At 30.5% G+C, this 72089-nt stretch overlaps 2 protein-coding genes across 3 annotated transcripts; both read right to left on the reverse strand.

The window, feature by feature from the left end:
* Nucleotides 1-29207: 29207 nt before the first annotated feature.
* Nucleotides 29208-29907, reverse strand: LOC130981075 (ribonuclease 1-like). The gene is made up of 2 exons (XM_057904710.1): nucleotides 29740-29907; nucleotides 29208-29648 (listed from the first exon to the last, which is right to left on the reverse strand). The coding sequence occupies exons 1-2, from the start codon at nucleotides 29902-29904 to the stop codon at nucleotides 29208-29210; spliced, it is 606 nt and encodes a 201-aa protein (XP_057760693.1). The 5' UTR covers nucleotides 29905-29907.
* Nucleotides 29908-31965: 2058 nt separating this feature from the next.
* Nucleotides 31966-40720, reverse strand: LOC130982335 (uncharacterized). 2 transcript variants are annotated; one of them, XM_057906305.1, is made up of 5 exons: nucleotides 40125-40720; nucleotides 33346-33807; nucleotides 33164-33249; nucleotides 32908-32999; nucleotides 31966-32601 (listed from the first exon to the last, which is right to left on the reverse strand). In XM_057906305.1, exons 1-5 carry the CDS (start codon nucleotides 40218-40220, stop codon nucleotides 32294-32296), a joined length of 1044 nt encoding a protein of 347 aa, XP_057762288.1. In that variant the 5' UTR covers nucleotides 40221-40720; the 3' UTR covers nucleotides 31966-32293. The 2 variants fall into 2 exon arrangements, with proteins under 2 accessions (XP_057762288.1, XP_057762289.1); XM_057906306.1 differs by lacking the exon at nucleotides 40125-40720 and adding an exon at nucleotides 34299-34899.
* Nucleotides 40721-72089: the final 31369 nt, after the last annotated feature.

Genomic DNA, 72089 nt, shown 5'->3' on the forward strand with positions numbered 1-72089 from the left:
TCTTTCCACATCAGATGAAGTATGATACCCATGTTCCAAGCAGCAACAACTTTTCTTGTTTTTCTCATTAAGATGTATGTGAGATGTAAAGGAAGTGAGATATCCCCATTTGAATTCAAAGTCAGGAAAACTCATAATAAACCCATTTTCAACTTTGTTTTTCTTTCAATGTGAATTATATGTTCAATCAAGATGATATGCATTTTCGTATGCACTGATTTAAAAGGAATGAGAGAATGTATGCTGGTTTTCTGCAGAGAAATACAGCTCAGTAAATCAGATTCTAATGAATGTTGTAATATAAATCATTGGCCTAATACTCTATATCAAGCTAGCTCACTAAGCTCTCATATTGTAACATATCCACAAACAAAAGAAAACGATATTGAAATAATGATCTCATCACAATGTTGTTCGGATATAGGAATGGAAACTATACCCCACGCAATCACGAAAGTGACTTCCTGCATCACATTACCGTTTTTTAGAAGGAAGGCTGGATGATGAAACAGCCTCAACAACACATCCCTTCAGCCAAATTGCTGTCTCCGAACCATCATGCTCTGTGAGAATAAGTGACTCACCCTTGATCTTCCCATGCTTCTTAACAAGGCTAACCTCCAGTACCTCCCTTTTCCTTTTATGATCTTTAGCTTACTTTTCCAGCCAGAACTTTGATACCTTGTATTGTTCTAGAACCCAAATCATACCCTAAAGAAAGAAAATGCCAATGAATCGAAATAATAAAAGTAATTGGTGCTCCAAATGTGCATCAGATATCGAATTTGATATTTTTCACATTAATTTAGTCTTTGAAGGGTATCAAATAACTATCATCATGATAACCAAAATCACCCTTGTTATTTTAAGAACCAACTTGAGGTCTAAATAATGTTCATACCGGAAATGGTAACTACCTTAACTTGAGTGATTACTCCAAGCAATACTAAAATACTAAAGTTACTTAAAAGCTACATAGGTACACAATTCGTTTTAAAATGCAATTCTGTACCTTTTTTTTTATGATTAAATTACAAGTGTTCCTTTAGAAAGAATTCTATAGCAGCAAGTGGTGCGCAAATAAATGAGAGAACACAAGCTAGCTACTACATGAAACACAATGTAAATAACAACAGAATAAAAAAAATAATAACTAACAGGAATTGTGGAAGCATGAAGCTTACCTCTTTTTCGAAGGTAGAGTCAGGTGATTGATAGGATCATTTTGCGAACTAGTGTCCAATGAGATGGGTGCTGAGATTTTGTCTTTGTCCTTCATGATCTTGCGTTGCAGCCGTTCAATGATCCACAAGATTCCCAAAGCTTCGGCAACCACAACCGTCACCACCCCAACAAAAAAACCGAGGAAGAGAATGAAGATAAAAACCAAAAACATTTTCTTTTCCTTCTTTCAACACCCCAATTGATGGAAAAACTACAAGGACAATTTAAAAAAAAAAAAGAAAAACAATGGAATACGAGAGAATGAGAGGAATGAGGTGAAAAGGAAGACGAACCCCAGATGAGGAAATTGAGAACGACCCAGATGAGAGATGAAGTTAAAATTGGAATCTTTATTTTACATTTGTTCCGAAGAATCGGATGCTAACATTAAAAGCTGCATTTTCTCTCTTTTTTGTTGTTCCTTCTGGATTGTTTGATTCATCATTCTTTATTCATTGTTTGACCGTTGAAGTGTTCGTTAACTTGATGATGAAATGAAATGGAAGGAGGCATTTGGGGTGGGATTAATTCTGAAATGGGAATGGGATTTGAAGGAAAAGATACAAACTTTATGTAGTTATTATTATGAAAACAAAGTGTGTGTGTGTCTGCATTGCATGGATGAATTGGAAGGGCAACCTAATGTCTGCATTATACACATACAAGTACGGTTAACGGGTTAAGTAGTGATTTTCTAAATTTTACATCTTCATACTATAATTAACCTAAATTAAGTTATTTCCAGTTTAGGTTCTTTATTGTTTTTTAATAAGTAGAATCCAGTATTGTTTAGGAATAAACTAAGCGTAATCAGGAATAATTATATATTTATGTTTGTGATTGTAAATACAATTCAAGTGCTTACATGTTCATTTCTTTTTTATTCTATTTAGGTTTGTGATATATATTCCTGATATCAATATAATTGGTTTGATATATAGTCCTATATATTGAAGATCTTGATTAAGAGAAAAATAAATAGAGCCATAAAAACGTAATACCATTAAAATTTTTCTAAATTTGTTTGTTGAAATTTAATTTATTTTTCATTATATTTTACAAGACACAGCATAAACACAAGATCCTATTCTTTGTTTATTTTTATCTTTTTTTTTTCAATGCAAATGACAAATCATAGCAATCAGATTCCTAATGATCTTATACTAAAAATTTTAGCAAAATTATCTGTTAAATCTTTGAAGCGATTTAGTTACGTGCCGAAGTATTGACTAAATTTACTTGAGAATCCTTATTTTAAGAACATGTACTACGAAAATTTAAAATCTAAAACTGCTAACTAATTATCTCTCCTTCTATGGAGATTATTTTGCCAAAGTGGTAAAAACGTCCATAATAAAAATAATGTGCATTTGCTTTCTGGAGAAATATAAAAACATGGTTACATTAGTTTTGCCAACTCTGTTTGAGAGTTATGATCCCGGCGAGATTCTAAAGTGTGTTAATGGTATTATAGGTCACTATGCACGACCAGGTTGTGATGTAATAATAAGACTCTAGAACCCCAAAATCAACGAGCGTAAAATTATTCCTCCGGATATTATTGATGATGAGACCGGCTTTGATTGGCATGTAAGTGTTCATGGATTTGGTTATGATAATGTGAATAATGACTATAAAGTGATTCAATGTGTATATTACATTGATTATGAATTTTACTTAGCTGTGCCTTCTCCAATTTGGCAAATTTATAGTCTAAAAAGTAATTGTTGAAAAATAACTTGAGCTTGAAATGACTAAGAAGAAAAATGTAGATAAAACTTTTGTAGTGTACTTGAATCTACTGGTGGGGTAGCGAGTATGCCACTAATGAACTTGAAGAACAAGTATTTGTGTCATTTAACCTCAGCAATAAAACGTTTTGAGCCACATCAATTATTTGGCTGTGATGAGTTTGGAAAACTCCAAATTAATATTTGTGATGAACAAACATTATTGAAATATTTAATTGCAAAACTATTAATTTGATCTTCATTTAACATATGTTAATTAATAATTTTGTGATATAGGTTTTTAATTGGGCAAAAATAAAAGGAGAGACTCCAAGCCCAATAAATTAAAATTCAGCCATATGTAATTCTTATTTTGTGGTTGTTGGCTGAAAAGGTTTTATCATTTGGGCCAGAAATCAAACATTGCCATAAGCCCAATTAATTTGAATGAATCAAAACTTTATTGGGTCAAATTGAATTTTGTCACTACCAAGCCCAATTTAGTTTTGATGAATGATCCAATGCTTGATCTAAAATTCATCAGGAAAGCAAATGTTACTAATTGGGCTAGATTAATTTTGTTGATACAAAGCCCAACATTATTTTTGATGAATGTTTCCAAGTTTGGTCCGAAACCAAGTTTAAAGAGAAAGCAAATTGGTTTCATGCTTTCCAACGGATCCCATTTCTTGTTAAGGATGGATTTCAAATTTAATATGCTAGCTGATGAGTTTGGAAAACTCTTGTTTAAATTTTGATGATGAACAAACATTATTAAATATTTATTTACAAAATTATTAATTTGATCTTAATTCATATTTGCTTAATTAATAATTTTGATTGTGCAGATTTTGTGTTGGGCCGAAAATAAAATTCTGGTTTAAGCCCAATTAGCCTTGCTACATACTTCTCTTGCTATGAAGCTGAATTATTAATTGGGCCAGAATAAATATTATTGATGCAAGCCCAAGTGAATGCTTTCTTATGTGCTCAATACTTGACCCAAACTTACCAGGAAAGCAAATGCTTTTAGTGGGCCAAAATTCAATAGCCCAATGTTGATGAATGTTTCCATACCTTATTCGAATCCATGAAGCAAATGAATTGCCTAAATGCTTCCAACGGATTCCACCTCATTATCTTGAAGGATTTCAAATTTAATTAATGCATTGGAAACATAAGAAAGAGAGAGAAGATTGATTTGATGGCCATTATGATGCTACACGCTACTCAATCAAAGGGAAGTAAAAGCAACCCATTTTAATTAATTTATTCAAACACACTTTATTGCTTTTCTTCATCCTCTCTCTTCTCTTTCATCTCTTTCTTCCTCTCTTCGGTTAATACACAGGAAACAATGGCTTCCTTGAAATCAAAATGGAGCTACCGAAGCAAGGGAAGGACAAGCTACAAGTCCATCACAATGATGGCAAGAAAACAAAAAGTATGTTGTGGCTGAGAGAATCACCAAATATGGTAAGATTTGGTGAGGTAATCTCGGATCCTTCATACACAAAAAGAAGGAAGAAGATTCGGCCAGTAGGGAAGATCCTTGGAGGCGTGGCTTATCTTTGATTCTGCTCAACCACCACAGGGAGTAGCTAGAGTGGCGAAGTGATGGTTGAAGGCAAAGATTGAAGCAGATGAAGTCATCGTCATCATGAAGCATCAAGGGCCAGAAATCCATCTTGGAGAGGAAGCCAAGGATGGAGCGCTCGGATTGATGAAGAGTGATGACCAAGGAAGGACTAGAGGTATTTGCATGTTGGTTTTTGCATGAGTTACCTCTTCTCTCTGTGTGGCCGAACCGGTTTTGTTGTGAAGGAAAAGAAGCTGAGCTCGGGTTTGTGTTTCAACTGTGAAGGCTTCACTTCTCTATAAAAGGGGTGAACAGTCATAGTTTGATGCAAGGAGTAAGATTTGAGAGTGCAAGGCACAGAGTTCTCAGCTACCTAAGCTAGCAGTTCTCTTCTCCTTCAATATTTTCTGTTTTGTATTTTTCTGTTTAATTTTGTCATGTCTTGAGTCTCATGGAAAAAGGCAAACAGTAAGGTTTGTATGAAAAAGCCATAGAGCGGAAAAAGGCAGAGAGTGTAAAATTAAAAGAAAAAGCCATAGATGTCTTAGAGTTCCTTTGTACATCTGTGTTGTGTTTCATGATTCTGTGGGAATCCCCTTGTAAGTTGGGTTAGCACTTTACAAGTTGTAATCTGAATGATTATAGTGAAATTCCATCATTGTTGTGATGGAGACTGGATGTAGGCTGCACTGCACTTAGCAGCTGAACCAGGATATATCTGGGTGTTATCTTCTCTCTCTCCTACTTCACTTCTGTTTTTACTGTTCTAATGCAGAGTCAAAATGTCTCATGCCAAGTGATGAGACAAAATGAAAATGTCTCGTGACTAGGGACGAGATAAAACAGAAAAGTCTCCTCTAAAGTCCAGCAAGTGTTAGCAAGCAAAAAGGGGCTAAGATTCAACCCCCCCTTCTCTTAGCCACTGAAACCATCAATTGGTATCAGAGCTTGGTCTCAAAGAGATCAAGCTTTGCAGCTTGGAGTAAAGATCCTCATGGCAGAAAACAGTGGCGCAAACGTGGTGTCTTACAATCTGGTTGAAGGTCAATCAAGCAATAGACCTCCTCTTTTCAATGGGAAAAACTATACCTATTGGAAGGAGAGGATGAAGATATTTGTACAAGCCGTGGATTACAGACTTTGGAAGATAATCTTGGAAGGTCCTAAATTTCCAACTACCACAAATGCTCAAGGAGTAACCTCTCTTAAACCAGAAGCAAGCTGGACCGAGGAAGATAGGAAGAAGGTGGAGTTAAATGCCAAGGCAACCAATCTGCTCAATTGTGCTATCAGCTTTGAGGAGTACCGACGAGTATCACGATGCACAACGGCAAAGGAAATCTGGGACAAGTTGCAAATCACTCATGAAAGAACTACTCTTGTAAAGAAAACTCGGACGGACATGTTAAACAGGGAATATGAGATGTTTGCAATGAAGGAAGGAGAGTCCATTGATGAACTGTTTGAACGGTTCAATATCATCACTGTTGGCTTAGATGCTCTTAGAATCACACATTCAGAATTTGTGCTAGTTAGAAGAGTGTTGAGATGTCTCACAAAAGAGTGGGAAACAAAAGCTTTAATTATTTCTGAGAGTAGCAACTTAGATTCCATGACACTTGATGATTTGAGAGGAAATTTACTTGCTTTTGAAAACTCTTATTTGAAAAAAAATTCAAAAAGGAAAGGAATTGCCTTTTCTTCTGTAACTAACCCTCTGGATGATGAATCCAGTGATAACTCTTCTGAAAATGAGTTTGTGTTGTTTGCAAAAAAATTCAGGAAAATGGCAAAGCTCAAAGGCAAAGGCGGCAGCTCAAGGAGGATAAAGAAAGATCTTAGCAAAGTAACCTGTTTCAATTGCAAGGAAATGGGGCATTTCAAATCTGATTGTCCCAAGTTGAAGAAGGAAGAAAAGCCGAGAAAAGGAAAGAAGAAAGGACTAATGGCTTCATGGGAAGAATTGGAAAATGACTCAGATGATGATGATGAAAAATCAGAAACCAAGTCCCAACAGTGTCTTATGGCAGATCATGTAAATCAGGTAGTCTTTCATAACCCTGACACTGAAGATCTTCATCTTATGATAGACCACCTTTCTGAAAAAATAAGATGCTTTCTGCTGGAAAATCAAGAACTTGAACAACAAATCACCATTCTTCAAGCTGAAAACAGTTTTCTAAAAGAAAAAGTGAGAGAGGCCGAAACTGCTTGTGATCTTGTTGAAGAGAATAAGCAGTTAAGAGCCCAAATTAGAAGTTGTGAAAGTGACCATTCAGTCCTTGCATATGTGAATTGTTTTAAGCAAAATGAAGAGTTGCTTAAAGAGGTTAAAAGACTTAAAGAAGACTTAGCCAAGTTCACCCAAAGTTCTGAAAATTTGAATCAAATCTTGGCTAGTCAAAAACCTCTTTATGATAAAGCTGGGTTGGTTTTTTATAAATCTGAAAAATCACATTTTGAAAACATTGCTTCATCTTCAAATGATACAAAGTATCAAGACCCAACTTGCTTTAACAAAACAACAACTCCAAGATTTTGTAGACTATGCAATCGAAATGGACACTTTCCTATCCAATGTTTCTTTGGTGAAAGAATGATTGGTGACAAAGTTTGTAAAGTTGTTTTTGATTACAATGGCTTAGGACATAGAAGATGGTTTAACGTTAAAGGATCCAAAAAGATTTGGATACCTAAGGTCTCTTAAGCATTGTTTTGTAGGTGTGCCTAGCATCCAAAAGAAAAGAGAACACGTGGTACATGGATAGCGGATGCTCTAGGTATATGACCGGAAAGACAGCCTTCTTCATAAAGCTTGATGAATATGATGGAGGATTTGTCACATTCGGTGATGATGCAAAAGGAAAAATAGTAGCTGTTGGGAAAGTGGGTAAAAATCTCTCATCCTGTATAAATTATGCCCTTCTTGTACATGGATTGAAACATAACTTGCTTAGTGTTAGTCAATTGTGTGATTTGGGTTTTGAAGTTATTTTTAAGAAACTTGTTTGCTTAGTGGTTTGTGAGAAAACTGGGGATGTTCTATTTGAAGCTAAAAGATGTAATAATGTGTATGGATTAACTCTTGAGGATTTAAAGGAACAAAATGTAACATGCTTTACCTCTCTTGAATCTGAAAAATGGCTTTGGCATAGAAAGTTGGGTCATGCTATCATGTACCAAATTTCTAAGCTAGTCAAAAAGAATTTGGTTAGAGGAATTCCAAATATCAAGCTTGATAAGGATCTCACTTGTGATGCTTGCCAATTGGGCAAACAAGTAAAATCCTCTTTTAAATCAAAAGATGGAATCTCAACCAAAAGGCCATTGGAAATGTTACATATTGATCTTTTTGGTCCTACTAGAACTCAAAGTTTAGGAGGTAAACACTATGGTCTTGTGGTGGTAGATGATTACTCTAGATTTGGTTGGGTACTTTTCCTTGCTCATAAGAATGATGCATTTTATGCCTTCTCCACCCTTTGTAAGAAAATTCAAAATGAAAAGGATTTGAAAATTGCCCATTTGAGAAGTGATCACGGAAGAGAATTTGAAAATCAAGATTTTGAAAAATTCTGTGATGACTTAGGGATTTCTCATAATTTTTCATGCCCTAGAACCCCCCAACAAAATCGGGTGGTTGAGAGAAGGAATCGAAGCCTTCAAGAAATGACTAGGGCCATGCTATGTGAGAATGAAATTCCCAAATTTTTATGGGCTGTAGCTGTGAACACAGCATGTTATATTTTGAATAGAACAATCATTAGAAAAGGGTTAAAGAAAACTCCTTATGAGCTATGGAAAGGAACCCCTCCAAATCTTAAGTAATTTCATGTTTTTGGATGTAAATGCTTTGTACTTAACAATAAGGAAAACCTTGGAAAATTTGATCCAAAATCCTATGAAGGAATGTTTGTTGGATATTCCACCACAAGCAAGGCCTATAGAGTTTATCTCAAAGAGCATAGGATCATAGAGGAATCCATACATGTTACCTTTTGTGACTCTAACTTAATTCCCAGTATTGTAAAGGATAATGATTCAGATTGTGAAGAGGATGGAACAAGTAAAGAAAATTCCAAAACTGTGGAAAATGAAGAATCTGTCAGTCCTGTTTTATCTCGTCAGATTGAAGGAGAAACTTCCATTTTGTCTCCTGAGCAGACACGAGAAACTGAAACAGTGAGACCATCAGAAGTTCATCAAAGCTCAACACCTGTCCGAAAGCCTAGAGAATGGAAGTCCATGAGGGGTTATCCTCATGATTTCATCATTGGTGATCTATCTCAAGGTGTAACCACAAGATCCTCCACCAAAAGGCAAACCGAACCTAGCAATCTTGCTCTCCTGTCACAAATGGAGCCCAACAATGTCAAACAAGCTCTTGAAGACCCATCATGGGTCAAGGCCATGCAAGAGGAGCTTGCTCAATTTGACAAGAATAAGGTTTGGACTTTAGTACCTCATCCGGATGGTAAGAAGGTAACGGGTACTAAGTGGGTATTCAAAAATAAACTTGGTGAGGATGGACAAATTGTTCGTAACAAGGCTAGATTAGTGGCCCAAGGTTACGATCAAGAAGAGGGAATAGATTTTGATGAATCTTTTGCTCCGGTAGCTAGAATGGAAGCAATTAGGTTGCTTCTTGTCTATGCTGCCCATAAAGGTTTCAAAATGTTTCAAATGGATGTTAAATGTGCTTTCCTTAATGGCTTTATTGATAGAGAAGTGTATGTGGCTCAACCCCCTGATTTTGAACATAAAGATTTTTCTAATCATGTGTTTAAACTATCAAAGGCTCTTTATGGCCTTAGACAAGCTCCAAGAGCTTGGTATGAAAGGCTTAGTGCCTTCTTGTTAGAAAATCATTTTCAAAGGGGAACCACCGACACTACTTTGTTCATTAAAGTTTCTAATGATGACATTCTTCTTGTTCAAGTTTATGTGGATGATATTGTGTTTGGATCAGCCAATGAGACCTTGTGTGAAGAGTTTGGAAAACTCATGACTAGTGAGTTTGAAATGAGTTTAATGGGAGAGCTAACTTTCTTTCTTGGCCTCCAAATTAAACAAACTCCTAGTGGTACTTTTATTCACCAAGGCAAGTATGCAAAAGAATTGATAAAGAAATTTGGCTTAGAAAATTCCAAATCAATGGGAACACCAATGCATCCTAATACTAAACTTGATAAAGATGATGATGGCCTAGATGTGGATGAGACACGGTATAGAGAAATGATTGGTTCACTAATGTATCTTACATCCTCTAGACCGGATATTGTTCAAAGTGTGGGTGTATGTTCAAGATTTCAATCTCACCCAAAAGAATCCCATTTAACGGCTGTGAAACGCATCATTAGGTATATTAAGGGAACATGTGATTATGGTTTATGGTATCCAAAATCTGATGATTTTTGTGCAGTAGGGTTTTGTGATGCAGATTATGCGGGAGATCGAATGGATAGAAGGAGCACTTCGGGCATGTGTTGCTTCCTTGGAAGCTCACTCAACATGTGGTCAAGCAAGAAACAAGCCACAGTGGCTCTATCCACAGCTGAAGCTGAATATATATCCGCATCTGCTTGTTGTTCGCAATTAATTTGGTTAAAAACTCAATTGGAGGATTACAAATTAAAGATCAATAGCATACCCTTATTTTTTGATAACATGAGTGCAATAAATATTTCAAAAAATCCTGTTTTGCACTCAAGAACAAAGCACATTGAAATTAAATATCATTTCATTAGAGAACATGTGCAAAAGGGTACTATTGATATTCAATTTGTAAAATCTGAAGAACAACTTGCTGATATTTTTACAAAACTCCTCTGTGAAGATAGATTCTGTTTGTTAAGGAAAAGTTTGGGAATGATTGATTTAAATCATGTTGAAAATTTGTGAATTCTGATTTTGTCTAATTTTATCTCGTAGGAATGGACGAGATAAAAATAAGGCATGATGGAGGAGCTATGATTAAGGGGGAGGCTGCGCAGACTTAGCTTCTAATGGGCCCCACATAATCAAGTTTGACCCCTCATTGAACTTTTAATGGTTCCTCACTTTATGATGATCAAATCTTTTGAGTGTCATTTCAAATTTCATTGGAAGTATTTATTGTCAAATCAAATCTTTCTCTCTCCATCTAATCCCTTGAAATTAGGATACCAATTTTTCAAAACCCCTTGGTTAATAACCGCACCATTATGGTTATTAACTTCCCCATCATCTCTCTCCAATCCTCATTAATTGCACCACTAACCTCCTCTCTCCTCACTCTCGCTCGGCACTCCCACCCTTTCATATTCAACTTCTTCATTCTCCTACCATGAAAAAGAAAATGGCACAAAAGAGAAGTAATCGAACCCCCATTCCAAAAAGTCCACCATTCTCATCACCTCAAACTCATACACATATCCATCTTCATTCTACCTCCTCTTCTACACCATCACCTCCTTCCAAAAGGGCCGACACCATGCGTCGCAAAGTCATTGCTCACAAATCTTCCGGGAGAGGAAAGAACAAGGAGCCTAGTGTTCAAGAAGAAGAAGAGGAATCACATACTTCTCCACCACCATCACCGCCGAAAAGACCTACTTCAACCACAAAAAGCTCTCAAAAAGGGCCGAAAAGTTTTGTTCTGCATGAAACAAGGGAACCGGCAAATTTGGAGTCTCTCGACTTCAAGAACAAATTTCACAAAACTCACTCCCATTTTGATCCCTCCAAGTTTTACTCATGTGCCTTCTATGAATTCCATAAAGAGGTTTTGCTGAAACGCCCTCTCTGTCTTTCATACCTGGTAAATCTTGAGAAACTGGCAACCAAAGGAATCAACTTTTCTGCCATGTTTGATGCTCTGAAATGGACTCCACTGCTTCACATTCAGAGACTTGTGTACCCGGGGCTGGTCCGGGAATTCTATGCAAATATGCGTTTGATTGATGGATCAATCCACTCCTATGTCAAACGTGTTTACATGACCCTCAATCCTCAAACAATAGGCGCTGCCCTGGGATATGAAGAAGAAGGGCCAAAAGTTTACATGGTTGACAAGTGGGATGATCAGGTTGGCATTGCACAACAAACGGTCTTACAACACATCTGTGCAAATCTCTCTGGTTTGGATGGTCTAATTCCAACTCATCGAGCACTCGGTCCTGAGAACTCTCTGTTGCACCGTATCATCACTCACATTCTCACTCCACAAGGCGGTTCTCACCATAGAGTAACAGTTTCTGACTCTGTTATTTTATTTGCACTTCTTACTTCTTCCCAAATTTCATTTGCTTATGTTATGATACGTCATATGTGGGAAGCAGTGAAAAGTACCAAAAAGGCTAACCTTCCATATGGCATGTTTCTTACATGTATATTTGAGTATTTTAAGGTTGATTTGACTAATGAAACTGTTGAGAACAAGATTTCAATGATTAAAGGAGGAGGAATTTCGGGCAAAAAGGGCAAGAAATCTGTTCCCTCTGAACCATCTCTCAGTGATCTGGAGAGCCATCCTGAGCCCTCAAATGTTACTGCATCAATCCGAGAGGTTCTCAATGAGATGCGCAACATGTCAAAACTGATGTTCAAATCCCACAAGACTGCCAGAAAATTGGAACATGAACAGGAAAGGGCTTGGAAGAAATGTCATGATAGAGTTGGCTTCATGATAAAGACCTTTGATGATGAAATGGGGACAGGAGATTTTGAAGTCGATTCCGGTTCAGAATTCAACCTTTCTGATGATTGATGGCTGTTGTTTACCTTTATTTGATATTGGCTTCATTAGGCTCAATCTTTTTTTTGTATGAGCATGACTTGATACTCCCTGCTCTGTGATACTTTGATACACTCCTGTTATTTTTTTGTTGTTGCTTTGCTATTATGGTTATTTTGTGGTATTCTTCATATTTTGTGCAGGTGCCCCTTGATGACAAAAGGGGGAGAAAAGCTGAAAATTGAAATCTGAAAAACAGGGGATGAAATTTTCTGTTGAAAATTCATGATCACCCTTGTTAAAAGATATATTTTGATATGTTTTGATGCTTGATGATAGCATTGAAACTGCTCTTGCCTCATTATAATTGATGATACTGTTTTATAATGTTTTTGGCAATGAATGAATGACTGGTTGTTAATTAACCTTGATGAATATGCATGATTGTATTGAATATTCTGTTTCATCCTGGTTAACATGCTTGATATTTTTGGCAGTTCCTCTAAATTGTATAAAGTGTCAAAAACTGCCTTATTTTGCTCTACAAATATTTTCCTTCATATTATTTTGCTTTGATATATTAAACAGGAAAATGTTTGGATTTTTTGAAGTTTGTAATCTTTGAGCAGTAAATCAGTTTATGATATCAAATGAGTTTTGATTATCAATTAAAACTGCTCATAGATCAAGCATTTAGCATCATAAAATTTGCTAAATAACATTGTTACTTGAAGCTTGATAAATGTCACAGGTTTAGTGCTTCCCTTGGTAAACTAGCATACATCAAGGGGGAGCCATGTGATAATTTGAAAGGGGGAGAAATTCAATCTTCAAGGGAGTACTCGTACTCTAAACTTTAATTTCTTTCCATTTCAATTTTAATAATGTTTGTCATCAAGGGGGAGATTGATGAGTTTGGAAAACTCTTGTTTAAATTTTGATGATGAACAAACATTATTAAATATTTATTTACAAAATTATTAATTTGATCTTAATTCATATTTGCTTAATTAATAATTTTGATTGTGCAGATTTTGTGTTGGGCCGAAAATGAAATTCTGGTTTAAGCCCAATTAGCCTTGCTACATACTTCTCTTGCTATGAAGCTGAATTATTAATTGGGCCAGAATAAATATTATTGATGCAAGCCCAAGTGAATGCTTTCTTATGTGCTCAATACTTGACCCAAACTTACCAGGAAAGCAAATGCTTTTAGTGGGCCAAAATTCAATAGCCCAATATTGATGAATGTTTCCATGCCTTATTCGAATCCATAAAGCAAATGAATTGCCTAAATGCTTCCAACGGATTCCACCTCATTATCTTGAAGGATTTCAAATTTAATTAATACATTGGAAACATAAGAAAGAGAGAGAAGATTGATTTGATGGCCATTATGATGCTACACGCTACTCAATCAAAGGGAAGTAAAAGCAACCCATTTTAATTAATTTATTCAAACACACTTTATTGCTTTTCTTCATCCTCTCTCTTCTCTTTCATCTCTTTCTTCCTCTCTTCGGTTAATACACAGGAAACAATGGCTTCCTTGAAATCAAAATGGAGCTACCGAAGCAAGGGAAGGACAAGCTACAAGTCCATCACAATGATGGCAAGAAAACAAAAAGTATGTTGTGGCTGAGAGAATCACCAAATATGGTAAGATTTGGTGAGGTAATCTCGGATCCTTCATACACAAAAAGAAGGAAGAAGATTCGGCCAGTAGGGAAGATCCTTGGAGGCGTGGCTTATCTTTGATTCTGCTCAACCACCACAGGGAGTAGCTAGAGTGGCGAAGAGATGGTTGAAGGCAGAGATTGAAGCAGATGAAGTCATCGTCATCATGAAGCATCAAGGGCCAGAAATCCATCTTGGAGAGGAAGCCAAGGATGGAGCGCTCGGATTGATGAAGAGTGATGACCAAGGAAGGACTAGAGGTATTTGCATGTTGGTTTTTGCATGAGTTACCTCTTCTCTCTGTGTGGCCGAACCGGTTTTGTTGTGAAGGAAAAGAAGCTGAGCTCGGGTTTGTGTTTCAACTGTGAAGGCTTCACTTCTCTATAAAAGGGGTGAACAGTCATAGTTTGATGCAATGAGTAAGATTTGAGAGTGCAAGGCACAGAGTTCTCAGAGCTACCTAAGCTAGCAGTTCTCTTCTCCTTCAATGTTTTCTGTTTTGTATTTTTCTGTTTAATTTTGTCATGTCTTGAGTCTCATGGAAAAAGGCAAACAGTAAGGTTTGTATGAAAAAGCCATAGAGCGGAAAAAGGCAGAGAGTGCAAAATTAAAAGAAAAAGCCATAGATGTCTTAGAGTTCCTTTGTACATCTGTGTTGTGTTTCATGATTCTATGGGAATCCCCTTGTAAGTTGGGTTAGCACTTTACAAGTTGTAATCTGAATGATTATAGTGAAATTCCATCATTGTTGTGATGGAGACTGGATGTAGGTTGCACTGCACTTAGCAGCTGAACCAGGATATATCTGGGTGTTATCTTCTCTCTCTCCTACTTCACTTCTGTTTTTACTGTTCTAATGCAGAGTCAAAATGTCTCATGCCAAGTGACGAGACAAAATGAAAATGTCTCGTGACTAGGGACGAGATAAAACAGAAAAGTCTCCTCTAAAGTCCAGCAAGTGTTAGCAAGCAAAAAGGGGCTAAGATTCAACCCCCCTTCTCTTAGCCACTGAAACCATCACTAGCATTGGAAATATGAGAGAGAACTTGACTTTGATTTGATGGGAATCATTATGATTAATGCTGTACGCTACTCAAAGCAAGGGAAGTAAAAGCAATCCATCAATATGTTCCATTTCAATTCATTGCTTTTACTTTAACTTTATATTCTCTCTCATCTCTTTCCTTCTTCTCCTTCGGTTATTGTCCAGGAAGCCATGGAAGCTACACCTACTCACCGAAAAGAAGAAGCTGCATGCATCAAGACCATCAAGCTAATGATGGCAAGAAAACATAACAAAATAAAAGTATGCTGTGGCTGAGATCTTCAACCATGAATGGTAAGATATAGTGACAAGATCTTGGCTTCTTCATACCAAAAAAGGTAGAAGGAGATTCGGCCAGCAAGGTGAAGATTCTTGGAGGCATGGCTTGTCTCTGATTCTGCTCAACCACCGCAGAAGGTAGCTAGGGTGGCTACGTGATGGAAGAGGCAGAGATTGGAGCAGATGAAGCCATCATCATCATGAAGCATCAAGGGCCAGAAATCCATCTTGGAGAGCAAGCCAAGGATGGAGCGCTCGGATTGATGAAGTCTGATGACCAAGGAAGAACTAGAGGTATTTGCATGTTTAGTTTTGTATGGGTTACCTCTTCTCTCTCTCTGGCCGAACCAGTTGTGTGTGAAGAAAAAGAAGTTAAGCTTGGTTTTTGTTTCAACTGTGAAGGTTTCTCCTCTCTATAAAAGGGGTGAACAGTCATGGTTTGATTCAACGAGAAAGTTTGAGAGTGCAAGGCACAGAAGTCTCATAGCTACCTAAGCTTACAGTTTTTCTTCTCCTTCAATGTATTCTGTTTAGTATTTTTCTGTTTAATTTTGTCATGTCTTGAGTCTCATGGAAAAAGACAAGCAGAGAGATTTGTATGAAAAAGCCATAGAGTGGAAAAAGGCAGAGAGAGCAAAATTAAAAGAAAAAGCCATAAATGTCCTAGAGTTCCTTTATTCATCTATGTTGTGTTTCATGATTCTGTGGGAATCCCCTTGTAAGTTGGGTTAGTACTTTACAGTTTGTAATCAGATTGATTATAGTGAAATTCCATCATTGTTGTGATGGAGACTGGATGTAGGCTGCACTGCACTTAGCAGCTGAACCAGGATATATCTGGGTGTAATCTTCTCTCTCTCTTCTTCATCAATTCTGTTTCTGTTGCACAGGAGCTAAAATGAAAAATGTCTCGTGCCAAGTGACGAGATAAAAGTAAAATGTCTCGTGGCTAGGGACGAGACAAAAACAGAAAAGTCTCCTCAAAGACCAGAAAGTGTATTCAAGCAAAAAGGGGGCTAAGATTCAACCCCCCCTTCTCTTAGCCACTGAAACCATCAATTGGTATCAGAGCTTGGTCTCAAAGAGATCAAGCTTTGCAGCTTGGAGAAAAGATCCTCATGGCAGAAAGCAGTGGCTCAAATCTAGTATCATACAATCTCACAGAAGGGCAATCAAGCAACAGGCCACCTCTTTTCAATGGGAAAAACTATACCTATTGGAAGGAGAAAATGAAGATCTTTGTGCAAGCAGTAGACTACAGGCTTTGGAAGATCATCCTAGAAGGACCACAGTTTCCTACTAACATAAGTGCTGAAGGAGTAGTCACTCTTAAACCAGAAGCAAACTGGACCGAAGAAGATAGGAAGAAAGTGGAGCTAAATGCCAAGGCCATAAATCTACTCAATTGTGCTATCAGCTTCGAGGAGTACCGACGGGTATCACGATGCACAACAGCAAAGGAAATCTGAGATAAATTACAAATCACTCATGAAGGAACCACCATTGTAAAGAAGACTCAGATAGACATGTTAAACAGGGAATATGAAATGTTTACAATGAAGGAAGAAGAATCCATTGATGAACTGTTCGAACGGTTCAACACCATCACTGTTGGCTTGGATGCTATCGGAGTAACACATTCTGATTCTGTGCTTGTGAGAAGAGTGCTGAGATGTCTCACTAAAGAGTGGGAAACAAAAGCTTTAATTATTTCTGAGAGCAGTAATCTTGATTCCATGACACTTGATGATTTGAGAGGAAATCTTCTTGCTTTTGAAAACACTTATTTGAAAAAAGAGTCAAAAAAGAAAGGAATTGCATTTTCTTCTGTAACTAACACTCTGGATGATGAATCCAGTGATAACTCCTCTGAAAATGAATTTGTGTTGTTTGCCAAAAAATTCAGGAAAATGATGAAGTTCAAAGGAAAAGGCGGCAGCTCAAGGAAAATGAAGAAAGACCTTAGCAAAGTGACTTGTTTCAATTACAAGGAAATGGGGCATTACAAATCTGATTGTCCCAAGTTAAAAAGGGAGGAGAAGAAAAAAAGAGGAAAGAAGAAGGGTCTGATGGCATCATGGGAAGACTTAGAAAATGACTCGGACAGTGATGAAGAATCTGAGACTAAGTCACAGCCTTGTCTCATGGCAAATCATGTAGATCAGGTATTTTTTCAAAACCCTGACACTGAAGACCTTCATCTTATGATAGATCACCTTTCTGAAAAAATAAGATGTTTTCTGACTGATAATCAAGATCTTGAACAACAAATTTTCATTCTTAAAGCTGAAAATGATTTTCTCAAAGAAAAGCTAAAGGAGGCCGAAACTGCTTGTGATCTTGTGGAAGAAAATAAGCAGTTGAAAGCCCAACTTAGAAGCTGTGAAAGTGATCACTCGGTAGTTGCATATGTAAACTGTTTTAAGGAAAATGAAGAGTTGCTGGAAAAGGTTAAAAATCTTGAAAATGACTTAGCCAAATTTACTCAAAGTTCTGAAAATCTAAATCAAATTTTGGCTAGTCAAAAACCACTTTTTGATAAAGCTGGTTTGGGATTTTATAAATTTGATGAGAAACCTTCTTTTAAAGATAAACCTTCTTCATCCAATGATATAAGGTTTCAAGATCCCACCTACTTTAACAAAACAGCAACTCCAAAGTTTTGTAGGTTGTGTAACCGAAGTGGTCATTTTCCAATTCAGTGTTTCTTTGGTAAAAGATTGATTGGTGATAAAGTTTACAAAGTTATTTTTTATTACAATGATTTGGGACATAAGAGATGGTTTAACGTGAAAGGATCCAAGAAGATTTGGATACCTAAGGTCACTTGAGCTTATTTTGTAGGTATGCCTACATCCAAAAGGAAAGAAAATATATGGTACATGGACAGCAGATGCTCTAGGCACATGACCGGAAAGACAACCTTCTTCATAAAGCTTGATGAGTATGATGGAGGACTTGTCACTTTTGGTGATGATGGGAAAGGAAAGATAGTGGCTGTTGGTAAAGTTGGTAAAAGTTTCTCTTCTTGTATAAATGATGTTCTTCTTGTAAATGGTTTGAAGCATAATTTACTTAGTGTAAGTCAATTGTGTGATTTAGGATTTGAAGTAATTTTTAGAAAATTTGTGTGCTTGGTTGTTTGTGAAAAAACTAGGGATATTCTTTTTGAAGTTAAGAGATGCAACAATGTGTATGGATTAACTCTTGAGGATTTAAAGGAACAAAATATAACATGCTTTACATCTCTTGAATCTGAAAAATGGCTTTGGCATAGAAAGTTGGGTCATGCTAGCATGTACCAAATTTCTAAGCTAGTCAAAAAGAATTTGGTTAGAGAAATTCCAAACATCAAGTTTGATAAGGATCTTACTTGTGATGCTTGCCAATTGGGCAAACAATTAAAATTCTCTTTTAAATCAAAAGATGGAATTTCAACCAAAAGGCCATTGGAGATGTTACATATTGATCTTTTTGGTCCTACTAGAACTCAAAGTTTAGGAGGTAAACACTATGGTCTTGTGGTGGTAGATGATTACTCTAGATTTGGTTGGGTACTTTTCCTTGCTCATAAGAATGATGCATTTTATGCCTTCTCCACCCTTTGCAAGAAAATTCAAAATGAAAAGGATTTGAAAATTGCCCATTTGAGAAGTGATCACGGAAGAGAATTTGAAAATCAAGACTTTGAAAAATTCTATGATGACTTAGGAATTTCTCATAATTTTTCATGCCCTAGAACCCCCCAACAAAATGGGGTGGTTGAAAGAAGGAATCGAAGCCTTCAAGAAATGACTAGGGCTATGCTATGTGAGAATGAGATTCCTAAATTTTTATGGCTGAAGCTGTGAACACAGCATGTTATATTTTGAATAGAACAATCATTAGAAAAGGGTTAAAGAAAACTCCTTATGAGCTATGGAAAGGAACCCCTCCAAATCTTAAGTACTTTCATGTTTTTGGATGCAAATGTTTTGTGCTTAACAACAAAGAAAATCTTGGTAAGTTTGATCCAAAATCTTATGAAGGAATGTTTGTTGGATATTCCACCACTAACAAAGCCTATAGAATTTACCTTAAAGAACATAGAACCATAGAGGAATCCATACATGTTACTTTTTGTGATTCTAACTTAATTCCCAGTACTGTGATAGAGAGTGATTCAGATTGTGAAGGAGCTGGAACAATCAAAGAAAATCTCAAGTCTGCCCAAATTGAAGAATTTGCCAGTCCAGAATTGTCTCGTCAGATTGGAGGAGACATTTCCATTTTGTCTCCTGAGCTAGCACGAGAAACTGAAACAGTGAGACCAACAGAAACTCATCAAAGCTCAACACCACAAAGGAAGCCTAGAGAATGGAAGTCTATGAGGGGTTATCCTCATGACTTCATAATCGATGATCCCTCCCAAGGAATAACAACAAGATCCTCAACCAAAAGACAATCCGAACCAAGCAACTTTGCATTTTTGTCACAAATGGAGCCCAATAATGTGAAAGAAGCTCTTGAAGACCCATCATGGGTCAAGGCCATGGAAGAGGAGCTTGCTCAATTCGACAAGAATGAGGAATGGACGAGATAAATTTCAAGCATGTTGGAGAAGCTATAATTAAGGGGGAGGCTGCGCAGACTTTGCTTCTCATGGGCCCCACAAAATCTTATTTGACCCCACCTTGATTTTTTTATTGATCCCTCATTTTATGATGATCAAAATCTTTTTGTTGTCATTTCAAATCCTATTGGAAGTGGTTATTGTCAAATCAAATCCCTCTCTCCATCTAATCCCTTGATTCTAGGAAACCACCTTTTTTTTTTTCAAAACCCTTGGTTAATAACCGCGCCATATTGATCATTAACTTCCCTTTCCAATCAACATTTAATGCACCACTAACCTCTCTCCACTCTCCACACTCTTCGGTCTTTTTCCCTTCTTCCATCTCCATATCTTCTCTTCATCATGAAGAAGAAAACGGTCTCTAGAAAAAGTGAACGCATTCGGCTTTCTCAGAAAACTCCCTCTCCACAAACCCACACTCATATCCACATTCATTCTACATCTTCATCTTCTCCTTCACCACCATCCAAACACACTTCCACCATGAGAAAGAAGGTGATTGCCCACAAAAGCTCAGATCGAGGCAAAAACAAGGAGCCAAGTGTTGAGGAAGAATCATCTCACACTTCACCCATCACATCACCACCACCTTCACCGAAGAAAGCCACACCTGGGAAGAGTGGTCAGAAATCAAAAGGCTTTTCTCTAAACAACACCATGGAACCGGCCAATCTGGAATCTCTGGAGTTCAAAAATAAATTTGTCAAGAATCACTCCCATTTCGATCCTTCAAGATTCAACTCTTGCACTTCCTATGAATTTCACAAGGAGGTCATACAAAAACGTCATCTCTGTTTGACGTACCTTGTCAACCTTGAGAATCTCGCTGCCAAGGGCGTAAATGTCTCTCTACTCTTTGAACTGCTTTAATGGACTCCTCTGCTTCAGATTCAGAAACCAGTTTATCTAGGCTTGATCCGTGAGTTCTACGCTAACATGCGTCTTATTGATGGCACCATTCATTCATATGTGAAAAGAGTTCACATTACTCTTGACGCTGCCACCATTGGAACTGCCTTGGGCTACAAGGATGAAGGACCAAAAGCTTACATGGTCGAACGGTGGGACTCACAAATCGGCGTCACTCATACAGTGGTTCTTCAACACATATGTCAGAATCTCTCAGGCTTGGATGGAAATATTTCCACTCACAAGGCTTTAAGCTCCACCAATTCACTACTTCATAGGATCATCACCCACATCCTCACTCCTCAAAGTGGGTCTCACAACAGAGTAACATATTCTGACTCCCTCATCTTATTTGCACTTGTTACATCTACTCCCATTTCTTTTGGTTATATTATGATCCGCCATATGTGGGACTCGGTTAGGAGCACCAAAAAGGCAAATCTGCCCTATGGTATGTTCTTAACCAGTATCTTTGAATTTTTTAAAGTTGACCTTTTGAATGAAAAAGTAGAGAACAAAGTGTTAATGGTCAAAGGAGGCGGAGCAGTGAAAGGACCCAAAAGCAAGAAATTCATGGCTTCAGAAAGCGAGTTTGAGGGCAGACCTGAGTCCTCCAAAATCGCCAAGTCCATCAAAGAAATTCTCACAGAATTTTTAAATATGTCAGAAGTCATGGTACAATCTCATAAGGCTGCACGTAAATTGGCATATAAAACTAAAAAAGCATGGATGAGATGCAAAGATCGAGTGGGTCTAATGCTGAAAAACTTGGAGAATGATTTAGGAGTTGATAATGAAGATGATGAAGGAGATTCTGATCTCAATCTGTCTGATGATTAATTCTCTGTTTTAAGTTTTAGGATATTGGCTTAAGTAGGCTCAATCTGGTACTTTATTTTGTTGGGTTGGATACTCTTATAACTCTGAGATACCCTGTGATACTCTGCTATTTTAAACTATATCTTGAATATTTTGTTTCCTATAATAAATCTGTTTGCAGGTGCCCCTTTGATGACAAAAGGGGGAGAAAAATGCTGAAAATTGAAAGTGAAAAACAAGGGATGAAATTCTATGTTAAGAATTCATGATCACCCTTGTTAGAATAATACACTTGATGCTTGATTGATGCCTTTTGATTATAATGCATCTGTTTTATGGCTGCCTAATTGATTTTCTTGTGATTTATCTTGATGAATATTCTATGTTTGGCAGTTTCTTTAAGCATTTAAGTATGAAAATAATTGTGGAAAGTTGCTGTGATCATGCCTTAATTGAAAATATTTTCTTACCATAAGTTTGTTGCTTTGATTTGTTGGAAAATATTTTTTAAAACAATTTGAACAGCAAAAATTATTTCTGTTTGATTATGTTGTGTACATTGAGCAGAAAATCAGATTACTGATAACAAATGAGTTTTGTATATCATTCAAATCTGCTCATAAATCAAGCATTTAGCATCATGAATAAATATGCTAAATAACATTGGTATTTTGAGGCTTGATTAAAATGTTACAGGTTTATGCCTCCCTTGGTAAAATAGCATACATTAAGGGGGAGCCATGTGACATTTAGAAAGGGAGAGAAATTCAAATACAAAGGGAGTATTCTTCACTCAATCTTTAAATTTCTTTCCATTTCAATTTTAATAATGTTTATCATCAAGGGGGAGATTGATGAGTTTGGAAAACTCCAAATTAATATTTGTGATGAACAAACATTATTGAAATATTTAATTGCAAAACTATTAATTTGATCTTCATTTAACATATGTTAATTAATAATTTTGTGATGCAGGTTTTTAATTGGGCCAAAATAAAAGGAGAGACTCCAAGCCCAATAAATTAAAATTCAGCCCTATGTAATTCTTGTTTTGTGATTGTTGGCTGAAAAGGTTTTATCATTTGGGCCAGAAATCAAACATTGCCATAAGCCCAATTAATTTGAATGAATCAAAACTTTATTGGGTCAAATTGAATTTTGTCACTACCAAGCCCAATTTAGTTTTGATGAATGATCCAATGCTTGATCTAAAATTCATCAGGAAAGCAAATGTTACTAATTGGGCTAGATTAATTTTGTTGATACAAAGCCCAACATTATTTTTGATGAATGTTTCCAAGTTTGGTCCAAAACCAAGTTTAAAGAGAAAGCAAATTGATGCTTTCCAACGGATCCCATTTCTTGTTAAGGATGGATTTCAAATTTAATATGCTAGCATTGGAAACATGAGAGAGAACTTGACTTTGATTTGATGGGAATCATTATGATTAATGCTGTACGCTACTCAAAGCAAGGGAAGTAAAAGCAATCCATCAATATGTTCCATTTCAATTAATTGCTTTTACTTTAACTTCATATTCTCTCTCATCTCTTTCCTTCTTCTCCTTCGGTTATTGTCCAGGAAGCCATGGAAGCTACACCTACTCACCGAAAAGAAGAAGCTGCATGCATCAAGACCATCAAGCTAATGATGGCAAGAAAACATAACAAAATAAAAGTATGCTGTGGTTGAGATCTTCAACCATGAATGGTAAGATATGGTGACAAGATCTTGGCTTCTTCATACCAAAAAAGGTAGAAGGAGATTCGGCCAGCAAGGTGAAGATTCTTAGAGGCATGGCTTGTCTCTGATTCTGCTCAACCACCACAAAAGGTAGCTAGAGTGGCTACGTGATGGAAGAGGCAGAGATTGGAGCAGATGAAGCCATCATCATCATGAAGCATCAAGGGTCAGAAATCCATCTTGGAGAGCAAGCCAAGGATGGAGCGCTCGGATTGATGAAGTCTGATGACCAAGGAAGAACTAGAGGTATTTGCATGTTGGATTTTGTATAGGTTACCTCTTCTCTCTCTCTGGCCGAACCGGTTGTGTGTGAAGGAAAAAAAGTTAAGCTTGGTTTTTGTTTCAACTGTGAAGGTTTCTCCTCTCTATAAAAGGGGTGAACAGTCACGGTTTGATTCAAGGAGAAAGTTTGAGAGTGCAAGGCACAAAAGTCTCATAACTACCTAAGCTTACAGTTTTTCTTCTCCTTCAATGTATTCTGTTTAGTATTTTTCTGTTTAATTTTGTCATGTCTTGAGTCTCATGGAAAAAGGCAAACAGAGAGGTTTGTATGAAAAAGCCATAGAGCGAAAAAAGGCAGAGAGAGCAAAATTAAAAGAAAAAGCCATAGATGTCCTAGAGTTCCTTTGTTCATCTATGTTGTGTTTCATGATTCTGTGGGAATCCCCTTGTAAGTTGGGTTAGCACTTTACAGTTTGTAATCAGATTGATTATAGTGAAATTCCATCATTGTTGTGATAGAGACTGGATGTAGGCTGCACTGCACTTAGCAGCTGAACCAGGATATATCTGGGTGTAATCTTCTCTCTCTCTTCTTCATCAATTCTGTTTCTGTTGCACAGGAGCTAAAATGAAAAATGTCTCGTGCCAAGTGACGAGATAAAAGTAAAATGTCTCGTGGCTAGGGACGAGACAAAAACAGAAAAGACTCCTCAAAGACCAGAAAGTGTATTCAAGCAAAAAGGGGGCTAAGATTCAACCCCCCTTCTCTTAGCCACTGAAACCATCAGGCTGCAAGAAAATGATGATAGCCCTACCAAAACTTCGGTAGTGCTCAACGAGTCTGTTATTACTCTGATTTCTTCTTTTGCTAAAAATAATCGCATTGAAATATCCATTTTGGAAGAAGTTGGTGGGAAAGAATCTTGAGAGAAGCTTTGCACATTTAGACTTGGACCTTCTCCAAAATTTTGTAAACTACAAGTGAGAATGGACAACAAATGTGATGTAATATTTTATATCAGAAACTCAATTCATATATCAGATTAACAAATAACAACAAATAAACATCATTCACAACCACAATTCAATAAATTCACATCAATTAGTAATATTAGACTCTCGTAAATTATTTGTAATTATTCAATAAGTTTTTTAAGCATTCTTAAATTAAAACATTAACTTTAAAAACAAATCTCCTACCTCCGTATGAAATCAAAAGCAACGAAAATTTTGGAGAAATTTTCTGACCGAACTATTGAAGAAGAAAGCGTCAGAAATCGTTTATATCTTTTAGAACTCCAATTGGCTGAACTCGAAAAAGGTTTCTGCAATCACATACGCCCATTTCTCTCCGAGTAGCTCTTTACTCCTAGATAGGGAAAAGAGCGATATTGGCGTTAATCCCCGGAGGGAATCCGGTCAATATGGGAGGGGTGTAATAACCCCGCAGGATGAGTCAAGTGAGGGAATTTCGGGTGGGTTTTTGAGCAATAGACCTTCCTCTAGTGAGGGAATCCCGGGTGGGGTTCTCGAATAATAGAGGTTAAGTTCTTTTCTTGACTTGACTTGACTACATAACTCTTGAAAGTAAGGCACTTTCTTACGAGTGTGGGGAAGTGCCGATTGTAGCTCCTTCATTCTGGTAGAGGAGCCGCCCCCGAAATACCTAAAAAGCGTAGGGGCAACGGCTCTCCCTTTTTCTTAGGGGGAAGAGGATTTACATCACTGTCAACTTCCACCGAACAAAAGTGATGTCATCCTATAAAAAAAGAGGATATAAAAATTTTTATCGGATTAGATTTTTTATTAGAGTTACGGATCACAAAAAAAAATCGAGGCTAGAAGTTTACGGTGCCATTGTTTTCTTGTTCTCTCTCACTCACGACATTCTCTTTATTTTCCCAAAGAAAATGGTTCAGTATTGCTTGGAGAAGGAATGGTTAATGAAAGAAGAATAGATAATTAGTGTTAAAGTGACACATAGAAGACTTATATAGTTATATGTCATAATTATAAATGTCTATATGTATACCTGATAGCCACGTTTGGCTTTGTTTCTTAATCTTTACTTCCTTAAGGCCAAGAAGAAAAGAAATAATAATAATAATAATAATAATAATAATAATAATAATAATAATAATAGTAAAAAATTTTATAATAATAATAATATTTATAAAAAATTAATTTAAATTTTGTTTATCAAAATAGTATTTAATAAATAATTTAAATTAATAAATTAAGTTATAATTAAATTAAATTTTAATAATAATAAAATTTTATTTAATTATTTTTGTTAAAAATAATTTTTTTAAAAATAAAATCTCAATATAATATAATAATTCATAAATAACTAATTATTTAATTTTAAAAAATTTAGAGTATTACATTACATTAGCTCTATTATTAAGTAAACATAATTTTTATATAATAGAATAGATAATAAATAGAATAGATTTTTTATGAATCTTTATTGCTTGTTCGTTGTTAATTATTTTTATGTTATTACTTAATAATTTTCACTTGTGAAACTATCGACTACCTCCTAATATTATGGTTTAGTTAATAAGAATGATGACGTTAATATTTTTCCATAAGTCTTGTTATGATTTATAAATACGAAAGAGCCATAAATAAATTTATTTTCTTAATGAATGTTATTTTTGTTGTGAAATTTTATATTATCTTTACAATTTTAGCATAATTGAGTCTAATTTCTACATTTTAAAATGAATTTATTAAAAAAATTAAAATATAAATCACATTATTACTACAAGATTACTTTATTAACATAATTAGTGGTGCTTATTACTTGAATAATTAAATTTAGCTTCTAATGATATTAAAGTCAACCTATTCTATTGTCTTGTGCATTCAAAGAATTCACAAGATTGACATAAAAATCTAACAATTGAGAAATAAAATTCATTACAATGGGTATATTCATTTTAATAAATATTCTTCTATCAAATACCAATAAAAAATACACTGGCCATGATAGAATGCCTAAATTGAAATATTTTCGGGTTATAGTATTCGTCAAACAAACAATCAATGAAATACTCACCTATGCCTTCTCATTTTGAGTACATTTATACATAAAAGAAATTTTAAATAAGGAAAAAAAAGTTAAAATAGCAATAGCAATAAAAATGACTATTCTTGTAATTTTGTAAGTCAATCTATATACAATAGACCAAAAGACCATGATTATCTAACAAAATTAATTTATATTTATTAAATTCAATTTGAATGAGTAAAAGATTATTTTATTTTAATTTAATTCTTAATTCACATTATTTGAATTTGGTTCAATATATATAATTTGATTTAATTTTATTTAATTATTAATTGAAAATATTCTGGTTATCTATTTTATTTATAAATTTATTATTTTAATGATTAATAAATTATTCAAATTAATTAATAAATAAATTTAGTTTAACAAATTAAAAGAAATAAATTAAAAAATACTAACAGAATATTAAAAGAAATAAATTATAATAAATTATGTGATATTTAAATATCTAATAAAATCAATTAGTTAATATAGTTAGTTTATCGTAATAACTTGTATTTAATGAGTTAAAACTTAAAAGAAATAAATCAGAAAACATTCTCAAAAGCATATCACGTTAGCTCCATCATTAAGTGTAGAAACCTTTTATATAATAAAATAGATTACTATAGGTTTAACTTTCATCAACAGTAGAAGAATGTTTAAATTGAGATATTTTCGGGCTATAGTATTCGTCAAACAAACAATCAATGAAACACTCATCCGTACCTTCTCATTTTGAGTACATTTATACATAAAAGAAATTCTACATAAAGAAAAAAAAGAAGAAGAAAAGAAGAGTTGAAATAGTAAGAGCGATAAAAATGATGATTCTTATAATTTTGTGTGGTCATTTATATACAGTAGACCAAAAGACCATGATTATCTAGCAAAATTAATTTGTCTTTATTGAATTCAATTTGAATAAGTAAAAAATTATTTTATTTTAGTTTAGTCCTTAATACATATTATTTGAATTTGGCTTAATATATATGATTTGATTTGATTTAATTATTAATTAAAAATATTCTGGTTGCTTATTTTATTCATAAACTTATTATTTGAATGACTAATAAATTAATCAACTAATTAATACACATAATAAATTTGATTTAATAAATTAAAAGAAATAAATTAAAAAATACTAATAGAATATTAAAAGAAATAAAATTGATATAAATTATAATAAATTATGTGATATTTAAATATCTAATCAAATCAATTAGTTGATATAGTTAGTTTATTGTAATAACTTATATTTAATGAGTTAAAAGAAATAAATCAGAAAACACTCTCAGAAGCATGTCACGTCAACTCCATTATTAAATACAAAAACTCAATTTTATATAATAAAATAGATAAATTTAAAGGCTATCTTTAACTATTTTTTAATATATTATTAATAAATTTTATTGCATTTGCACTATTTCACATTTTCACTTCAATTCAAGGAAGATGGTGGTAAAGTGGTCACAAACTAGAAGAACAATCCAATAGTCACAATTTTCTTCTTTTTTTTTTTTCTTTCTCTTTTAGGAAAATTATAAATTATAAATATAAAAAAGATTGAGAAATTTGGTACATAAAGTTTTTGGTCTAAACTGTCTTTTACTTCCATGAAATAAAATACTTATTATTTTGATTAATTTCATATGTATTACTATTACTATAATATACATTTAATAAATTTTAATAACGATACATGATACATATACAACTTGTTATACAAGAACATAACAACACCTTTGATTCTTGACGATTCTCACATGTTTTTTTAGTATATTTTTGTGTCTAACATTTTTTAAATTGTATAAAAAAATTTAATAGTTAATATGATTGAATTTTATTTTGAATGTTTAAAATAAGTTTTCATTATAAGTTGATCGTTAATTTTGTTGTGAGAAGTAATCATGTACTATGGTGGTTTATGGCAGAGGTTACAAGAGTGAGGTTGTGTTTACCACTTGATTGTTTCAAGAATTTAAATTTGATGGGGATGCATTTAGAGTTAATCATCCTGAAGCATTGGTGTTTCTTAACAATTGTAATGTTATTCTTAGTGTTTCTTAACAATTGCAATGTTATTCTTAGGATAGGATTCGATCATAAGTTTCAATATCCTATGCTTAACGTTCTTTTTATCTATGAATGCAGGATTACATCTCCTTTGGAAGGGTGTTATAGTAAAAAATTTGACTAATAGAGATATATATTTATTCAATTATAGCAAAATTTAATAGAACAGTAAATTGACAAATTGCTAAATGATGTGATAACAACAAATGAAATAATAAAGGAATTTCAGATAATCAAAAAGGGAATAGGAAGAAAAAGAATACAAATCATCAGAAACGCCTAAAGAGCATAGATCAACTGAGTACAAGCATATTTATTTATGGGGAATCAATATTGATCCCAATTTTTCACACTTAATAATAATAATAATATTTGGATTCAAACAGACATTACACAGATCAACTGAATACAAGCATATTTATTTATGGGGAATCAATAATTGATCCCAATTTTTCACACATAATAATAATAATAATAATAATAATAATAATAATAATAATATTTGGATTCAAACAAACATTACACAGGTATTATAATGGAATTGGACTTTGTTTTGCATAAATTAACACCTTTGGATTTATTAATAGGACATTGAATAATTCCAACTAAGTCAGCATCAAAGCACACGCGAATCTCCCACAATAACACATTACCGTTATCTGGGAAGCACACAAGTTCGGGCTCAACTTGAAGAGTCTTGGTCTTTTTTATTGCATTGACAATGGCACTGCGACTATAAGTTTTAATTCTATCGGGAATTATTCCAACCTTCTTCAATTCGCCATCAATGTCCAAATTATGTCTATGAAATAAAGCCTTTTCAAAATATTCAGATTGAGCAAACCTTTCAGCGCTACACGATCCGTGTTTTTCCCATTGCGCCGTCCAAAATTCCATATTCGATTGTCCTGGAAGTAGACTTGGCCAATCAGGGGCTAAGTGACCTTGCAATGTCGCTGTCTACGAAAATAAATCATAAAAATAATTAATAATTAATTTATTATGTAACAAGATAAATGAAAATAGATAAAAGTCTAATTAATTAACTCACCATCAAACTTTTGTCAAAATGATACTTCGGCTGGTTATTAGCACAATTTGCTGGCCAAGGAAGCGAGAAATTTGTAGGCCAAAGACCGTGTATTGTGAAATGCTGTGGGAGGTTTGTCATCATCATTCCAGATGCATGGATACGAGTAAAGGTTGTTGGCCGCATTAGTGAGATGAACCGAGGATGCAAGCAGGATAACGTGAAAAACAATGAAAAGTGAGTTCATATTGGAAGTATAGAAAGTTTAGAGGGTTTTGGAGGGAAGGGAGCGAGTTGGAGAAAGCGATGGTTGTTCTCCTCCCTCCCTCCCTCCCTCCCTCTTATAAATCAGAAATGAGAACTGAATAGCCAAACAGTATATTTCATTGTACATCAATGATACATACTAAAGAAGAAATGCCGTAAGGAGAAAAGCTACTACTAGCAGTATGGGTCACTCAACTGGAAATCAAAACATGACATGTTTCAAAGCAAACTAAATTGCAATTCATACTTTCGGAACTGAACCGGTTATCTAATCGGTCAGAACTCGCCAGCTTCTGGTTGCGCGAAGGTAGCTGATGGCGAGAGTCGAAGCAAGAAGTCGAGGAGAGAGGCGAGAGAGCTGGGGGTGGACGGGTGGTGAGAGTGAGAGGTGGGGGAACTGGGGATGGGCTCAGGAAGGACTAGGCTAGGCTTCTTTTATTCTTTTGACGACGTCCTTTTGCCTTTGGGGCTTGGGTTTTTTTTTTGACCGATCCAAATTTTTTAAATCTGTTCGGTTCATTGCTTTTTCTAAACCTGCCAGGTCTAATCAATTTTTACGGTTTTTTACCAATTCCTTTCTTTGTCCAGTTTCTTACACTATTTGGACGGTTTTAATAATTATGTTGTAATTAAATGTTGTTACCTTAAATGTATTTTTAAATTTAATTCAATTCCATTTCATGTCTCTTTATGATAAATATTATTTTCATACTAGAGTTTTTTTTTAACAACTCTACATAGATTTTTTAATTTGTTAACTAAAAAATAATTTAAATAAGTGATTAATTTATAACAACCGTATTTTTATATAAATGTCAAAAATATTTAGTGTAAATAGTATTTTTCTAATTTAATAAAGTTTGATACAAATGGTATGACAAAGAATTAGAATACCTCTTTGCATTTCCATTAGCATACATGGCATGTGTGTTGTAGTTACCGGTTACCATTATTAATATCTTATTTAAAGAATTATTCCATATATATAATTGGTTAAGACATGGTCTTTTAATTATTGTATTTATATCTCTATATATAGAAGTTGTCATATGACATGTTCAGGCATTACAATTTGCTTCATCAATCATGATGGATTTTAGTTTATTTATTATTTTTATTATTATTACTATCAATAGTCAATAATAATGAAGATAGCACATTTCACTTTACTCGGTGAAATTTTTTTATATCAGCCTATTCTAACAATTTGGTAAATTTACAGTATAAAAAATAATTGTTCACAGAAACTTAAGCTTGAAATGATTAAAAAAGATGTATATAAAGTTTCTGTAGCGTACTAATATACTATATCACTGATGGAATATGGGAACTGGGAAGAGTATGTAAACTTTTGAACATGAAAACTTATTTTAATATTTATATGTGAGAATAATATTTATGTTAGGTTATGTGAAAGTTGGCCATGTTTGGAAGCGTTTAATTTATTCAACCAAATGCAGCATCAAACATAGAATTTATTGTATTTCTAAATCTTATATCTAGTTGTATACAAGTAGGAGAACTCTTATTAAAGAGGAGTACATTGAAAATTTGCTAATAACCATGTATGCAAAATGCAGTCACCTTGCATCTGCTAGAAGGGTATTTGATTTGTAGAGGTTGCCAATGAAATATTAACAGAGACCGAATTGAATATGAACTTATTTGAGAAATATAGAAACGGAGACTAGGAAATTATTTGAGAAATTAGAGTTTGCATAATTTTAGAATAATCAACAATGTTAGATAATCTTTTAATTTGTCATGTCATCATTTTTGTTAGCTAATTAAGTGTTTTCTGTCACAAAAACAACAGTAGTTGACATTGATTATTTCTGTTACAACTTAATAATTTTTTAAAATTATTTTTCCCAACATTAGAATGTTTTGATTTTGAGTATCATTTTTGTAATTTATTCTTTAAAACTATATAAGGTCATTGGTTTCATCTAATGGTGTAAGAATTCATCAAATCCCGTTTTTCAGTCCCATCAAGTTTGAGTCATGAAAATAAAAAGTAAGGAAAAAAAAAAACTAATGTACAAAACTTGATCATAATTTAGTTATTACCTACAACTACAAACTGCTACCTTCTTCTTAGAAAATAGCAAAAGAAACTGAAATTGATTGGTAAAAAATAAATAAATAAAAAAACTACCCCCTTCTTTCTATCTCTCTGGTTAACTACAAAACTTTACATTTCTCAGAATTTGGACCCAAGGGAACTGAAATCTTTTGTTATTATGCCGGAGTCAGAAGTTGAAAGCTAACCAAAAGGGTAGTTAATTTAGTTAACGAAGCGAATTTACTACAAGGTTGTTGGTGTAGGGTGTTGTGTGAAGAAGTTGAAGTCATGGTGATAAACATTGAGCTGTTTCAACCATGAATCTGCAGCACTGTACAGATATGATATCCTTTCATATTCACATGGCTCTGGATTCAGCCATAGATCTTCTTGCATCTTGTAGGTAGCTAGACCGAAAGGCGGCAGAGAAATGCTGCCGCCACCACTGCTTCCGTTCTTGTTCTTGCATTTGTTTCCTTCAGTGCTTCCCCAACCACACCACCAATATATGTCTTTCTCTGTGTCAATGTTATCACTTTCTGTTTCACAATCTGCAGACACATGTAAGAAATTGTGTTCAGATTTCGGCGAGGATTCGATCATGCCTGGTTTCGCAACAATTGCGTAGGAGCGAGTCTCCATTAGTGTAAATCAAACTAATGAACATTCACTCAATTATGTAAATCAAACTAAATAACTTGTGTCACTCTTGATCCAAAAGTCCAAAACAATGCATGGACACAATAAACATGTCTAGTATCATAATTTTCATCTGTGTAAAAAGTTCCTCGATTCTTCTTATTTGGCAGTTGAGAAAACATGAAAGATGCAATCTACCACCTATTCCTAAGTGTTACCTTGAAAAGATGAGGACAATGTGTGATAAGTGAGGAAGCATGCTTCTAAGTCCTTGTCATTTTTTCGACTCGGAATGGTGTAAATTGGGTACCTATTCAACATAGATTTAACTTCTTATAGAAAATAATAGTGTTAAGAAGACGATGTAGAAATCACAACTATAAAAATCATTATAATTTATAAACAGAGCATTTTTTTTATCGACACTAAGAAATAAAATGGCCTGATGGGAAAATCACAATGAATGATGCTAACCATGAAACTGCCATCCAACTTGCCGGCGAAAGCTCAACACTTTTGAATGTCATTAGTGCCGGATGGGTTCTAGCTAACTCGGGAATCTGAAACAAGAAACAATTACAAGTTATGCATTGTGTAATGTATCATACAAATCTCTCTATCTATCTATCTATCTTCACTTGAGAACAAAAGGCTACCTTCTCCATAAGCGGAACCCTTGCATAAGGAGAAGCCATCTCCGTGTATTGCAAGTAAAGGTAGCCAAGCTTGTCCCTTGTCGGCCACGAGCCGTCGTGGTCAGAGCTCGAATCCTCAGAAACGGCATCCCATGCTTTGCTGGAATTGTTACTTAAGGATCTAGATAGGTTATCGCTGCCACTATCATCGCTCCACGAATCGCTTTCGAACTCAACTCCATCGCTGTCCTCTCTTCTAGACCTAGAGGCCTGGACAGACTTGTTGGTGTAGATTTGGATGGCGGAAAGGTACGGAACATAATACTGAATCACAGTGTCGCCGCTCTCCAACATCACGGGAGCACTAGCACCATATGCACTCCATTCATAGTAGCAATCCCAGAGATCCTTCAAAGTGAAGTATTCAATTGAATCCTTATTACCATGAGGTTGCCACAGGCTATTTAGATCACTCAAGCAACTCTGCCAAAACCGTCATAAAATCAAAAAAAGGTTTAATGCAACGGTTGAAATCTGCCGTAAAAACAAAATAGCTGTAAAGAAATGAGAAAAAAGCTACAAAAGTCAAGATTACTAAAATTAGAATCTTATCCATTATATAAGCATACGATAGTAATCAACTACCAACTAATTCTTAACTAACTACTAATTACAATAATTGTCTCTAATAGCAACAGACCATATATCTTTATAAGTTTGATTTGTAAATTTCAATTAGAACATGAAAATGAGTCACATTCTAATCACACAAGCTCCAACAATAGGGATAAAAAATGTGAAGAGTATATAAGATAAGCAAAACTCGAAATTTTATATAATCAAAAGAATAAATTAAACATGGAAAACATAAAACCTACACTATAATTTGAATAGTAAAATCATCTAATTTAATAGAAATTTTCAGAATCAATTGATCTATTCAAAATTGTAATATCAAAAAAAGTTTTGACTACCATTAAGGGCATCACCCCTTTAGAACTCTACAACATTTGGGTCAAATATTGCAAAATGGGTTTACTAAGAATGGATTCATAAAATGCAAGGGGAAAATAACACATTTTTACTCCATTATGTTTCCATTAAAGTCATAATCAAAGTAAACCGAAAAAAAAAAGTCATAATCAAATATATGCAATTACAATTTCACCCATTATTGGTCCACTTTTCATTGGCCAGCAACATTGACCAAATTCTCAACATTACAATTTTACCACCTAGAACTAGAAACAAATCAAGTGGGAAACCCAGTGGGGACAATTTTTATTCTTATCAAAGTAACAGGTTGCAATAAAACTTGAAAGATGTCAACACTAGCCCTACTAGGACTAGGAACATAACATTACTGTGTATTGGTCCCCTCATTGAAATTTTGAGCCCACATGTGTAAATCAGATGTGCTAGTCATTTGACACATGGGGTAGGGTGGATCCACAACAAACACGTGGCAATTATCCTTAGACCACATTTTAGGTTTTTTTTTCTTTTTTTTTTTTAAACCAGGGTTTATCTTTAAAATTAGGCATTTGTCCTCCAATAAGAACTAAGAAGCTTTGTTTCCGCTCCAAATCAAAATCAAGTGTAAACAGAATTAATCACTTTTGACTTATTAGTTATTACAACTACTTATCTTTTAATTATTTTTTGTTTAAAAAATGCAAATACTTGTGCCTTTATTGAAAAGGACCAGAGGAAAAAAAATACTTGTTTCTTTAATTATTTATAGACTATCTACAAAAATAGAAAAGAAAAATACTTATGGTAACTGAAATTAAATGTAAATCCTAGAAACAAAACATCAGATCATAGCTGTCCTCCCAACCCCTCTCTTTGTTTTTTATTTTTTTGGAAGGAAAAATAATTTAAAAAATGATGACACCCATTAAGTTGGTCATTACCATACTTCGGAAAACATGAGGAGAATATTCAGTATATAATTTCATTCAATAAAAAAATAAACAAAAATGGAACTTCTATTATTTTTGTTTTTAATTTTATCTGTATATTAGGGAGATTCGTCGCACATTTCCTTATGTAGGATATAAACTTGAAATATGCTTTCTGGTTTCTATTAATAAAATGAAATAAAAATTAAAATATGCCACATGGCTAAAGATATTTTTTCCAAGGGAATCCAAGGGAATATTCCCATCTTAAGACACTGTTTGGCCCACTCAGCCACTCGGACTAATCATTAATTTGAGTTTTGTTATATTAAAAGTGTTAATATATTCTATATGACAGTTTTGCCCCCACCATTCACAATGCACAAGGGTGAAAAAGGAAGAGGACAAGCACAATAATTAAGTAAATTAAATTGTTATTTTATAATAAATTTTAAAATTCTACTAATAAATGTATTTTTATAATCTATAAAGTACATTGAAAATTTTAACTATCTAACTTTTCTAATAAAATTTTTATATTAAGAATTTTAATAAAAATTTATAAGATATTTTTTTATCTAAATCCTAAATTTAAAATAAAAAATTATTCTATTTAATTATTAGTTATATATTTACAGAGCCTCAAAAAAAAAAAAAAAGAATTACTGCTAGTACTAGACCTTAGGGCATGTTTGGTACTTTGGTTTAATAATGTTTCTGTTTATGGAATTTTTGAAAAAACAAGAAAAAAAAAGGGTAAAAGCAGGATACAATTTTTTTTATTTATTTATAAAAAACAAACAAGCACTTTTAAGTGTTTTTCATGACTCCAAGTTTAATTTTATATTATCTACTATTATTTATATGAATAGTATAAAAATTATAAATTTAAATTATTTCACGAAGATTTAAGTTTATAGTTAAATTAAATCATGGTCAAATGCATTAATTTTTTAATTTGACTAAAAAATATTCAATTTCTTTCTCATTTGGAAATTAGGAGAACTAGAAAGTGAAAAAAAAAACTTCATACATATAACTATTTTAAAAGTTAAAACCACCTGGAAAAAAGATCATAAAGTGCCTGAAAATCTGTAAAACAGAGATTAAATTGCAAATGAAACAGATTCCCTACACCATCATGAAACCTGACCCACCTTTACATTTTCTAATCCAGTTTAATTTCCGCAGGTTAGTATATTAGGTGCTTATTATAAATTATGAATAACTGGATTAGGCATAAAGATTATAGCTACCAAACTATGAAGAAGAATTCATATATGTTTCATAATATGAAAACATAATTACATAATAATAAAAAATGAAAGAGTGTATATCTATGTCTATATTTATGTGATGCCAGTATATATACTTATATATAATATAATTTCAATATATGTTTCATATCCACACATTTATTAACAGATACCTTCAATAACATAGACACAATCATTCATGCCCGAATTATAATTATTTTTTTATTTATTGGATCATATATACATCTTGATAAAATAAAATACACTAAACAAACAAATGCGACTAAACAAACTCTACATATTTATAATTTATAAATATTTTAAAATTTTACTTTAATATATTATTAACAAAAAAAAAAAAGAAAAAAAAAAGGCTAAATACTCAATAGGCACTTTGGAGTTTGGACCATAGTATGTATAAAGTGAATCTATCTTCTTTAGCTTTTTTTTAAGGATATATGCTGTATACACAGCATTAATTGCATAAATTTAAATCAATATTTCATTCTAATATTATTAAAATATATTTGACTTTGTTTCATAATTATTACAGAAAATAAGGAATATTATCCGACTGAATTTATTATTAAAAAATCAGTGTATATTACTTTAGTTTTAAAAGAAAGGTCAATATACTTTTATTGAAAATATTATTTATATACTAAAATTAACTACAAAAATTAATTACTATATATTTATATATAAATATATATTATTTAATTTATTTTTAATATATATTTTTTATTAATATCTAATTTTAATAACTGATTATCTGATTACATAACATTCTCGTATTTTACAAAATAGAAACGCTAATATAATATCGTACAGCGTTGATAGAAGAGTAATTTACTATATAATTAAGATATGAATTGAAAACGTTTCATAATGAAAAATATTAAACAAAACACCTTCCTAAAACTAACAATAATATGCAAATAGCAAGCCCATAAAAACAATCACAAGATTCTAGAAGGATAAGAACGACACAAAATATTTTATATAATCAATTAGGTAACATTCCTTTAAAATTCTCATTAACGTTATGAGTGTGGAAAAAATATTTATTATCAACAAAATCAAATTTAATTTTTATATTTTGTCAAAAAAAATTTATACAAACATTTAATTATAAATTTATAATTTAAGAAATCATCTAAATAAATAAATATATAAATTTAATTCAGGATTCGTATAAAAATATTTATTCTATTAATACATTAGGATTAAATTCATAATTACAGAAACATATAAAACTGTTTTATGATTAAATCACATCTATTCTATTATATAAAAATCGGATTTCTGCACTTAATGATGAAGCTGACGTGGCATACTCCGGAGAGTATTTCCCGATTTAATTATTTTAACTCATTCAATACAATTTATTACCATGACTTAATTATATCAGCTAATTAATTTGATTAGATATTTAAATATAAATATAATTTATTATAATATATATTACTTGATTAATTTTACTACATTAGTTGTAATTTATTATATTAGTTAATTAATTTATTCATTTATAAAATCTAAAATAAAATAAATAATTTGTTATTTATTCTAATTGAATTCATTAAATTTAATTATACATTATATACGAATTAATAATAATTTATAAATCACTCTAATTTATAATATTCAATAAAATAATTTGTAAATCACTTTATATTATATATGTCTTAATGTGTTAATTAAATATTATATACGCACAGAAAAATAAATACAAAGATGATTTATATAATATTGATAATATTATATTGGCACGATAATTTTTTTATATCATATAGTATTGATAATGATAACATTATTATATAGTATTATATAAACCTTTCAATATTAATATAGAAAATTAGAAAATTATTTCTTATGGCAATAACTCTTATTAGTGGAATAGTGTGTCCCTTATATAGTATTGATAATTGTTGCTTAATTTAAAGTAATTGTATGTCGGTATCTTAAATTTATTTTTCAATAATGATCTAAATAGATAAATCTAATTGAATTGAATGATTATATAAAATATTTTATATTATTAATATACTAAAGTCTAAAATTAAATTCATTTTTCGGTACAAAATTTTATAGATAAATTTTACTTATAATAGTTGTCAAATTTACTTATTATAATTTTTATAGTATAAATAAATTTTTTAACCAAAATAATTACTGTATATTAATATATAGATAATATATTTTTTTATCTTAAACAGTTTTTAAAAAATTACTAATAATTTAAGTTGTATTTAATTAGAAAACTAAATTTTAATTTAATTATTAATTAATTAACTAATATAATAAAATTAATTATCACTATTTTTTGAGTTTATTTATTTATTTTTCTTACTAAATCAAATTTAACAATATAATTATTATTATGTGTTAAGTTTAACAAAATATTTTTTAACATAAAATACAAAAGAACTATTTATATTTTATTTTGAGACAAATATAATATAATAAGTGGTATATATGTATATAAGTATTATTTTTTTTAAACAAATTTTGTGGGGGCAAATGCCCCATCTATATTAAACGTGGGTTCGTCCCTGACTGTGAAGGAAGATGGGAGCTGTGAAGGGGTAGGTGGCCATGGGCTCAGCAACAACGATGACGGGAGCTATGCTGTTTTTTGTGAAGAAGCCGAGAAAAAGAAGATTCTAGGTAAGGATGACTGAGTTTATCTTGCATGGCTATAAAGTATAGACTGGAGCTATGAATCACTGAATTTGTGATGCGAGGCAAATCCTAATTCCTAAAAAGTGTTTATATGTATATATCTGGGTGGGTTTACCCTAAACCCGACCATGCCCTATTCTGAGCAAAATCTGCCCCGATTTTGGTCAAGTTATTGCCATATCCATCCGGGTATGGACGGGTCGGGTATCCGCATATTCGAAAACTTCTGCCAAGTCTAACCACGTATTGATACTCCATTTATTAAGGGTTTATCGCTAGCCAATGAATTGCTATATACACAAAGCGAGATTCTAACTCCTAATAGTTGTTTAAACGGATGAGTGAGATGATCACTTAATAAACTCAAATTGATTAAGACAAATACTAATTATTTTTAATATTTTAATATTAAAAATTTTGAGAATTTGATTTTAATTATAACTTTGTAAAATATTTATAATAATAATTACTATATATTATTTAATTTTTAATAAAATTTTTTATATAATTTTATGTATTATTCCGTACAAGGTACGGGAACATACACTAGTAAAAATTAAATCCTGAAAACAATGCAACCCAATGTTATTTGGGCACGGTATTGATTTGACACGCTAACTATTTGAAATTATAACAGAAATCTAAAGGCCAAACAAAAATAAATATCCAAATATCTTACAAAGCTAGAAAATTGATAAAAATCACATGCACTTAGTTTTATAAAATTATTAATTATTAATTTTATATAAAAAATTATATATAAATATTTAAAAATTAATTTTTTATTAAAAAAAAAACTAACACACAAACACAACTTCCGGTGAATTGAAGAAACAGAGCAGGATCAGAGAAAGAAACGACTTGCAGTTTTTCTGACACCCATAATCAAAACTTTTTTGTCATAAAAAAAAACGAGAATTACAATTTTATAAATAAAATAAACAAAAAAAATGGGTACCTGAGGAAGAGTGTGTGAAGGAACGAAGGGAGTGACACATTGAAGAAAGCGTTCCACGTTCGACGGTGGAGAACTTCCTGAAAAACACGAAGACATTCTCTCCGATGACGCACAATTTTCCCAGGAAAGTGTCAGAAACTCTGAAAAGATTGAATTTTTGTGTGAATGAGGTAATGGGTATTTCAATTTCTTTTTTCTCTTTTTTTTTTTTTGGGTGTGAGAGGCTTTGGATATATAGATAGGAACTGGGGAGTGAAGCTCTCAAATCTTACACATGGTTATGCAGAGATGTGTTGTGTGTGTCATGTCAATTAAGGTCCTTTTTGGTAATTTTGCCTCACCAACTTTCCTTCTTAGCTCGCCTTTGATCAAAGGAAGCCTCAATCAACCTTGTTATATATAGAGAGAAATTTCTTTATTCTTTCAAATTTGTCAAGAAAAAAAAATATCACTTTCCTTATAAGAAGAGATTTGCATTATTGCACCATTCTCACTACTAAACGTTGACATAAATTAATTCTTTTAAGGAGAAAAAAAAAAGGAGGATATAATTAAATGTGATGATGTATTGAGGAAGTAGTAGTAATTGCAATGGATAGGGAGGAGAAGAAAATAAGGAACCAAAGTAAGAAGAGAGAGAAATTGGACTAATTATAGCAAAAGACAAATTGCACCCCCACTAAAAAAATGTTACCTCTACTATAAATGTTTACTTAAACCAAAATAATAATAACAACAAAAATAATAATAGTGTCTTTTTCTGGGTTTTATTTTGGTTCAATGCCCTTCAATTTATTAAAGGTTGAAGATTGAAGACCCCAATTGAAAAATATATGGAGGAGGAGGAGGGTAATAAAGAGTGTGTGTAAGTGTGTAACGTTTTGAAGTTGTTGTATGTTTTATTTTTTGGATGAAAAAAAGAGAGAGAATGAAGGGGTAAGTTAATTGTTTTATTAATTGTAGGCACAAAAGAAACGTTTTTTGGGGACTTTTTTTTGTAAAGAGTGATTGTGAAAAAGAAGAAGAAGGAGAAGAGAGGTGGTGGTGAAGCTATGCGGTGGAGAGAGAGAGAGAGAGAGAGAGAGAACGCTTCGCCGCGTGTGAAGTGAGGTTTTAACTTTTAAGTGTTGTGTTGTAGTGAGTGTGGGTACCTACTTTGTTTTGTTGTGTTTTGGGGATGATGGTCCTTATCCCTACTCCCTCCTTTATTTTGTTCTTTTCTTCTTCTAATTTTTGAATCATGTATTTTTTTTTTCTTTTCATTTTTTCCATTTAAATGATAAACAAGTGATTTTCTTTTTTATTGAGAAAATATATTTTTTTTATCTAATATTTGTAATTTTTTTAAATACTTGTAACGTTTAGTTATATTTAATTTTATTTTTAATATTTTTTATTTATGTTAAAATTATTCTAAATATTAATTTTATATAAAATTTTAGAGATATATTATAAAAATTTTAAAAATAATTTTAGGTAAAAATTCAGGTACAGTCAATTTGAAGTTGATAGTTCAAAGTCGTTAAATAATTTAAATGCTTTGACTAAATTTTTATCTAACGATTCTTAATTACTAACTTTATATATAAAATTGACTGCACCTGAATTTCTATCTTAATATAAATAAAAACGACGGTTTAAAAAAAAAAAATTGGTATGGATTTAAGTTCTAACATGGAACACGTGTTAATATGTAGCAGGACAAAATGTTTTATTTTAACCGAATAAATGGTTAATTTAATTTCTAAAATTTTAAATGTAAGGGTCGTTTTCTAAATGTCACTTTGGTTGTTCCCATTGTTTTATAAGGGAATAGCTATATGAAATTAATTTTTAATTAGTTACTTTTTTATTATAAAATTATTTTTTTAATTTAGAATTTAAAATTAAGATTTAAAATTTATAAATTAAAGTCTAAAATTTAGTGTTTAAAATTTTAGATAAAATAATAATTTTAAAGTCTAAAATTTAGGTCAAATGATTTTGGTGGAAAATGTTTGTGAGTTCTCATCCTAATTAGCAATAATTGCGACTAAATCTAAGTTTAATTTGATTTAATTGAGTGAAAAATGAGTTCTATCAGTTTTCTTTTATTAAACACAACAATAAAATAACTTCAGTTTGATGTTATAGTTGGTACTCAACCATTCAAACCACGTTGTTTAATATTTTTTTTGACATTAAAATATATATGATGTCGTTTTAATATATATAACGTGATAAATTTTGAGATACGTGACTAAAAGTATTAAATTTTAGTGATAGAAAATACATAAAAAATTATATTAATACATTTTTTAAATTCAAAAATTTAAATTATAGCAATTAAAAAATTAGAGATTAATCCAAAAATTAGAATTGGACTAAACTCAAGATTCACCTCTTATCCAGAAACCAAATTGATTTCAAAATTGAAAGAGAAGTAAATTAGTTGGCGTCTAAATTTTATTAATCAATTTTATTATTATTATTATTATTATTATTATTATTATTATTATTATTATTATAGTTTATATTTTCTTTTTATCATTGTCAAATATAGAAACAGATTCAGAAATGTTGTTACAGGGGGATAATAACATATATAATATTAAAAATTATGTAAAAAAATTATATAATATAAGATGTATTACAAAAATATACCAATAAAAAATATATTTTAAAGTACAAAAAATGTGTGTATTTTTTACTAACGAGATGGTCAATTCTTCGTATCATAAAATTCATCGATAATAGAATTTGTGTCAAATTTTTCAATAATTTTCTTTTCAATATAATTAAAAAACAATTAACAAAAAATTTATCTTTTATTTTGTTTCTGAATTATTTTTCACAATATTCATAGTTAAAAAAAATCTCTTAATTATAGCAGTTGAAATAAAAAAAAGTTAATACCAAATAAATTAAAAAAGATGATCAAAAAAAAATTCACTTTATAAAATTTAAAAATTTTTATTTAATTAAAAATATTAATAATAACATCTTTTTAAAATTTTTTAATATTATTATTTTTTTTAAATATTAAAATTTATTAATATTTAAATTAGACTAAACTTTTATTTATATTAAAATAAATATTAAATAATTTTTTTTAAAATTAAATTATACCTAATAACTTATTACTATTAATTTAAAAAAAAAAGTTGGCGCCACCCTCCCTATATATCAAATGTTTCAACGATCTCTCCATAGATAGAGGGATCATGGCTCATGAGTCAAGCGGTATATATATAATTATTTTGGAATTTTTTTTCTTGAAGATTAAAATTTGATAAAAAAAAAGTAGAGATTTTTACTTAATTTTTAAAAAATATGTGTATTGTACGTGATAATTTTTTGGATACATTATTTAAAACGTGTATTGTCAAACATTTGTATTTTGAGCGAGTATAATTAAATGTACAAAAATATTACATGTACATTTAAATTAACCATTAAACTAATTATTATGTATCTATATATATTTCTATATATTTAAACATATTAATTTACATAATTTTTAATTAATTAAGTAGTTATTAAAATAATCAAATATATATAAATAAGTAATTAAATTATTAATTGATGATTGATTTTTAAAATACACTTAGTATGATTATCAAATATACTTTTTTATAATATTACTCTTTTTTATATTTATAATATTCTTCGTTGAATATTTTTTACTTGAAATAAAATAAATAGTTACTATAATGCAGTGAATTAGTAATTGATGAATACTAATGTATATAGTGAAGGATTACCATGTGTTTATAACACGCAGCGAAAGAAAAGAAAGTAATCCTAAAAATCTATTTTGTGCTTAAACTTTATTCCAATAATAAATATATATAGTAGATCAAATCTAAATACCTGAGTACGCTAGTAAAAATCTTTTTCTCCTTCGATGGTACGAAGGCGCTATGCGTATCCACACCAAGACCAACCTTTTGCTGTCAACTCTTTGACCAATGGATATCTGATCTAAATTGAGAACCTCTTTGCAACTCTTTGCACACCATAAAATTGTGTATAGAGGTAAAGAAATAAAACTCTTGTTATTCTCTCGTGTGACTTTCCTGTACTCTTGACGTACATATATATAGTATGAAATTTGTTATTGATTTTTAATTTTGATTCTCAATTCAAATTTAAATCATATCTTGAAATTCCAAATCTGAATCCTTCAAATTTTATGAATCATATCATAACTCAATTTGAAAACAGAATCAGTTAGGATCTCATCCAAATTTAGAAATAGAATAACTAATTATTCTCAAATCTCATTTAATATTCTCAATTATCATACTATTATTATATTTTTGGTGCTAGCAAAAAATATAATAATATTCCATCTGAATTAATATAATTATTTATTTGATAAAACCAAAATAATAATTAAATAATTCTATAACAAAGATTAGAACACTCGTTAGTGTGTGACCCCATAGGTTCAATACTAAGCGGGTAGTAAATTAGTCATACTAAATTTACTAATCAAGGTTGGCGTCTAGCAACACTCCTCAATGACCCGATAGTATGAAGTAATATATTTTTACTAAGAACCTCAGAAGAACAAAGTATAATTCCTTCCATCTTTCCAGCTCTTGGTTAACCTTTAGAGTATGGTTTAATTGTCAAATTCTAACTTGTTACCATTATTATAATGAACTGTGAATGACCTAAGAAACTCATTTCTTCATTCATTCAATCCCCTTACCAAGGTTTTATTCATCTCATTCATTATAATCATAGAGCTCAAACTCTTTACCGAGAGTTGACGGATTCCTTATTGACTGATCATTAATTCTACAAGTATTTAAATCATACCCAATATCCGTTCAACTAGCACCCTAAGGTATTAGGTGTCCGGAATCAAAGTATAATAAATACTTGTTAATTACTATGACAGTCGCAGGTCAAAGGAAACTCTATTACTATGTTCATCTTGAGAATATCCTATTGACAAATATGCGGTAATTATAATCATTAGAAATTCTCAGAGTGAGCCAGTTCAATGGTCATATCCCTATATGCACCATCTATATATATAATTTAATAAATGAGATCTATTAATCTTCATCCAATGAAGACCATTATATATATTGATATTTTCGGATTATTAATGTCCTTTTTAATAATCCTATTACCAAGAACAATTTAGATTAAATTATAAAAGATTTATCTCTCAATATTATGATCACTATCACAATGATAAATCTCTAAATTTAATCAAGGAACTTATTATATTAACATTTTAATATAATAATAATAACAAATTATTTGACACATGATTGATTGGATTGTGGTCATACTCCTGATTCCCAACAAAGATTAAAGAGGAAAGATGAAAGGAAAGGATTAGTGAGGTAAAGGTAAAATGATCAAAAATTTGATTTTGAAAATAATTTTAACGTTGAGAACTATTTTAAATAATAAAAAAAGTAGAAATAATTTCAATTTTAATTTCAAACTTTAAGAACTAAAACAGTAGTTATCTCTACTTTTAAACTAATCCGTACAAATTTTACTAAAACAGTAGTTACCTCTACTTCTTTATTTATGTATTTTACAATACAAAAGTGCTACACATACAAGTTATTTTGGTTTACAAGTTATACAAGTTAAGCCAAACCCAACAAAAAGGACGCTCACCCATACGAGCGTGTTAACATGCGCTACTCAACGGTTTTCATAGCGCGCTCACTCACCATTATGAAGACGCTTCTTCTTCTTCCTCAATCAAAACTACAACCGTCGTTTTTTCTTCGTGTTCCTCCTCCTCCTCCTCTTTCTTCTTCTTCTCCTTCTTATTTGCATTTTTCCTCCTTTTTCTTCGCGTGTTTTATCTTCATCGTCATTTTTTTATTGTTGTTATTGTTGCTGTATTTTTTTCCTCCTTCTCTTTCTATTGATTTTGTAACATTATGTATTTTTTTCTTCTTTATTTGATTTTTTCCTCTCAAGAAAAATTATGAGAATATGAAATAAGAAGATGAAGAAGAAGCATTAGCAGAAGATGAGGAGAAGAAAGATGAAAAGTTTTGAATTATGCAAAACTTATCAGCACACATACACCGAAAATTCTTAAACAATACACCCAAAAATCTTCGTGTTACACCCAATTTGCTGCAAATATAGAAAAATGTTTTCTCTAATGCTGCATTTTTTTCTTATTTTTTTCCTTATTTCTTTCTTTCTTTTAGTTGAACAAATGTAAGTTTATCATCTTCCAAGTAATTTTCTTTTAGTTATTCCTGTATATATTTAGTTATTCCTGTATATATCGTTGTGAACTTGTGATTTAGAATAATTTACTATATTGGAAAAGTTCTGCATCCATGTATTTTTTACATGGTTATTAATCAAGTAATTTCTTCCACACGCGTCCTCCACTTCTCACTCGTTTGTCATACATGCGCTACATATAACGTGCTGCAACATAAAGCTTTACTCAACGTAAACCTTCTACTGTAACATAAACCTCCTCCTCCTCCTTCTTCTTCTCTGCTCGCGTTCTTTCTTATTAATCTGCATTGCCTTCGTCATTCTTCTCTGGTCGTGTTTATCTTCTCGTTTTCTTATTTCGATCTGGTTACATTGCATTTATCTTCTTCCTATTCTTCTTCGTTTTCTTCTTTGATCTGCACTTCTGAATCGAAACAATAAATGACTCAACTTCAAACCAGGAGAGCGATTTGGATTACTCTTCTGAAACGAATCAAACTGACAAAGTTTGGATTATTCAATTTTGAATCGAATTGAATGGAATGCAATTGCTAATTTGAATTGAATTAAATGGACGGTGTACTGAATTGAATTGAATTGATAATATGTAAATTGTAGGCAGAGTTATTTGAATTTGATTTTATATAATAGATTATGTTTCGTTCACTCAGTATTATACAATTGTTTCACCATGAGTACTGTGTTCGATTCATTCTGCAGAAAGCTATTTGAATTTGATTTTATATAATGGATTATGTTTCGTTCACTCAGTACTATACAATTGTATTGTGTTCGGTTCGCCATGAGTACTGTGTTCGATTCATTCTGCACTATTCAAAACTCTTCTTCCTCACCTTCTACTGCTTCTTCACGAGAGAGAAGGAGGAAAAGACAAAACAATACAGCAGCAACAAAAACAAAAGAATGACGATAAGAAAAAGACACGTGAAGAAGAAGAAACGCGAAAAAGAAGAAGAAGAAGACGCTTCGTGCGTAAACGAATGTGAAAAGAAGAAAAAGAAAAAAAAGAAAAAGAAACACGAGAGAAGAAGAAGAAGAAAAAACGTTAGGCAAGAACGATTTTATATATATTGAGCACGTATATTTTACATTTCATTTAATAATATTAAATTTTTTTAATGTAATTTGATTACATATTTATATGGATATATAGCATCTCCAAACGTAGCTTCTGGCAGCAGCCATATGCCAGTTAATTACTTCCATAGCACAAAGAAAAATATTTACTTGCCGAGAATGGATGTTAAAATAAATAATAAAATAGAAATTATATTATATGAATTTTTTAATAGGGTGCATGCAATTGGTGAAAAAAATTTGGGTTAACTCTTTATAATTTTATTAAATTTATAATTAAATTTTTGTATTTTTTTAATTAAAGTTTTATATTATGTCTAATTCTATCATTAAATTCTTTTTAACGTAAATAATATTAAAACTAATTGATTATTTTTCTGTAAATTAAAAATATTTATTATAAAAAATTTTAATTAAATTCTTTGACTATATTTTTTAAAAAATATATTTTATTAATTTTAATATTTTTATATAAAATAATCTAATTATAAAACTAAAAATAATATAAAATTTAATTAACAAAATATGAAAATTTAATATAAATTTAATAAAATTATAAAAATCAATCAATAATTAAACCAAAAAATTTTGAAGTTAATATGTAGCGGTGTATCCACAGCACACAAGTTCTCTTTCTAATTTCCTTTGTTTTCAAATATAATAATATTTCCAGATTTTGTCTTCATATTCAACGCCAAATCTTTCCATTCATCTTTAACTGTCATTTTATGCATGAGTCTATCTGCCATTTTTATATTCTTTTCAATGCCAATCCGAATCATTATTATTCTATTGACACTTTTTTTTCTTTTCTTTATCAATAAATCTATTTATCATTATTGCATCATGTAATATACAAATAAAGGTGTAAATGAGCTTATAAATTTTGTATTTTAATTATTATAAAAGCAATTAATAAAATTTAGCATCACCCTTAAATAACTAATTATACAAACAAAATTAGTGTATATATCTTTGCGATACACATAAAATATTTACTTTTTTATATTTATGTTTAAAATATATTTAAAAAAATTATGAACATATTTAATTTATTTAACATATTTTTTATTTATATGATTATACATATACTTAATAAATTATTTCATAAAATTCTTATAAAATGTGAATCTCAACTTAGATCTATCTTTATAACATATTAAAATAAATTTAAAAGAATTTTTTACATTTAATTTAAAAATATTTTCATAACTATTTTATTTCGTCACAACTTATTTAATTTTAGCACAACAAAAATATTTTATTATTAAATTTATGTTTAATTACTCTATTGGTCCTTATAGTTTCGTAAAATTTTCAATTAGGTCCCTATAATTTTTTTTCCTTTTAATTGGGTCGCTGCACCAAATTTTTTTTTGCAATTAGGTCCCTATTGACAGTAAACGTTACAAAAAAACGTTAAGAATGGGTAGGTTGACCATTATAACCCTCGTCTACCCCTTACAAATCAAGGAGAATCAGTAAGGTTCTGAGTTCTCACTCTCTTCTCTTCGCCTCTTCCTCAAACTTCTCCTCCTCCATTTGCTTCTCTTACTCTATCAATACTTATGGATCAAAGTCAGTTATCTTTAGGAGTCTCTAGTTCCAGAACCCTCGTGAAAAAGAGACATCTTTAATTTTGTGGCGAGGCAGTTGCTGTGATGTCTTCTTCGGCAGTAGCAAGCCATGGAAGGAGGTATGTTGGTTGTGGGAGAATGTCGAAATGCAAGTTCTTCGAGTGGATTGATGATGAAGAAGATGAGAAGAGTAGATGGTTGAAGCAAAAGGAAAGGAGGGTTCGTTGCTTTTGCAGAGACACTGATTCTTCGGAGTTCAAGTACGTCCAAAAATCCAAACAGAATATTCATTTCTTGCCCTAACAGGAGATGCAAGTTTTTTGAGTGAGTTGATGGGAAAGAAAAAAAAGTTATCTGCGAAAGATGTAGTAAAAAGTTCACAGCAAGAACTTAGATGGGTTAGAAAATTGGAGGCACATGAAAGGAAGATAGACAGATTAAGTGTGGATCTAGAGAGATTAATTGCAGAGGTTGGAGACATAGATGCCTGCGTAGAAAGGTTATGTGGTGAGCTGAGTTCAGTGGAAGAGCAATTTGCTAAAATAAAAGATAGTATGAAAAAGCAAAACAAGATGCTAATTATGCTGATTTTGATATTTGGTGTTTTAATTGTTGTAGTGTTATATGTAAAGATGTAGAAAATATGACTATTATGATAATGTAATAGTCTATATAAGTAAAAAATGTACTGTTTATTTTGAGTGCAATGAAGATATATGAAATGTTATTTAATTTCTCTAAATGAAAGTTGTTCCTTTGTTATTTAATATGCATAGAAGTATGATACAGAGAAAAAAGTAGGTAAAACAAAAGATGCATTGAATTATAATAGATACTATTGTTTTTTACATTATATAATGTAGGACACCTAGATAACCACAAAATAAATGTGACACCCTCTCATAATAGTTTTTCATCCACATAACAAAAATGGTCCACAGCACATAATAAAAGTGATCTAAACCATAAAGAAAGCAGAGTCACAGGTGAACACTAAAAGTCTTACATAATACAATAGATATCAAAAGAAAACCCTAAACTGTCTTCAACCTCAATCAAGTGTGAGGTCAACATGTTCAGGCGACTGACTTGTTGCCTTCCTAACTCCAATCTTGAGTCTTCCACTTCTTTTGACACCAAAAATTTTGGTCTTGGGTAAAGGTTGAGATGTTGGTGCAGTGGGCAATGATGCTGGTGTAGGCAAGGTGGTGGGCAGTGATGCTGGTGTAGGCAAGGTGGCCGGCTATGATGGTGGTACAAGGGTGTTTGAAGGCTGTGATGGTGGTGCAGGGGTGTGTGTAGGCTGTGAGGGTGGTGCAGGGGTGTGTGGAGACTGTGAGGGTGGTGCAGGAGTGTGTGGAGGCTATGAGGATGGTGCAGGGCTGTTTGAAGGCTGTGAAGGTGGTGCAGGGGTGTTTGAAGGTCCTGATGGTGGTGCAGTCATAAGTGCAGCCCTCTTTCTACCCCTTCCTCTGCCCATCTCTAGTACTGCTCTTCCTCTGCCTCTCCTTCTAACAATCCTGGATCTAGCATTTGGAGCAGATGCAGATCCATTTGCTTCAACAGCAGCACCAGGTTCATTAGCAGCAGCATCACCTCCTCCAGTTCCAGCAGCAGCTGATGCGGTATTTTACAACCCACAAACTTACCGGCAAGTGCACCGGGTCGTACCAAGTAATACCTTACGTGAGTAAGGGTCGATCCCACGAGGATTGATGGATCAAGCAACAATGATAGATTGATTGGCTTAGTTAGGCAAGCAGAAATTGGTTTTGATATTGAGATGTTTAAAAGGTTAAGTTGAAAATATCATAAGGCAGCTACGCAAGTAATTAAGTTAAAAATAAAATATGGGAAAACAGTTAAGGCTTCAGATTTATCTATTTTTTCGGATTAACTTTTCTTACTAACTATTTTAATTATGTAGGATTTAATTTATGGCAAACTATATGTGACTAGACCCTAATTCCTTAGACCTTCCTAGTCTCCTCTAAAATTCATTAACTGCCAATTCCTTGGTCAATTAATTCCAATTAAAGGGTACATGATCAAATTCCAGTTTGCATGCCACAAAAAGTCTAATTACCCAAAGAATAAAATGATTATATGTCACGTATCCCATTAAATCCAGATAATTAGAATTTAGGAGAATATGTTTTCAAGCTGTTGTTCAAGTATAGAGCTTTTCCAAGTTATACAAGAACTCAAATAGAAAGAAGGTCATACTTCCGTTCCACCCAAATTCATAAGATAAAGAACGAAAACAATTCTTAAATATAAATCCAAAACATAAATTAAAATAGAAAAAGTAATAAAATCAATCCATACAAATAGACAGAGCTCCTAAGCTTAACTGTGGAGGTTTAGTTGCTCATGGAATGTAGAATGTAAATTTCTATAGAATTCCCTAATGGAATCCCTCTGATGTAATGTACCTAATAGAAGAGAAGTCTTCTCTTTTTATAACTAATCCTAATTAATTTAAAATCTAATATTTTAAATTAAGATAATATATTTTCCTATTTTAAAATCAAATTTGAATTTAAATCAGAATTAACTAACTACTCCGCGTCTTGTAACTTGGGGACCACTTGGCTTTACTGGATCTGCGCCTAACTTGGGTGCTAAAATGGGGCTCAGAAATCACCCCCAGCGATTTCTACATTTTCTGCACGTGGCGCATGTCACGCGTACGCGTCGATAGTCTCTTCCGCAAGTCACGCGGACGCGTCGGTCATGCGTCCGCGTCGCTGAGCAAATCTTCAAATCACGCGTACGCGTCAGTCACGTGCACACATCACCATGGAAAGCTCCAAATCACGCGTACGCGTCAGTCACGCGTACGCGTCGCTCCTCGCTGAAATCTCTTTTGATTCTTGAGCTGCAGAAACTCCATCAAATCCAGTCGAATGCTACCTAAAATAAACAAAATTGCAAAAGACTCAAAGCAGCATCCATATTGGCTAAAAGATAATTAATTTTTTATTAAACTCAACAATTTAGATGCAAATTCACTAGGAAAAGATAGGAAAGATGCTCACGCATCAGCAGCATCAGATCATTGGGTGCCTTCAGGAGCTACAACATGAAAGAGCAATTAATAGTAGTTCCTCAACACATGAACAAAATAAAGGAGCAACCAATACCTGCCACTATAGGGTTTGGACAGAGTCTTCTATTGTATCCATATTGCCCACAATTACTGCAGGTAACAGAAGTTCCAGTTCTTCTATATTTTGTTTGTGTTCTGTTTTCATCGGGTTCCCTTATCCTAACTAGGGGTGGAAACAGGCCAGGCCAGGTCAGGCTTTACTTTTAACAGGCCAGACCTGTAATAGAGTATATTGGCCTTAGCCTGGCCTGTAGCCTGGTATAGGCTTTTTAATGAGTATTGAGCCTGGCCTATTGTTAAATTTGGCCTGGCCTGAAGCCTGTCAATAGGCCTGTTTTTTTTAATAATAATTAAATTTAAGATATAATTTAATTTTTTAAAATTATAAAATATAAAATAATAAATTTATGAATAATATTAATACAAAATATACATATATAATTAAAGAGACAAATGCCAGAGTGGATAAATGTATTATTATAAGATAGAAGAGCCAAGTTCAAATCCTTTTAGTAACATTTTTATTAGTATAATAAAACTCTCTATATATATTTGCAGGCTCAGGCCGGCCTGACAGGCCTAACAAACTATTTCAAAAGCCTAGGCCCGGCCTTTTAAAAAATATAGGCTTTTTTAATAGCTTGAGTCTGGGCCTATTTTCTATCAGGCCAGGCTAGGCCAGGCCAAACACAGGCCAGGCTCCAGGCCCCTGGCAAGCCGCCTGGCCTATTTCCACCCCTAATCCTAACCATCCTTGGCCTTCCTGGTATCACATTGTATCTTTGGCCACATATTTTCTCCATTGATTGGTGATAATTATTGACTGCCCAAATGTAGCAAGGTATGCTGCCTTGCTGTAATAGTTACTAGGGGTGTTCGCGGTGCGATTTGGTTCGGTTTAAGGAAAAAAGTCATCCGATCCAAACGTTTAATTTATGTGCGGTACGGTTTGGATTGGATAAAATTTTTTTGGAAGTCCGATCCGATCCGATCCGATTACAAGCGGTTTGGATCGGTTTGGATTTGCGATTTTTTAAATAAAAAATTAAATACATATAACAAGTCTCAACATCAAATTTTAAATAATCAACAATGACATAACAAGTCTTAACAATATCTTAAAAAGCCAACGATAACATAACAATAGAAATAAAATTATAGGTTAGTTAAAATAAATAAATAAATAACATTTTGAACATAAAATATTTATTAAATAATAATAATACATGAATAATAGAAAAATGTATAACAAATTGAACATGTTATAAGTATAATTATAAATATAATAATAAAATAATAATATTATAGCACATTATACAGTTTGGATTGGATTAAATCGGTTGTGAAAAGTAGATCCGAAATCCGATCCGATCCAGCGGTTTGCAAAAAATAGAATCCAATCAAATCCGAATTAGTGCGATTTTAATCGGTTTTCGGTTTGGATCGGATTGGATGAGCGGTTTAATTTAGATCGGTTTGGATTTGAACACCCCTAGTAGTTACTACAATAATCTTCTGGGTTGTCACCCTTCTCAAAAATAGCACAGCAAGCATGTGGACAGGACATACCACACAAGCTCCAAAACCTACAACTACACCTTCCAGCCATCAAATCGACCACAAACAAACTCACTTGCACTTTTCCTTTCTTCCTTTACAAACAACTCTATACCTTACCTTATCATTTTTTCGAAACCTAATGTCCCTACCATTCAATAGGGCATGCTCCTTAACAGCATCTTTAAATTGAATTAGTAATTTAAATTCCATCCCCACCTGAAATTCATACTCTCTGTTCATCTTTGCCTCATTGTATTTGGAAAACCTCCTCTTTTTTATCATATCATCAGAGTCTCCCTCATAACTATCTATATCCTCAGTTTCATATCCATCATATATGCCCCCAACTTGCTCATCACCCTCCCTTAAACCTTCATCACCTTCAGCTGTTTTAGCTGTTGCAGTTCCCTCATTATTTAGTGGGCTAGTAAATCCACCAAATGCATTTGATTGTGGATCATTATTCTCCACCTCAAATCCAAAGTGATCCTCATGGTCACCATCATCAGCACTGTTATCAAATACCTCTTTATCAGTAGAAGGCTCTGACTCAGTATCCACTTCAACCTCCATCAACCCAGACTCAGAGCCACTGTCTTCACCTTCTTCTGACACATAATCAGCATTACTTGAAGTGATTTCAATCCCATTACCTTCTCTGTCTCCATCGACAACGTATACCTTGCAATGTTTGCAGGAACTTGACACCAGTGACCTCACCATTCTCATCGCATTCCCATCGGACTTCATCTCTCTAAGACCTGACTTCAAATGCATCCTAGGTTCTTTATACCATATCCTGGCGAAATCCTTATACCCTAGTTGCTTTAGCTGACTGACAATCTCTTGCAATGACCATTCATCAACGTCAAAATGTATATCCTCCACAACCATTCGTCCTAAATACTCTAATTGGTGTCCACTGTCAACAAATTTGCCACCATGGTGGACTTCAATAGTGAAATCTGAATCACCCATAACTGCATACCAAAAACAAGAAAATACAATACCATAAATCCCTTTTCAACCATTTTTAGAAACAAAAGAAAGCTCTAATAAACAATGTGATAAATTTTTCCAGGAGAAGAAAAGAAAAACCTTTCAACGACTGACAATGTTAAGAGTTGTCTTATCTAGAAGCAGCACCAATGCCTACGATAACGGCAGTGACACCGGAGAAGCGAAACCCTCCAGCAATATTCCAGTGGAGTTGATCTCGGTAACTGACGGACTATGCAACCAACGAATGAATAAGGGGAGGAACGTGAATGAGATTTTTCTCTAAATTTGGGAGAACGAATAGTTTTCTTCTAAGTGTGGGAGGGTTATTTTGGTATTTTAGAAAATAGGAGTGAAAGAGAATTAGGGATTTAAGAAAAAGTTAGAAAATCTTTAATTTAGGAACGAAATATTCTGTTAAATCTAACTGTTTGGTCATGGTAGGGACCTAATTGCAAAAAAAAAATGGTGCAGGGACCCAATTAAAAAAAAGTATAGGGACCTAATTAAAAATTTCGCGAAACTATAGGGACCAATAGAATAATTAAACCTTAAATTTATTATAAATTAAAAAAAAATAGTTAAAAGTCTTATTGTATTTATAAATTACAAGTATAAAATTTTATTTTTAAAAAATTTATCAAAATATATTTAAACCAACTAATTTAAATATAAATAGTATAAATTTTACTTATCAAGTATGAGTTGTCTCTTTTCTCTTAGAAAATTTTTTTCGTTTAGTTCAAAGCAAAAAAGAATTTATCGGGATTGAAGAATCTTTAAGTGAGTACAAAATTGTATGTTAATTTCTTTAAGTAAAATCTATATTGATGGTTAAATTGGTTTGAAACTAATCTTATTTTGACTGATGCCAAAGTTGATCATATCATAATCTCTTTTTTAAGATATATTTTTTTTTCAAATAGAGATATATTTAGATTTTTATTTGTGCACTATATAAGACATCCTTATAAAATAATATCAAAACAAAGAATAATTAAGAATTGTACGAAATATATAATTAATTTATTATTGATATATAAATTACAATTATTTCTTCATTATTTAAAACTATTTTGATTAGATTTTTATGTATGTTTTTCAAATTATTGTACACTCCACAATCAAAGTATTCTAATTTTAAATTTTTAAACTTTATGTTCGAACATTATCTTGACATTTCTAATAAGATCATATTTACGAAAAAATAAAAATAAATATAAAAATTTTAGATAATATTTCATTTAACAATATATTAAACTAAATATTAGAACATAACCTAATAGTTATGATAATTGTTATTTAATAATTTAATTATTAATTTAATAGTTAATTAATGATATAATAATTTAGTTCTCTAATTTAAAAAATTATATATAATTGTAGTATAATTTATATAAATAACATATAATGTATATAATTAGTAATAAATTAAAATATTTTTTAATAATATAAAAAGATATTTTTCTTCATTAATTAATTTAAAACATTCATGGACGCATCATAATTTTAATAATATATAATTCTTACCATTTGTATATATACTAATATATTAAATTACACGTTCTAGCTATTTTATTATATAATAAATTTATATATTATATTCATTTAGTATTATTTAAAATATTTTTTTATTATAAAAAATTTAAACAGAAAAATTTTATTAACAGATTATAATTCCAATTATTAGGTTCCAATTGATTAAGTTTCAATTACTGATGTTTTAAGGAGTATAATTATTAGATATTAATAATTTAAAAGTGTCATATAATTTGTGAAAATACAATCGACATTTGGTTATTTTTTCTCATGTATTTAGTATAATAATAAATCTAATGATCAGTTTAATTGGTATTAAATTAGGATATTAGGAATCTCATAATTATATATTAATTATGCTTCTATTTATACTAATTTTTTTATTAAGTATAATAATTTAACTAATATATGTTATATTTAATGACTATTTTATCCTATATTTGCTACACATACAAGTAAAAAGGCCATACAATTTTTATAAGTTATCAGTCCAAACTTCATTAACACACGCATTAACTCATTTTGAATGGAGCGTAACTACACGCGCCCCACTCAAACGGTTCCTCTTCGTCTTCTTCTTCTTTTTCTTCTCTTCTTCTTCTTCTTCTTCCTCTTCCTCTTCCTCTTCCTCTTCCTCTTCCTCTTCTTCTTCTTCTTCTTCTTCTTCTTCGTTTTTTTTTCGATTTTCATGGTTTCTGAAATTCTTCTTCTTCTTCTTGCTGCACGTTCTTCTTCCTCTTACTCTTCTTCTTCTCATTTTCTTTCGTTTCTGCACATTCTTCTTCCTCGTTTTCCTCTTATTCTTCTTCTTCATTTACGTCTTTTCTCTCTGTTTTCTCGTTTTTTTCGATTTTTCATGGTAAAATCGTTTTTGAAGAAGAAGAAGCAGGAGGAGGAGAAAGAGAAAGAGTTCTGAATTATGCATAAGATGTATTTCAACGAATTTTGGGTGTATTTTCTTAAATCCTTTGGGTGTATTTTCTGTAACCCTTTGGGTGTATTCCTATAATCGTTTGGGTGAATTCTTGTAACCGTTTGGGTGTATTTTCTGTAATCCTTTGGGTGTATTTGAGTGATATCTGACTGATATCTATGGGTGTATTTGACTCATATCTATGAGTGTATCTTACTGATATCTATGGGTGTATTTTTTATTTCAGAAAAAATGGCAGGCATTACAGAAATACACCCAAACGATTACATAAAATACACCCAAGAGATTACAGAAATACACCCAAACGGCTACAAGAATTCACCCAAACGATTATAGGAATACACCCAAAGGGTTACAGAAAATACACCCAAAGGATTTAAGAAAATACACCCAAAATCATGCATAATTTAGAACTCTTTCTCTTTCTCCTCCTCATCTTCTGCTACTTCTTCTTCTTCAAAAACGATTTCAGAGCTTGATGTCAAAAAACAATAGAAATCGAGAATAATGAAAAAAGAAAACAGAGAGAAAAGCACGTAAATGAAGAAGGAGAAAAAGAAGGCAAGAAACAAAAGAAAAGAAGAAGAAGAAGAGGAAGAGGAAGAAGAACGTGCAGCAAGAAGAAGAAGAAGGAGGAGAAAGAGAAGGCAAGAAACGTACCTTGAATAATGTTTCTTTGTTTTTTCTGGTGATTTTGATGAAGGAGAAAGAGAAAACGAAAAGAGGAGAAGAAATTTTAATAAAAAAAAGAGGGAGGAAGAGAAGAAAAAGAGACACAGAGAAAGAAGAAGAAGAAGAAGAAGCACGGAGAAAGGGCGTGAATATAGCGCGTGTAAGTGACGTAGGAGTTGCAGCACGTTTTGGTAGATTAGGCGTTAATGAACTTGTAATAGTTACAAGCCCTAATCGCTTGTATACTAAGCTTTTCCCATTTTTTAATTATAATCATTGTGATCAATTATTCTATTTATGATTTTTTATAAAATATATCTTAAAAATATTTAATATAATTTAAAATATTTCTTTTTTTAATAGCTATATATTCCTAGAACGTTCATGCGTAGATAGAAAAAAAAAATAAAAAACATTAAAATAAAATCATTCCTAATATATCAGGAAACAAAATCTTAAAATATTGCGTAAAATAAATTAGTTACAAGATTTTCAACAGAAAAAACAAAAATTATTATTTTATTATCAAAATTTAATTTAAAATTCTGTTTAAAAAATTGATATATTTACTCCTTAATTCGAGGTCATACATTTATTTATCATATTAGAAAATAAATTATTAATTAATGATATAATAATAATTTAATTTTCTAATTTAAGAACAAATAATTATGTATAATTGTATTATATAATTTGTATAATTTATGTTTAGTGTAATTAGTAATAAATTAGAATATTATCTTTTTCATAATAATATAATTATATATATATATATATATATATATACCATTAATTAATTTAAAATATTAATGCACACATTTTAACTTTAATAATATATAAATATTTTATTTTTCGTAATCATATATTAATATACATCCTCTTTCCATTAGTATAATGCTTTTAAAATTAAAAAAAAATTATTAATCAATGATACAAAAATAAAGAACATAAAAATAAAATCATACTCAATACATTAGAAAACAAAATATCAAATTATCTAAAACCAACTATGAATTTCGAACAAATAAAAATTTAAAATATTATTTTATTTTTAAAATTAAAATTTTATTTAATAGACTAATATATTTATTCTTCAGTCAGAATCTATACATTTAATTATAATGATTTTAAAATTATAAAAAAACTCATAATTAATGATAATAATATAATAATTGAATTCTTTTATTTAATATTATGTTTAATTTTAATAATTTATATTCCGCATAATTTAAAATAAATTAGAGTATTATCACTATTCTAATAATATAATCACATACATCGCTATCATTAAATAATTTAAAATATTAATATACATGCATATTCTAACTTTAATAAATATAAATATTATTTTCTTTATAATTATGTATTAATATCCATGGTTTTTTTATAATATTTGTCATTAATATTATATAATATGTTAATATATGTAAAGTATTATATATGTAAAATATGTATTTTAAGTATTTTTTGATATACATTTAGTATTATTATAAAGAAATACTATTATTATTTTAAAAATTTATTTTTTGTTGTATTGATAGCTTGAAAATATATTAAAATTATTATATGGCATATTATCATGTTTTTTAAATAAATAATTTGAATATTTTATTTACGAATATAAGTAATTTGTAGGGTATTTATTGATTTATATTATTTTATTTATCTCGTTTACTGTCTAAACGATTTGAGATTGTTTACACTAAGCCACGTTTGTATATATATTGTGAAACGGGGTTTATTTTGTTTACAGTGTGAACAAGATCGATATGATCAATTTCAAAGCGTTTATACTGTAAACGAAATAAGTAAGATCTGTGCCTATACAAGGAAGTCGTTTATAGTGTGACTGTTATCACTTTCCCTCTATTTTTTTTTGTTTTCTTTTTCCCTCCTCTGGACATTTTTGTCGATATTATATATTGCGTACTCAGATATTATGGCGGGTGCAAATGCACAAGATGATGACATCAACCGCTTGAATATAACGTGGTATATCGCTGGAGCGATCTACTTCTAGATTAGTATTGTTATTTTTCTATTTTAGTTAAATAAACATATAATTGTAGTTAGCATACTTTTATAAATTTAGAATATGTTATATACGACTATAATGGATGTTGTTTCAGTAACTAAAATATATTGGTAGGAATATTATTAGCATTTGTTAGGTGGTGAAATATTTTCTTAGTAAATGTTAATTAATTAATTAAATTTATTAATTTATTCGTTAATTTAATTTATTTAATAAATGTTTATTATATATTCTTATTTCTTCAATTCGAATTTTTAATTTTTAATTTTTAATTTTAATTTTAAATATGCTAGAAAATTTGTTTTATTGAATATTTGTTACAATGTTGTTCGATAATATTTTTACATGTTTGATTTTTAAAGTTAATTATTTTGCTAAATTATGAAATGTGAAATAATTATTTATTATAATTTTTATTTCGAAATATAAAATTTTACTTTTGAAATAAATTTGTTATTGAAATATTTTATATTTTAACAGAGACCTCACCTACTACTCCTTAAGCGAGTGAACCACACTCTCACACCACCGGCGTCATTTTCCTATACTTGAGGGAAGTTGGGTTTAGTGACACGGTGCTGCTCAAGAACTCTGTGTTTGGCAATTCCCTGATTATTGTATTTGTGGAGCGTTGACGTCCAGAGACTCACACTTTCCACCTGTTTTATGGGTGAGTGCACCAACACCATGCATGATGTTGCATACCACCTTGGATTACGCACGCACAGAAAACTAGTGGATGGGTGATTGCGTGACTTCCAGACATGGTACCAGCACCTGACCTGAGAGTGGGTAGAGGAACTCTGATAAAGAAATAAAAGATAAACAAAAAGATAGGATTCAAAATGAATAAAAAAGATACATTAAAATTTAAATAGAAATAAAAATGATATATTGAAATTGAGGACAAAGAGAATCACTCTACTTTCTACCCAATTTTTTGACGCAACAAGAAAGGGACTCCTCAACCTAACTTGTCAACGCCATAGTTTGAGAATTGAATCGAAGGGACTTCTCAACCTTCTACTCAATTTTCCGATGCAACAAGAGAGACTCCTCAACCTCAATTGTCCACACCATGGTTTCATCACGAAACCAAAAGGAGTTTAATTTTGAAACCTCTAAATCATTATATATTACGACTACCCTATTTTATGAGGTATTTATAACCTCTTATTTGGTTAAAATATAGAAAACCCTAAGCTCATAAACATAAGGCCTAATCTAGTAATTAAATAAACAAAATTAAAATACATCAAATTAAATTAAAATATTCTAAAAATGTAAATTAATATCTTCTAAATAATACTTGAACTCTTCATATCTCGAACATTTGAAATACGTATCATTCTCCTCCTCTTAAAAAAGATTTGTCCTCGAATCTTGTAGGTGGAAAAATAGTATATGAAAAGCACAATAATTACAAGGAAGATCCTTTTTTTCTTTTTTTTTTTGTATATATTTATTTTTTTTCTCTTTTTTTTGTGCATTGTATGTTTTTTTTTAATTTTTTTAAACAATAAAATCAACAATGATGACAAAACAATAATGAAACACAAACGAAAAACCAAAACACAAGAACTTAAAGAAACATGCGACATACCTGAAATCTGATATCAAATGATAAAGAAATAAAAGATAAACAAAAAGATAGGATTCAAACTGAATAAAAAAGATACATTAAAATTGAAATAGAAACAAAAAGGATAGATTGAAATTGAGGACAAAGAGAATCACTTTACTTTCTACCCAATTTCTTGACGTAACAAGAAAAGGACTCCTCAACCTAACTTGTCAATGCCATAGTTTGGGAATTGAATCGAAGGGACTCCTCAACCTTTTACTCAATTTTCCGATGCAACAAGAGAGTGACTTCTCAATCTCAATTGTCCACACCATGGTTTCATCACGAAACCAAAAAGGGATTTTTAAACCTCTAAATCATTCTATACTACGACTACCCTAGTTTATGAGGTATTTATAACCTCTTATTAGGTTAAAATATAGAAATCCCTAAACTCATAAACATAAGACCCAATCTAGTAATTAAATAAACAAAATCAAAATACATCAAATTAAATTAAAATATTTTAAAAATGTAAACTAATATCTTCTAAATAATACTTGAACTCTTCATACCTCGAACATTTGAAGCACGTATCAAGCTCCTTAGTGTCAGGCCTCCTCATACTCAATAGCAGGGGCATAGAGGAATGAGTCATTTTCCATCAAATATAATTTCAGTGTCATTGTTTTTCATATGACAATTGGGATACATACTTACAATAACATATTCACTAACACTTGCCATTTTAACTAAATTTATTAAAGAAACGGAAGAGAAGAAGAAGTAAAATGTTTGTAGAGAATACCAATGGTTGCAGATCCTTTTATAGTTGTTCGAAATGTATTGTACTTTATATTGTTTATAGTACAAACGAGTTAACTTTGTTAATATCTCATTTATACTGTTAACGAATTGATATTGACCGTACATGTTGATCGCTCTATTCCATGTTGTTAATGTTGCAAGTGTGAGGAGTATATGAAGTTAGTCCTACATCAAAGAAAGCAAGGAAGAGTAAGGAATTCATAAGATGAGAGACTCATGAACTTACTACCTTAAGATTTTGAGTTGGATGTAGTGTCTTCTTATCTTATGTTATCTCACTTGATTGTTCCCAGAAATCTCCCCGGTGGTCGAGAGCTCCCCACGACGGCCCAACACATGTATCATGTATACACACATGATACGTGCAATGACAAACATGACAATACCATACAAATGATCTATATCCGTAAATAAAATATTTAAATTATTTATTTAAAAAAATCTCATATTATCATATTACCAATATTTTTTAACTTAATTACTTGGATATATTTAAATCTGATTAAAAAATCATAAATAATAAAAAATAAAATAAAAAATAAAAAATTATATATTATATATTCAACTTAGATAGACGTAACTTATTATCACATTCAAATGTAATTAGCATCTGGATTGACGAAAATAATTTGAGACAGAACATTATGAATGTAATGCATTGTAAATAGTTGTGTAAAGGATAATTTCAGTTGCAAGGACAAAAAGAATTGAGTAAGAACACCCATTCTATAATTAAAAGAATAAAAATAAAGTTGAATTCATAAAAAATAGCAAAATTATGATTTATACCTTTAAAATGATTAATTTCGATTGAAAAAAGAAAAATATACTATCATTATATAAAATAGTTAAGGAAGAAAAGAAAAGAAAAAAAACAAAACAACAAAATACTATTGCTCAATCAAAAATCGAGTTCTTTCATAAAAAATCAGCTATTACCCACATTTTATTAGTAGGTTGGTCATTATATATGAATAAATCCAACTATCTTTCAATAAAATAGAATTCACTATCCCTTCCTTGAACTTTTATTTTCATATAATTAGAATTCGGATCAATAAATTATATAACTCGATGTAATAATTAATGAATGTGGTGTATTATAAATATTGGTAGCTAAGAACAATCACATTTTAAGCTAAGGTTAGATAAAAAATAAGTGATAGTAAAAATGATCATCAAATTATCAAAAAATAAGAGAATAACTACATTAATAAAAGATTATAAAAAATTTGTAATTTGTACCTTAATTAAAAGGATCTCCTCCGATGAAAAATGAAAAATACTTCTTTTATGAAATAATAAAAAAGAATAACAAATTAAAAAATTAAACAAAATATTTTAATTTTAAAACTTAGACTCATAGATAACAAAAAACACTATATATAATCTTTAGTCATATAAAATTAATTATGAGAATATTTAATAATATATGTGTTATTAATATACACATGCATATCAAAGTTATAAATGTAAATATCATATAAATATATGATTGGTAATTAAAATAGAATGATTGAGAATTAGTATAATTATTTATTAAATGTTAATTTTATATAACTATAAAAGATATTATTTTTTAAAATAAAATAAGTTGAGAAGATAGAGAGGTATCAGATATGCACACTAACATCAAAATACGCTAAGTTAATATTTTTTATGCTAAAATATAACTTATTATAAAATAATATAATAATATTAAATTTAAATTGAAATTACTATATTAAAAATAAATTAGTTTTTTTATCAATTTAAATTATATATATAAAAATAACATTTAATTTGGTGGTTAGTTTTTAATATGATTATATTATTTTTGTTAAAACATACTTTATGAAACGAAGAAATTGATTAGGTTATTATTTTTTAGTATAATATGGCTAGAATTGAGGGTTAACTTGTATGAATTAGCTTGAGAGATATTATATTTTAATTAATCTGTTACGCTAAAACTAAATATGGTTAATTAGTTCAAATCAAAATGACAATAAAATAATTGTAGTAAACATAAAAAAATAAATTCATTTGTTTAAATAAATATTGAAGAATTTAAATACTGTTTTGTTTTGTGTATATAATAATTTATTAGTTAATAATAAATTTTTTAATAAAATTTAGATTTGTAACGAATTAATTTTTTATCCGACGGATAAAAAAAAAAACACAAAAATGGTAGACGTCAAATTGACTATGACTAATACCTTAAAATGGGTAAAGACGCATATTAACAGCTCATCACTTACTCTAATCAAATATGACCTAATTAAACTATTTAGTAAACTATATATGCTTACATCTATGTACTACTTTTCCTCTTACCACATGTTTTAGCCCATTTTTTCCCTTTACATATCTTTAGCACATTTTATTCATGTTTTACCTCAAACAGGGTGTAAATGGAGAATTTACGCAGAGATAAATAGGATTTTTTTTTATTTTCATCTTTTTGTGGTAGCTAATATATAGGGCAGGCAGACTCTATCTCAAACAAATCAGACAAAAATAATGAATAGTACCATTATGGCACATGTATTATATTTAAATGAAATAAAATTTAAATGCGTTTATCTTTGTACCGAATATATCAAATTTGTTTATTTATTTAATTCTTGTATTCCTCTGTTGCTTAAACTTAGATATTGCGATATTTCATCATACTAAATGTGATTGCAAGAATGTCTATACGGAACTCGGTGAAGGGAAATTTTATTTTTCTAATTGATGTGCTACTATTTTTTGAATGCATTACTAAAGTGCGAGTAATAATTGAGAATATTATATTAATCTTTTAATTATCTTCATAACTTTTAAATAACGAGTGTTTTTATTTTTTCAACTTTTTTATATTTTTGAAAAGTAATATATATATTTGAATTTTTATTTATATAAGAATTAGGAGAATGAAGAAAATACAATAATAATTCTATTAAATTTACAAAAAAATATATAAAATTTATTGGAGATAAGTACTGTTTTAGTTCCTAAGATTTAGGATCAAAATCAAATTCATCTTCAATTTTATTTCGAATTTAAAATCATCCCCACCGTTATTTTTTGTATTAAAATCGTAATTTTTAATAAGATTTATAATTTTATTATTAAATTATTCTTAATAAAAAAATATAAATTTAAAAAAAAAAAGAGAAAAGAATGTTCCAGAGGAAGGAAGGATGAGGAGGTGTTCATCACAACCCCTTCTTTTCATAGACATCTCCAGAAGAGAGAAAAAGAGAAGTAGAGACTCAGAGAGAAGGATGCCTCATAGCGTCGTGATTCACCGTCGCCCTTGCAGTGCTGCAACTTTCTCTCGCCAGCACCACGACTCACCCTCGCAGCAATGCACTTGGCCCTCGCCCTCCTCGTGTTCCTCGTCATCGTCGGGGAGGTGATGGTGGTGGTGGTGTTGCTGCTACTGACTTCGCCTCCACTTCGCGTCCTCGCCACCGCACCTCGTCGATTTTGCTTCGATTTCTGCTTTCGATTTGGCTTCTGCTTCTGCGTCTGCTTCTACTTTTATTTTTGCTTCTGTTATTTTTTTATTTCATTGTTGTTGTGTGTTGATTTTGTTGTTGAATTTGATGTTGATGTTTTTGAATTTGAATAATGTGTTATTGTTGGTGTTGAATATTATGTTTTTGAATCTGATTATTGGTATTTAGTGGGAGTAAGGAAGATGGTGGTGGTGGTAAAGGTAGTAGTGGTGGAGGGTATTTTTGTCTGTAAAAAATTAAAAAGACGATTATAATACCAAAAATAATGTTGAGAACGATTTTAAATCCAAAATAATATTGGGGACGAAGTTGATTTTGTCCCTAAATCTTAGGACCAAAATAATATTTATCTCAAATTATTTGTTTTCTCTTGTAACCATGGATATTTTTGTCCTTTTTGGTATTGTAGCTTGTAAACCAATAAACTTCTATTTACATGTTTGACCAAAAACATTTGTAACTGAAAAAAAAACCATAAGGCCTAATGTTTTTGGTATAGTCCAAATTGAGGCCCAGTACAAAGTCCAAGTATTAGTTTTCGTCTTTTATTTGGGCTTCGGTTTAGTAGGCTTAAACAAGAAATAGGCTAAGCTTAACTCACAATAAATAGGCCGGGTCAGTTCTCTGGCCCAAGGCCATATCCAAAAAAAAAATAAACTCACCATATATAGGTTTTCCGAAGTCCTAATTAGAATACTATAGACTACCAAAAAAAATTCTAAATTTAAATCAACAAATCTTCACCCAATCAAATACTCATCTACTTTTCACCCCCAAAAAAAAACCCCTCATCTTTATAGTAATACAAATGGGGAGCTCATATGCTGACATGGCGCTCATACGTTGATTCTGAGAGTTTATTTGTTTAGGTGTCATCACTAAAAATTTTTAAATTTATATTTATAAATTATAAATTATAAATTATTATTTGCTTAGGTTGTTATTTTCAAATTTTAAATTATTTGTTTGGATTGTTTTACTTAGGTTGTTATTTTTAAATTTTAAATTATTTTATTTGTTTGGGTTATTTTACTTAAGTTGTTATTTTTTAAATTTCAAATTTTGATTAATTTTAATTTAAATTTAAATTAAAGTCAATCTAATTTAAAAAATTTTAGTTGAGTCAACTATAAAAATATAAGTTATGAGAGATGTAAAGCACCACAATTTAAAGTACATCAATCCCTTTCTTTACATATATTCAAAATCTCTCTACTGATTTCAATGATTGGTATTCATAAAATTGCAGACATCAATCCTACCATCGACAATTTGTGTGTACGTATACGAGTGATACGGTTATAAACACTACCAAGTTACGGAAATTCTCTATTGGTAAGTTCTAACCAATATTTATTTCTAAAAACATTAGTGAAGATATTTTTAATGGTAATTTTTGTATTATTTATTATTAATATATTATATAATAGCCTGCAGAAAGGAGATCTATCGGATACACCTACACTTTTTCTCAACCTAATTGATAAGATCTTTATCTTCATCGTTGAAGTTCAAATATCTAATAGTCCATATTTTTCACCTTCTTATAAAGTTAAGAAGATGACTTATAATGTGGACCTCATAAATAAATTCAAAGATGCTCACCCTATTCAAATTGTGAGTATAATTATAAGTGTACTTTCTATTAAAAATCAGTTTATTTTTTGCTTCCTTGGTCATTAGTAGTATCTAATTTATAAATAATAATTAATAATTAATTATAATTTTAAGATGTTGACTACACTGATAGTTTGCTTCCAATTTTAAAGGCATTTTCAATCATTAAAGGGGAGAAAGTAGAAGGGGCTAAGGTATTTGTTCAAAAAATAAATTTTTTGTTTGTTTGTTCTCTCAAAATTAGATCTTAATTTTATTCAAAAAATATTAGTGAGATAAAATCAAAAGTTAGAAAGAAGTCTTTAATTTAACGTGGTAAAAGTACAAAATTTGTTGCTTGAATTTTCCAATGAAATTACGGCCAATGGTGAATCTGAAGTGTTGGAAAATGTTATTACACTAACTAAGCGACTATCCTCGGAGTCGGAAGATTCAAAGGTGGAAGGAGATACCTCAACTTACAAGAAGATCAAGATTGAAAATAAAACTTGAGAATTTGGATGCACATATTTTGGAATCTCTTTGAGAGTCTATCTAATAGAATAATGCGAAGCATATGTTTGTTTCGGTGGAAATATTATCTTTTCTTGAATTGTTATTTTTCTTTTAGTTCTTTTCGATTTTTATGTTTGGAATTTAGAATTTTTTAAAATATAAATTAAAGTTATTTGGTTATTACTTATGGTTTTATTTTTAATTTGATTCGCACCGTTGATATTCTGATAATTTCTAATTTAATATTTAATATCATAAAGTTATAAATTTTTTTTTGAATTATTATTGATACAATTAAATTAGTTATTAATTTTTAATGTGTACTTATTTAAAAAAAATCTAATTATAATTTTTAATTAAAGTATTATGTTTAGAATTTTAAATTTAAATTCAAATATACTTTTTTTTTTGAATTTTTAAGTAAGTAATTGGGTTTGAGAATACTTTTTAAAAATTTATATAATTTATAAAGTACTATGCTAATTACAAAGGATTATAATAAAGTGAATAGAATTACCAGTTTTATTAAGATGTGAGGTTATTTATACTGTTTAAAAATTTTTTTTTATCTTTATAGCAATATAAATAGGAAGTTCTTATGCTGACTTGGTGCTCATACATTGAGTTTGGAAATTTATTTGCTTAAGTGTCGTCACTGAAAATTTTTAAAATTTTATTTATAAATTGTAACTTATTATTTGCTTACGTTGTTACCTTTTAAATTTTTAAATAAGCTTTCTTAGGTTGTTGGATATTTAGTTTTTAATATTGTTGAACTAATAATTTGCTTAGGTATCATCACTAAAAATTTTTAAAATGTTATTTATAAATTATAATTTATTATTTGCTTAAGTTGTTACTTTTTAAATTTGAAACAATCTTTTCTCAGATCGAATACAAATGGGGAGACTTTTTATCGACGTGGCACTCATATGTTAAATTTCGAGATTATTTACTTAAATATCTTTATTAGAAATTTTTGTAATTTTATTTATAAATTAATATATTATTTGGTTAGATTGTTAGATAATAATAAGGATTTAGTTTTTGAATTTATTAACAATATAGTTAGATATTTAAATCTTAATATTATTAAACTAATTTAAAAAAATTAATATATAAATTATTCGGTTAGGTTGTTAGATATCAATAAGGATTTAGTTTTCGAGTTTATTAGCAAGGTAATTAAATATTTAAATCTTAATATTATTGAACTAATTTAAACAAAGTTATTTATAAATTATTTATAAATTATTTATAAATTATTTTAAAATTAGGACGGTTGTTTAATAATAAAATCAACAATTTAAAAGTAATAACAAAACAATAAGAAGTAAGTAGTAGTAAGAAACAAGTTCGAAAACAAAATAATAAGAGTTTAAATTTGAAAACGGAAACAAAATGTTGTTTTAGAACAAAATAATAAAAAATTAAATTTAAAAGAGATTGTTACTTTTTAAAATTTAAGTTATTTACTTAAATTGTTTTGCTTAGGTTGTTATTTTTTTAATTTTAAGTTATATTGCTTAGGTGGTTATTTTTTAAATTTTAAGTTATTTGTTTAGTTTATTATTTTTTAAATTTTAAGTTATTTACCGATTACTCTTTTAAATTATAAATTATTATTATTTGTTTAAGTTGTTACTTTTTAATTTTAAATTATTTGCACATAAATTAAATTAAAAAAAAATAAAAAATACATACTTCAGTTAAGAGGACTCTTGTGTCTCGATTCATGAATTTGCTAAGAGAAGTCGATGACGGATAATCAATTATTATTTTTTAAATATCAACACTTACGCATAATAGATGAGTAAAATGAAATCTAGGAATTTTAATATTAACTTTAATGTAAATTAATTTATTTGGATTTGCTTCAAGATTTTATTCTATATATTCGAATTTACTTGTTTTAGTATTTTGTATTTAAATTTTTATTTTAACTTTATTTTGTTACAAAAAATTTTATAATATTTTTTTTGTACTTGAAAGATTTTAATTTGTTAAAAAAATTGTTTTTGTTGAAAATAAATATTTTTTCTATCTTTTTATTTAAAATATTATTATTGATATGTTAATATTAAAAATATAAAAAATAAACATACTTTAAAAAAAATATTTTACGTTGTTTGATCTTTATAAAATTAAAGTAATTAATTAATTATTAATTTTTAAATTGTAACTATTTCTTCAATAAAAAATAATTTATAATTTTTTTTCAAATTTTATGAATTTGTTAATTTTTTAAATTTTAAAATATAAAATATATATGTATATAGTTTGGTACAATTTTTTTTATTGTTATTTTTAAGTTGTAATTAGTTTTTTTAAATATAAACACTTACACATATTAGATGAGTAAAACGAAATTTAGAAATTTTAATATTGAGTTTGATATAAATTTATTTATTTAGATTTATTTTAAGATTTTATTCTATAAATTTAAATTTATTTATTTTAATATTTTTTATTTAGATTGTTATTTTAACTTTATTTTGTTATAATTATTTTTGTAATATTAAATTTTTTTGTACTGGAAGGATTTTAATTTGTTGAGAAAAAAATATTTTTGGTAAATAAATATTTTTCTATCTTTTTATTTAAAATATTATTATTGGTACGTTATTATTAAAAATATAAAAGATAAACCATACTTAAAAAAATGTATTATGAGATCAAATAATTTTATAATTGCGGCACAGGAGATTGTATAGAGAACTTTAGCTTATGATATTCATCGGAGATGACCTTCAGTGATGAGATTAACTTTTTATTTACCTGGAAAGTAAAATATTATCTTTAAAGATGATGACAATCTTAAAAAAATCATGGATCAAAAGAACGAAAAAAGTAACGTTCTTAGCATGGATGAAGACCAACAAAGAATTTGAAATTGGTCAAACTTTAACGTATATTGAGTTTCCAAATCAATTTGTTTATGATAGCGAAGAAATGGAATGATATCCACGCAAGAAAGAGTATTCTATCAGGAGGTTAAACTATGTTCCATCGGGTACATGTGATGATATCTACTATATGAGAATTTTGTTAATTATTAAAAAATGTTGCACAACATATGAGTCTATTAGGACAGTTAATGTGATTATATATCCTAGCTTCTAAGATGCTTTCTATTTTATGGGACTACTGTGTGACGATAGAAAATTCATTTCAATTATTAATGAGGTCTGGTCATCAATTGAGAAAATTGTTTGTGATGCTATTGATATCTAATAGTGTTAACAAATCAAATCGTATTTAAAATGCAACTTAGACGTTATTGGCTGACAGGATATTATATATGAAGAGAAAAATATTGAAAAACTAAGGTATTTTACTATGTGGTAAATTATTATCACATGTAGGATTTTACTTGCCAAAATCAGTGTTCACTAATGGCCAACTTTACATTGCTTTGTCAAGAGTTAAGAATCGCAATGGTCTAAACATTTTAATTCTAGATGAAGATAACAATCCAAACTCATCAACAACAAATACCCATGTTCAACGAAGTTTTTAATAATATATATTTAGATAAGAAAATAGTATTTTAATTTTAGTAACATGTTATGATTTATACTTTTGTACAAATATTTGTCGTAGATATAACTGATTTATTAACTATACTTTCAGACTTGAAATAAAATGCAGGGGCGGAGATAGATGAAATATTAGACGGGGGCAAAAAATATTTACACAATAAAATAAGACTAAAATAAAATTTTAAGGGGGACTAAACTGAAATTTACATATAATTTACATGTAACAAATTAAAATTAGGGGGGACCATTGCTCCCCTTTCTCCGCCACTGATAAAATGTATATCATGGAACACAACATTATATGCCAATTATTTTTCTAATGAAGTTAGTAAAATACTAGGTTGCCTATAAATTTTTATTAGCTTTATAATATAAAATTTAGTGTAAAATTGACATGCTAATATTACAATTATATATATTTTTATTTTTTTTAAGTCTCTTTTTATGACTCAAGAATATTATAGACTTCAAACTGTTCCATTTGTATTTTATTTTGAATAAAGATAAAATAACATTTTAAGTACGTTTATTATATAATAATGATGATAGTATTATACCAAACTTGAGAAATTTATAATTATTAAATATTATTTTCGATTTAGCATATTAAATTAAAATATAAACCCTGTGCATCGCATGAGTTCAATACTAGTCTACTAAAAGAAAGGGAAAAATGTCAAAACATACACACATCC

Source organism: Arachis stenosperma, chromosome 5, assembly GCF_014773155.1.
Source record: "Arachis stenosperma cultivar V10309 chromosome 5, arast.V10309.gnm1.PFL2, whole genome shotgun sequence".
Lineage (NCBI taxonomy): Eukaryota > Viridiplantae > Streptophyta > Magnoliopsida > Fabales > Fabaceae > Arachis > Arachis stenosperma.

Coding starts and splice junctions, on each gene's coding strand:
- LOC130981075 (XM_057904710.1), bottom strand. CDS start 29,904: ATGCGGCCAACAACCTTTACTCGTATCCATGCATCTGGAATGATGATG. Junction 29,649..29,739: donor ATTTTGACAAAAGTTTGATG/GTGAGTTAATTA, acceptor TTATTTTCGTAG/ACAGCGACATTGCAAGGTCA.
- LOC130982335 (XM_057906305.1), bottom strand. CDS start 40,220: ATGTCTTCGTGTTTTTCAGGAAGTTCTCCACCGTCGAACGTGGAACGC. Junction 33,250..33,345: donor GGGTTCCGCTTATGGAGAAG/GTAGCCTTTTGT, acceptor TTCTTGTTTCAG/ATTCCCGAGTTAGCTAGAAC. Junction 32,602..32,907: donor ATTGTCCTCATCTTTTCAAG/GTAACACTTAGG, acceptor ATGTGTCTGCAG/ATTGTGAAACAGAAAGTGAT.